The 55,137-nt window shown below is 53.8% G+C and overlaps 2 protein-coding genes across 11 annotated transcripts; both read left to right on the plus strand.

Annotated features, from left to right (window-relative positions):
• Positions 1-8,028: 8,028 nt before the first annotated feature.
• Positions 8,029-37,100, plus strand: SORBS3 (sorbin and SH3 domain containing 3). Of its 10 annotated transcripts, none has more exons than XM_005210232.4 (21): positions 8,029-8,170; positions 13,049-13,190; positions 13,421-13,538; positions 15,003-15,196; positions 17,897-17,960; positions 20,558-20,596; positions 21,059-21,152; positions 23,186-23,276; positions 23,605-23,691; positions 23,787-23,840; positions 24,870-24,956; positions 25,414-25,460; positions 25,905-26,038; positions 26,259-26,311; positions 26,433-26,479; positions 26,642-26,756; positions 29,847-29,972; positions 31,442-31,750; positions 32,518-32,621; positions 33,207-33,313; positions 36,262-37,100. In XM_005210232.4, exons 1-21 carry the CDS (start codon positions 8,067-8,069, stop codon positions 36,321-36,323), a joined length of 2,178 nt encoding a protein of 725 aa, XP_005210289.1. In that variant the 5' UTR covers positions 8,029-8,066; the 3' UTR covers positions 36,324-37,100.
• Positions 37,101-40,668: 3,568 nt separating this feature from the next.
• PDLIM2 (PDZ and LIM domain 2) lies at positions 40,669-53,818 on the plus strand. Its single transcript, NM_001034430.2, is given in 10 exon segments — positions 40,669-40,764; positions 42,193-42,287; positions 42,941-43,092; positions 45,158-45,227; positions 45,328-45,449; positions 45,605-45,683; positions 49,779-49,867; positions 50,103-50,248; positions 52,176-52,293; positions 53,280-53,818. Coding segments are annotated over 9 exon segments (1,047 nt in total). The 5' UTR covers positions 40,669-40,764; positions 42,193-42,194; the 3' UTR covers positions 53,458-53,818.
• The last annotated feature ends 1,319 nt before the right edge of the window (positions 53,819-55,137 follow it).

Raw genomic sequence — 55,137 nt, forward strand, 5'->3', positions numbered from 1 at the left:
TCCAGGGCTCTTCAGTTCAGTTCAGTTCAGTCCCTCAGTCGTGTCCGACTCTGTGACCCCATGAATAGCAGCACTCCAGGCTTCCTGTCCATCACCAACTCCCGGAGTTCACTCAGACTCACGTCCATTGAGTCAATGATGCCATCCAGCCATCTCATCCTCTGTCGTCCCCTTCTCCTCCTGCCCCCAATCCCTCCCAGTATCAGAGTCTTTTCCAATGAGTCAGCTCTGCGCATGAGGTAGCCAAAGTACTGGAGTTTCAGCTTCAGCGTCATTCCCTCCAGAGAAATCCCAGGGCTGATCTTCAGAATGGACTGGTTGGATCTCCTTGCAGTCCAAGGGACTCTCGAGTCTTCTCCAACACCACAGTTCAAAAGCATCAATTCTTCGGTGCTCAGCCTTCTTCACAGCCCAACTCTCACATCCATACATGACCACAGGAAAAACCATAGCCTTGACTAGACGGACATTTGTCGGCAAAGTAATGTCTCTGCTTTTGAATATGCCTTCTAGGTTGGTCATAATTCTTCTTCCAAGGAGCAAGCGTCTTTTAATTTCATGGCTGCAGTCACCATCTGCAGTGATTTTGGAGCCCAGAAAAATAAATTCTGACACTGTTTCCACTGTTTCCCCATCTATTTCCCATGAAGTGATGGGACTGGATGCCATGATCTTCGTTTTCTGAATGTTGAGCTTTAAGCCAACTTTTTCACTCTCCACTTTCACTTTCATCAAGAGGCTTTTTAGTTCCTCTTCAGTTTCTGCCATAAGGGTGGTGTCATCTGCATATCTGAGGTGATTGCTATTTCTCCCGGCAATCTTGATTCCAGCTTGTGTTCCTTCCAGTCCAGCATTTCTTTCTCATGATGTACTCTGCATATAAGTTAAATAAGCAGGGTGACAATATACAGCCTTGATGTACTCCTTTTCCTATTTGGAACCAGTCTGTTGTTCCATGTCCAGTTCTAACTTGCTTCCTGACCTGCATACAGATTTCTCAGGCAGGTCTGGTCTGGTATTCCCATCTCTTTAAGAATTTTCCACAGTTTATTGTGATCCACACAGTCAAAGGCTTTGGCATAGGCAATAAAGCAGAAATAGATGTTTTTCTGGAACTCTCTTGCTTTTTCCATGATCCAGCAGATGTTGGCAATTTAATCTCTGGTTCCTCTGCCTTTTCTAAAACCAGCTTGAACATCAGGAAGTTCACGGTTCACATATTGCTGAAGCCTGGCTTGGAGAATTTTGAGCATTACTTTACTAGCGTGTGAGATGAGTGCAATTGTGCGGTAGTTTGAGCATTCTTTGGCATTGCCTTTCTTTGGGATTGGAATGAAAACTGACCTTTTCCAGTCCTGTGGCCACTGCTGAGTTTTCCAAATTTGCTGGCATATTGAGTGCAGCACTTTCACAGCACCATCTTTCAGGATTTGAAATAGCTCACCTGGAATTCCATCACCTCCACTAGCTTTGTTCGTAGTGATGCTTTCTAAGGCCCACTTGACTTTCACATTCCAGGATGTCTGGCTCTAGATGAGTGATCACACCACCATGATTATCTGGATCCTGAAGATCTTTTTTGTACAGTTCTTCTGTGTATTCTTGCCACCTCTTCTTAGTATCTTCTGCTTCTGTTGGGTCCATACCATTTCTGTCCTTTATCGAGCCCATCTTTGCATGAAATGTCCCCTTGGTATCTCTAATTTTCTTGAAGAGATCTCTAGTCTTTCCCATTCTGTTGTTTTCCTCTATTTCTTTGCATTTATTGCTGAGGAAGGCTTTCTTATCTCTTCTTGCTGTTCTTTGGAACTCTGCATTCAGATGCTTATATCTTTCCTTTTCTCCTTTGCTTTTCGCTTCTCTTCTTTTCACGGCTATTTGTAAGGCCTCCCCAGACAGCCATTTTGCTTTTTTGCATTTCTTTTCCATGGGGATGGTCTTGATCCCTGTCTCCTGTACAATGTCACGAACCTCATTCCATAGTTCATCAGGCACTCTATCAGATCTAGGCCCTGAAATCTATTTCTCACTTCCACTGTATAATCATAAGGGATTTGATTTAGGTCATACCTGAATGGTCTAGTGGTTTTCCCTACTTTCTTCAATTTCAGTCTGAATTTGGTAATAAGGAGTTCATGATCTGAGCCACAGTCAGCTCCTGGTCTTGTTTTTGTTGACTGTATAGAGCTTCTCCATCTTTGGCTGCAAAGACTATAATCAATCTGATTTCGGTGTTGACCATCTGGTGATGTCCATGTGTAGAGTCTTCTCTTGTGTTGTTGGAAGAGGGTGTTTGCTATGACCAGTGCATTTTCTTGGCAAAACTCTATTAGTCTTTGCCCTGCTTCATTCCGTATTCCAAGGCCAAATTTGCCTGTTACTCCAGGTGTTTCTTGACTTCCTACTTTTGCATTCCAGTCTCCTATAATGAAAAGTACATCTCTTTTGGGTGTTAGTTCTAAAAGGTCTTGTACGTCTTCATAGAACCGTTCAACTTCAGCTTCTTCAGCGTTACTGGTTGGGGCATAGACTTGGATTACTGTGATATTGAATGGTTTGCCTTGGAAACGAACAGAGATCATTCTGTCATTTTTGAGATTGCATCCAAGTACTGCATTCGGACTCTTGTGTTGACCATGATGGCTACTCCATTTCTTCTGAGGGATTCCTGCCTGCAGTAGTAGATATAATGGTCATCTGAGTTAAATTCACCCATTCCAGTCCATTTTAGTTCCCTGATTCCTAGAATGTCGACATTCACTCTTGCCATCTCTTGTTTGACCACTTCCAATTTGCCTTGATTCATGGACCTAACATTCTAGGTTCCTATGCAATATTGCTCTTTACAGCATCGGACCTTGCTTCTATCACCAATCACATCCACAGCTGGGTATTGTTTTTGCTTTGGCTTCATCCCTTCATTCTTTCTGGAGTTATTTCTCCACTGATCTCCAGTAGCATATTGGGTACCTACTGACCTGGGGAGTTCCTCTTTCAGTATCCTATCATTTTGTCTTTTCATACTGTTCATGGGGTTCTCAAGGCAAGAATACTGAAGTGCTTTGCCATTTCCTTCTTCAGTGGACCACATTCTGTCAGATCTCTCCACCATGACCCACCCATCTTGGGTTGCCCCATGGGCATGGCTTAGTTTCATTGAGTTAGACAAGGCTGTGGTCCTAGTGTGATTAGATTGACTAGTTTTCTGTGAATATGGTTTCAGTGTGTCTGCCCTCTGATGCCCTCTTGCAACACCTACCATCTTACTTGGGTTTCTCTTACCTTGGGTGTGGGGTATCTCTTCATGGTTGCTCCAGCAAAGCACAGCCGCTGCTCCTTACCTTGGATGAGGGGCATTTCCTCACCGCTGCCCTTCCTGACCTTCAACGTGGAATAGCTCCTCTAGGCCCTCCTGTGCCCTCGCAGCCACCGCTCCTTGGACGTGGGGTTGGTCCTCTTGGCCGCCGCCCCTGACCTCGGACTTGGGTAGCTCTTCTCGGCCGTTCCTGCGCCATCGCAGCCTGGCACTCTCGGCCACTGCCCCTGACCTCGGACATGGGGTAACTCCTCCAGGGCTCTTATCCATTCAGTAATTCTGTAAGTCAAGGGAAAGGCTGCTGCTTGATGTCTGGTCTGGTCTCTGGTAATGCTAATTCTGCTAATTCCCCTCTCAAGTAAAGGAGTCCCATCACAATAAAAGGAACCTCTTTCCTTGACCTCCTCAGCTCTCTAGTTTTCAACCTGCTTTGCTGGCTGTGGTGTTGGTTCTATTCCTCCCACTCAGAACCCACTTCCTTATCCTGGCCTCCTTCCTGGCACTCGGCCTCTGCCAACTCACTCTCAAGTCCCAGCTCCTTCTATGGCATCTCCGGCAGAGGCCGCTACTTGAAGAAAAGGAAGAAAGACATCCCAGAAAACACACAGTCTTTACAAAAGATAAAAATAATTTCTATTAGAGCAGTTTGATAGCTTTGCATTTGATCCTAATAATAGACACAAATGAATTCCATCTTGCGAGAAGTCAAATAAGCCAAAGAGGAGTCAAGTGTTGAACCCCTAAGAAAGGAAGTGTCAGGCCAGCTTTTAATTCCTCTGGGAAGTAGAAATAACAGGAGGTGCTGTGGATTCATAAGAAAAATAACTCCTCTGGCCAGGTGGGGGTTAGGGGACAGGCTCTTTAGACTAGAAAAGGCATCAGTGAGGAGATTCTATCAGTTATGGCAGTAGAGGTAGAAAGTGTCAGTCAGGACCGACCAAGCCCAAGTAAGGTGATTTCACCGTCAGTACAGACACAGCAAGGACCACAGTGCAGCTTTTGGGCTGGAAGACAAGCCCAGATTGCTCATTCCGAAAGAGCCAAGTATGCATGTTGGGCTCTTTGCAATCTCAACAGCATCCTGACTTAACAATGTCCTCAGCCAAATCCTCAGTAAAATAAGGTAATATTTGCCCTTATTTCAGTCTTTTTTTCTTATTTTTATTAATTGATTTACAATGTTGTTAATTCCTGTTGTACAGCAAGTGATTCAGTTATAAACATTCTGTTTTTAATATTATTTTACATAACGATTTTTCATAGGGTATTTTTTTAATTGGAGGACAATTACTTTACAATGTTGTGTTAGTTTCTGCTATACAACATGAATTGGCTATATGTATACCTATATCCCCTCCCTCTTGAACCTGCCTCCCACCTCACCCCATCCCACCCCTCTAGGTCATCACAGAGCACCCAGCTGAACAGACATTTTTTTTAAGCCTGAAAATTAAGAACTCAAATGCAAATTTCTATTTACCTCTCACTACATCTAGATCCAATCTGACTTTCTTGCCGGCTCTATGTAATTGCCTGATCTTCTTATCACAACTTTCAGGTTTTAGAAAGAAAATCTGTTCCATTTTGATACAGGGGATTAACACTGGTAAAATTATTCTTTTTAATGTGGCTGTGCTTCAGGAGAAGGTTCATTTTTAGAATTCGAGGAGGTGGAAAGACAAGGTCATTCTATGTTTGGAGGCCAGACCTCTTACCTCGTGGTGTCCACTGGCCAGCAGATCAGCCTCCTTATCTCCCTTATCTCAGTTTACCTGCTGGGAAAGAGTCATGCAGACCTACTTTTCCAGCTCCTGGTCTGTGTGCCTTCTTTGTGGCTGAGTTAACTTGGCTGGATTTTCCCTCTGAGGTCATCATTTATTTATCTTTCCCTTACAAAATCTCTCTGAAGAACTGACAGCCACTCGCTCTGCTTTTCTGTCCTGAGAACTAAAAGAGGTTCATCCAGCTCAGTTCTTCTCAAAGACATCCCATCTGCACATTGTGCTTGTTTGCTCATCTATAAAAGGAGGGGGAGAGAGAACAGTCGTTAGTGTGATGTCCGTGTAAAGGCCTCCCTGAAGATAGACTAGATAATTGGACAAAAGTCTGAGTTCTCTCTCAGCCTTCAGGGTTTGGACGTGGCTGACTCTGAGAACCTTGAATAGATGGCTGTTACATCATGTGTGCGCTATGGAAAGATTTGTGCCAAGCTGGCCCAAAGGCCTCATTCTCTGTCCCAGGGGATCCATTCACTGTGGTTACCAGGCTCCAACGAGGACCACAACTGACCTGTAATGGGTATTTTTTCCCTAGCACACTTGGGTTAGGCCACACCACTGTCAGCTTCAGAGGGTCTTCCAAGACCCACAGTGGGTCACTCGTGTTCCCCTTCTGTTGCTCCTGCTTCCATGACTGTTTGGCCTCATAGAAGCTCTGGTAGAACTTGGCTGGCAACATAAGCAAAAGTCAGGTGTGGACCCAGGAGAAAAAAAGATGAAGTCCAGGGGATGAAACAGTGCAGACCTGTACTCCTGTCTCTGATGTGACTTGTTTTCAGTTCCTCACTAATGGGTCACCGTGGCCTTGCCCTGTAGAGAAGTCCAAAATCCTCAAAAGGAACAGGGCTTTCTATGCTAATCCATTCTGGTTGGTCTGCTTTGCTCAATGTCCCTGGCAGGAAGAAAACACTCTTCTGAGAGCACAAATTAAAACCTGCTCATAGCCTAACTAGACTCTATAGCAAAGTTTGTTCATTCCTGTGGAGAGGAAAAGAAGGAATAGCAGATGCTCTTCCTCCGTCTAATATGGGGGGACTGAGGCACAGAGCCAGGGGGCCACTTGGCTGTTTAGGGCTGATCTGACTGTGACATTCAGACTCCAGACTCCCAGCACCAGACACTCTTCAAGGACTGAGAGTTCAGGGTCTTCTTTTTAAAAAAAAAAATTATTTTTAATTGTAGGATAATTGCTTTACAATATTGTGTTGGTTTCTGTTGAGGCAGTCCTAGCATGGGTTGGAAAAGAATTTCCAGACAGAGCATTTCAGAAGGCAGTGAATTTATTAAGAACAAAGAGCAGAGATAATGTGGGTACTTGCAAACGCAGTGGGCCGACCTCCTGACAGACCAGGGAAAGCCAATGCTTTTCGTGGGTTAGTGGCCAATTTTTATAGCCTCAAGACAAAATTCCTGCCAAAAGGCCAGCTTTAGGTGATTGGTTAGGATGCTATAGGATGAGCACTGGGGTGGCCATTTTTGCCTAATATGGGTCAGGGAGTTTGCTGGTGATGATCAGGGGGACTTTGAGCAAGATTACAAGGGGGCTCAGTCAGCTTCAGAGGTGACCTTTGTTCTGGGCTCCACTTCTGTGGCCTTGGTGCAAGGCCTCGCACCTGTGGCCTTGGGGCAAGACTCCACAGTTGCTTCCACACATCAACATAAATCAGCCACAGGCAGATACACACGTTGCTGAGAGTTCAGGTTTATGTCTTCTGGGATGCCTGGCTTACTTTTTCTCACTTGAGAAACGAAACTGAATTCTCTGCTCACCGTATTCACTTACATTAAAAAGCTACTTAAATGCTCTTTCCATTCATCCTTTCTTTTGGTGACTGAGGCTGATGTTCAGAGCCACCCACATTCCTGTATGAACACCTACCCTCTTCTCCCCTTCCATGTAAAGAGCATAACATCTACCAGTAGTCTCTTGGCTAATCATCCCTGAGTGTGGCAGGCGTGGACAGACCTCAGTTGACATGGGGGCCGTGGGGGGATAATCCAGGGAACAAAAGGTGGCGGCCTCGGGGGGCAGGGTGGGGGCGGGGCACGCGGCCAACCAGGATCAGATAGCTAGAAAAAACAGAGCGGTTATGTAACAGTGTTTACTATGGCTCAGGTGGCTCTGAGAAGACACAGGCAGCAGCCCCCCTGACAAAAGATGGTGCCAGAGCCCCGGAAGAGTCAGAGGGAGGGAGGTCCCTGTCAGGCGATAAGGCAGTCGCCAGAGGAGAGAGTGCACTGGGATGAAAGGAATCTGCTCTGTTGTTGGCGACAGCCCGGTCACCTGGGATGGCCCTCCCTAACCTCAGCTTCTCCCTGAGCCATGCCAGCTCTCTGCCCCATCAGGCCAGCAGCCAGCGAGCTGAGGCTGGCAGGAGGAGTTGAGAAATCAGACACCTGGCTTGGGGCTGAATCTCTGGATGTCACGACTCTTTTCCTTTTAATCTCCCACTTTTCAAAGAGAAAGGATTCTTCTCCCTAAAGATGAGCAGAAAAGGAGGCGTCAGTTCATTTCCTTAGACTCTGTGCTCCCACCGATTGCTCATCCTCTCTTCCATGAGGCTGTGGGTTGGAGGGAGCTCCTCCTTGGTCCAAGTACACAGCCTCTGACTCTCAGAAGGAGAATGATTCCTACAGGCACCATGGCACAGCAGGTTCTGACCTGAGACAGAAGGTGATAAGCCCAGCAGGACCTGAAGCAGACAGGCAGAAGTCAAAGCAGCTCAGGTCTCCGGCAGAGCTTCCCCCACTGCCTCCTACAAAGCTGGTTACTGGACTCCCCATTCCTATAGAGATGAGGCTGGTAGCCAATCCCCCGCTCCTCACCCATGGCTGCCTCCTCCCCCTTGTGAGAAACAGGAAGCTGGGGACCTTTGTCGGCTCAGCTGCACCCTCTACATTAAATATTTATCTTGGAGTCCAGGTCAGAGCCCTAGAGAATAAGAGAAGCTTGCTGCTGGTGAGAAGCGGGTATGGCCAGGATTCCTGGAGTAGGAAGATCGTCAGCTTCACCATCTTTGGAGAACAAGGAAGAACACGAAAGAGATGTGGCCCTTAACCACCAGGATCCTGACAGGTGGGGAAAAAACTGGTGACAAGGGAGATGGGCACAAGCTTTGTCCCTCAAGGAGGGAAGAGGGTGGTGCTGGGGGTGAGTAGGTGTCCGAGCCTTAGGGGAAGGGCAATGCACTGCCGCCTGCGCTCAGGTACTCTCAAAGCTCCTCCCTCCTCTCTGACGCTGACTGCTGTGGGCAGAGGTTATCCCGCCCATGCCCGTCCCTACAGCTTTCCTGGAGAATCAGAGATTCTTCAAAGTGATCTGGTTCAGCTCCCTGCTGTTGTTTAGTTGCTGAGTCCTGTCCGAGTCTTTTGTGACCCTGTGGACTGTAGCTTGCCTGGTTCCTCTGTCGAAATTCCTAGGCAAGAATACTGGAGTGGGTACTCAGTGCAATAATTACTTTTATGAAGATTCCCCACAATTGGCAGACTTGGAACTCCTGAAATCATTTAAAAGCTCTTTCTTGGAGACCTTGGATCTGCCTTGGAGTATGTACCCAGTGGTGCCAGGTCTGCCAGTGCAGCCAGACAGTTTCCACGCGGCAGCCCTGCAGACACTGGAAGCTAGGTGGCACGCCTCTCTCTTTCTCTAGCTTCTTAACCTAAACCTCCCCTCCTTCCGCGCTTTACATGTGAGATTGTTTCAAGCTGGTTCACCGCAAAGCAGACAGCTTTTTTAACCTGAATCAGGGAATGATATAGCTAATAGTATCTGTGATGGTAGGGATTTAAAAATAAGGTTTCATCTTTCTCCATTCCCTTCCTTCTCAACTTTTGTACTGAATGGGAAACACTCTGAAGTGCATGGTGGCCTCAGAGTACCAGTCTAACTCCTAGTTATCGTTTATTTGCTAAGTTGTGTCCGACTCTTTGTGACTCTCTGGATTGCAGCCTGCCAGGTTGCTCTGTTCATGGGATTTTCCAGGCAAGAATACTGGAATGGGTTGCCATTTCCTTCTCCAAGGGATCTTCCTCATTCAGAGATCCAACCCATTCTCCTGTATTGGCAGGCAGGCTCTTTACCATTGAGCCACTAGGGAAGCTCCCTAACTCCCTGTAGGTCCTAACAAATGGTTCCATATTTTCATAATCTATAATTGATCGCTTCCAAAGTAGATCTGAGATTGCCCAGTAGGTATGTACGATTTAGTTGATTTGGGGCATGGGGTCTCAGAGCCAAGCCAAGGACTAAGAAGTAGCATCCCAGAGTCTGTCCACTAGCAGTAAGCATTCATTAATAGTAAAGCATTCATCAAACCTTCACTATAACAGGCTCTGTGCCGGCACAGAGGCTCTCTCACACAGGGGAGAAGGGGTAGTGGGCATGGCCAGAGGGGATGAGAGCCAATGGGCCCGGGCTCTTGGGACCGGTGTCAAAGCAGTGGGAACAGCGGAAAAGCAGCAAGATCAAAACAAATACGGTGTATGGGAACACCAAGACCCCGGTAACCCCATCCCTGCCAAAGGGACCTCGCCCTCATCCTCTTCAGGGGCGCGACACGCCCAGCGGGCCGCTGCCTCGGTCCAATTTCCTCCCGCGGCTGTCCTCCGCGGGGCCTGCACGTGTGTGAGCATCCGCCCATTGGCCAGTGCACGCGTGTGTGTGTGTATGTGTGTGTGTGTGTTTCTGTGTGCACACGCCTGGGACGCGCACTCACGCAATCAACCCTGTCTTCAAGAGAGGAGGGAAACGGCCGGGCCTTAACTCGGCCCACTAGGCCACTCTGTCCGTGCAGCGACCTTATCCCGGCCCCAGCCTGTCTGCATCCGGGTCCCGTATCAGTGGCTGGCTCGACCCGGGTTCTTTAATCACTCCTGCTCTCTGTCCTGGCTCCGCCGAGCAGCGGCTCCCTTCCCACCCGCTGGAAATGTCGCTGGAAACTCTGAGTGCCGCTCGCTGGCCCCCGCCCCCGCCCGACGCCAGCCCTGCGGTGGAGGCGGGGGAAGCAGCTGGGAAACCGGAGCGGTCTCCCTGGGGACCCTGGACCGCCTCTCTCGGCGCCGCCTCGCGGCCGACCCGGCCCCCGGCAAGGCCCACAGCGTCCCCGCGGCCCGCCCGCTCGCACCCCGACGGGGAGCTCTCTGGCGCCCCAGCCGGCCGGAGCCCCCGCCCTCCACCCCAGTCCGGCCCAGGGGCCAGATCACAGGGAGAGACACACTCCGCCCGCACGCCTGCCGGCCCCGCGCGCCTCTCACGGTCCTTGCTCCCAGCGCTCGCCCTCGTCCCCACTTCTCCGGCCCCGCCGATCCCCCTCTTCCTCCTCGGGCGCCCAGCCTCGTGGAGCCCGTCCTGACCGGGTCACAAGGGCGGACGGCACAGCCCGGACTTCTCCCTGCCCTCCTTCCCCGAGGGCCCGCCGCGGCCGCGCCAGGCAGGAGCCGCGCAGAGATGCTCTTGTGTCCTCTCGGGCGTCCGCAGTCCCCTCCACCTGCTCTCCTGGGAAGGTAGGTGCCCCGGAGGAGAGGTGGCGGAGAGGAGGCGGGGGCTGCAGTCGGGGAGGGACCCGCACTCCAACCCGGGGCAACGCGGGAAGCCCCTCCCTCGGGGGTCCTGGTCCCAAACTCTGGGGGAGGGAAAGAGGTGAGAAGTCCCCCCTTAATCCAGATGAGACGAAATTCGAGAAAACCTGAACTTGTCCACGTGGACTTGTAGCTGGAAAATACCCCTGGGATGCACCTAAGGCGCAAGCCCCCAAAGTCAAGGCAGTTCTTGGAGGGAGGGAGGAGTCTGCCAACTACAGTGGGCTATTTCACGTTTTTCAGCCGTTAGCGGGGAAGGGCTGCCCGATTTCAGGGAGAACCTGGGGATTTGCTGTCCCCCTCTGTTCTCTGCCAGATGCGGGACCCACTACCCCAGTGCCTCTATCCTCCCTATGAGAAGTCCTCCTTATCACCTCCTGGTACGAGAGGAACACTCAGCCCATCCTTCCCCACCCACTCCTGCATATCCTGAGAGGTGCATCACAGGGTGCTGTGTTAGGGAGAGTCAGACAGCTGGGCGACCAAGGATGAGCAGCATCTGAAGAATCAGACCTCCTACGGGCCTCTTCCTCCTGCAGGGCAGTTCTCAGGGAATGCAACAGAGTATGGCAATGAGAGGGAAGGAGGCTGGGTCAGCTGATGATCAGGGCTGCCTGTGCTGACCTTGCATTTTGGCCTCCGTTGTCAGCTGTCTAGGGTGGGGTTGCGGCTAGGAATCAGCATGCCTCAGGGCTCCAGATCTCCTACTCTCCCCTGCCTCAGTTTCCCCGCAGAGAGGGGGAGAGTAGCTGGGAACTGGGGTGTGTCTGCCTGTTTTGCTTTTGGTAGGAGTCCTAATTGGATCCAGCTGGTGAGCTGCCCCTCCTCCAGCCTCAGCCATTCACTCTCCCCCACCACCCCAGCTAGGGATGGGCCCGGAAAAGCTGTGTCCCCAGTAGGTCTGCTCAAATGTCAGAAGGAATTGCCACTCCCTGACTAAAGTCAGAGAGCTGCCCCCAGCTTTGTTTGTACCCTACAGCCCCACCATGGCTGAGCAGAAACTGGGTACAGCAGTAGTCACAGCCCCCAAGGCACGTTCATCCGCTCTGGTCTTCACAACACTTACACTGCTCCTGTGACCCCCCAGCTGCACACCACCTCCCACTGCATACCTCCCACCTACTATTCAGCTGAACCTCCTCTGTACTTATAATTCCCATACTGCTCATATGACCCCCGACCCAGTAACCCTGCACAAGCCACGTTCTTACATTCCATCCACCATCTTAAGTATCCACCGTGCTAACACTCCATGCTACACAAACAGCACCTCACAAGGTCCTTGCCACCCTCCTGGAGCCCCTAGATCCCACAGGCACACGCAAGCCTTAACTCTAAACAAAAGTGCCAGAACCGGTCCAGCGCCAGAAGGTGGCCGAGGTTGGCTCAGCCTCTGGCCACGTTCAATAGGACAGGTGAGGGGGGACAAGACGGCCTGGGCAGCTCGGCTCTCTGGTAGAAAATCCCCATTGCCTCCTCTCCTGAATGTGGGAGCCCTGTCTCTTGACCTCACCTTTGCCTGGGGTGGAAGGACCCAGCTGGCCAGTCTGGCATGATGCTCCCTGGAAGACCCTCTGTCCAAAAGACAGCCTGGAGGTGTAGGAGAAAGTGGGGTGTGTGCACACCTCTGTGTGTGTGCGTGTGTGTGACAGCACCACCTCCCTGGAGCTGGCCAACTCCCCACTCACCCACTAACTCGCTGTCCAGCCCAAGCCCCGGCCCAAGCTGCCTGACCTCTCATGGCACCCTGAGTCCTGTGAGGCTTCGGTCTGAGCCAAGAGGCCAAAGAAGGGAGCTGATACTACTTTGAGCTCAGAACAAATGGTTCCTGCGGACTGGACATGCCCAGCCTCCCTAGAATCTTGGCCCCGCTGGGCAGTGGGCGGGTGGCCGCTTCCCACCCCACTGCCTGACTAACCCTTTGTGCCCTCTGGCAAGCAGATGCTCACGGGGCCTGGGGGTGGCAGAGGGAACTGAAACAAAGTCCTGGTACCCGGGCCCGCCTCTACCAGCTGCCCCAGTTCCCTCTGCCTTCCCTCTGGGGGAGAGGGCCGTGTTGTTCAGTGAGAGCCCCAGAGGGGCAGGCCGCTGGAGGTGTGCTCCCAGCCAGCCTCCCTCCTCCTCCTCCTTGCCTGGCCTCCCCCTCCCCCACTCCCACCCAGAGCTCCTGCCTGAGGCCTAACAAGCAGCCCATTGTGCCTCTAGGAGCCTGCACGGGCAGCCTGAAGGCGGGTGCCCACAGCGGCCTGTTTCCTGGGTCTCTGAGCTCCCACCGAGTTGGCCCGACCCCCTCCCTCCCACAGCCCCAAGGTTGAACCCAGAGGACAGGGGCAGCCTGGACCCAGCAGGGCTTCCCTTACTTCTTCCTTCCCCACAGAGGACACGCCGAGGAGCAGCTCTCCAGCCCTGACCCGAGCATGCAGGCCCCACCCTACAGCCTCCCAGCTGGGCTCAGCCTGGATGACTTCATCCCGGGCCACCTCCTGGCCCACGTAGGGTCATCCACCCGGGGGACACGGGTGAGTGAGACAGCAAGGGAGCGGGTACTATGGGCCCCTAGTTGGGGAGGGGGGCTCAGGACAGGTCAGGGGGCAGCAGGAGGATCAGCGCGGGAAGGGGGGTGGATGACAGCTCTAGAGAGCCTCGCTGGTTCACCAGACAGGGTCCAGCCCTCATCTTTTAGCCATCCCTCCTGCCCACCTGCAGAACCCTCTGGGCCTGAGCTGCTGCTCCTGGCCCCTCCCCACAGGTGCCTGTGATCCGGAATGGTGGCTCCAACACCCTTAATTTCCAGTTCCATGACCCTGCGCCCAGGACCGTGTGCAATGGGTACTTCCAACCGAGGAGAGATGCTTCCAGACACCCAGGTGGGTCTGCTTGGGAAAACCAGCTCCAGGGTTAGGGGTTGGGGAGAGGGGTTCAGTCAGAGGTTCTTGGGCTCAGCCTTCTGGCACTCACCCTGGGTCAGGTGGAGGGACAGGAGGTGGGTGAAAGTCTCTCAAGGCCCTGGGGCCAGTGAGCTCAGCTCACCACCCCTCCCTGTAGGCACGTGCTGGCCTGTAAGAGTGAAACTGCTGTGGTAGAGACCAGGCTGACACATCCCTTCCCCTGCCTCCCCCACCCAGTGCCAGGGGGAAGGAAATGTGCAGGGAACATAGCCTTAGGCCAGGGGGACCTCCAGCAGGCCAGGGGATGGCTTGGATTGGGAATGGAGGCTGAAGGAATGTGAGCATAGGTGGGTTGAAGAAGGGATGGGCGCTGAACACAAGACATGCCCCCTAAGGGCTGCCCCCATCCCCCATCTTTATGCAGCAGCCCAGCAAAAGGTTGCAGAGACAGCTCTGGGACTCTGCCAGCTCCTGGGCTCCTATGAGTCAGCCCAGCCCAGCCCAACCCAGCCCACGGGGTCTGGGAGATTCCTGGAACCTCCTGTGTGCACGTCCACCCCCAAGGCCCCTCTCTTTAGGAGGATGGCAACATTTATAGAGCATTCCTTTGAGGCAGCCAATGTGTTGAGTAGTTTACACATTTAACAAATAGTCAGTAAGCACATAGAAAATCCTGGACACTGTAAAGACACTTTCCAGGTCTTACCTCACTTCATCCCTCCATAGCCTAGCAAGATAAGGTGTCATTATTAGCATCTTCTCAGTGAAGGACCCGTAGGGATGTTCAGTCACAAAGGCTGAGCTGAGGTTCAAACACTGGTCCATCCTGCCCTGAAGCCCTTTTGTTGTTACACCCGGAGGCCAAAGGTGCTGGTGAGTGAGTTTCTGCCCCTGGTTTGTCGATTATGTTCAGGCACTGTCCTGAACACAGTCACACACATTAGATCTCCCTGCAGCTCTGCTGTGACTACCCTCATTTTACAGAAGTTGGAAACAGAGGCACGGTGAAGTTGATTGCTGTGCCTAAGACACACAGCCAATAGGTCTGCATTCAGGTCTTTGCCCCCAGCCCCCGGCCCTTTTCTGCCACACCCCACTGTCTTCCCCAGCTAGAGATGCCTCTAGCATTCTCTGCATGTGACAATTCTAGCTCTCATTCTAAAAACTCTGAGGACATCCCCAACAAAGCAGGGTGGGTTGGGAACGGGCATAGATTTCTCAAGATAAAATCCATTTTCATTCACTTTAACTAAAAAGTAAACAAACAGAGCCCTGTGGTCCTGCCAAGGATGGGGACATTTGTAGAGTCTGCGTCATCAACTTAGACAAACAAGGAGTTGTTGAAACTTTTGAACCCACAGGGCTCAGTGGTCTGAGGAGATGAGGGACAAACAAGACTAGGTGGGGCCTCTTTGCTGAAGCTCCTCTCCATGTCCCCCACAGACCCTGCTTGGTATCAGACCTGGCCGGGTCCTGGGAGCCGGCCCCCTGGGAACCAGAAGACCCCTGCCTCCCAGCATTCCCAGAAGTGGTCAGCCACATGGACCAAGGACAGCAAACGGCGGGACAAGCGCTGGGTCAAGTATGAGGGCATCGGGCCCGTGGATGAGAGCGGCATGCCAATTGCGCCCCGATCTGTGAGTCCAGGGCTGGGGCTGCTGATAGGTGGGGCCCAGGGGTCCACCCTGAGCTCCACCTCTGATACAAAGGCTGTTCCCAAACCATACCAGACTAAAGCAGGGGTTCAACCATTATGGGTCTGGGGCATCATGAGCCCCATAAAATTATGAGCACTCTGGCATGTCTGAGTTGCACAAGTGATTTTTTTTTTGGCGGGGGGGGTGGGGGTGGGCAGTTCTAGACTACCCCATAGGTTCTCAGTGGTAGAGAGCCACTACTGTAAGGGCTGACCCTGGCAGGGACTGCCCCGCTGCCCCATTCACGGCCCTGGGCCTGGCATGGCACTGGTGAAGTGGTTGCTGAGTAAGTGACTGACTGAATGGGTGAACGAGAGAGTCCTGAGTGAGGCCTGATGGAGCAGCAAGCTTGGAGGATCTGAAGGATTCATGCTGGGAGGACCTGCCCTTCCACCACTCCCAGGCCTATCCTGAGCCACCTGTCTGCCTCTAGTTCCTTATCGGAAACTCAGATTAGTAACATAGCCCTCTGCTTCCCAAGGTTCTTTGGCGTCACAAGTGAGGTCAGATCAGATCAGATCAGATCAGTCGCTCAGTCGTGTCCGACTCTCTGCCACCCCATGAATCGCAGCACGCCAGGCCTCCCTGTCCATCACCAACTCCCGGAGTTCACCCAGACTCACGTCCATCGAGTCAATGATGCCATCCAGCCATCTCATCCTCTGTCGTCCCCTTCTCCTCCTGCCCCCAATCCCTCCCAGCATCAGAGTCTTTTCTAATGAGTCAACTCTTCCCATGAGGTGGCCAAAGTACTGGAGTTTCAGCTTTAGCATCATTCCCTCCAAAGAAATCCCAGGGCTGATCTCCTTCAGAATGGACTGGTTGGATCTCCTTGCAGTCCAAGGGACTCTCAAGAGTCTTCTCCAACACCACAGTTCAAAAGCATCAATTCTTCAGCGCTCAGCCTTCTTCACAGCCCAACTCTCACATCCATACATGACCACAGGAAAAACCATAGCCTTGACTAGATGGACCTTTGTTGGCAAAGTAATGTCTCTGCTTTTGAATATGCCTTCTAGGTTGGTCATAACTTTCCTTCCAAGGAGTAAGCGTCTTTTAATTTCATGGCTGCAGTCACCATCTGCAGTGATTTTGGAGCCCAGAAAAATAAATTCTGACACTGTTTCCACTGTTTCCCCATCTATTTCCCATGAAGTGATGAGACCGGATGCCATGATCTTCATTTTCTGAATGTTGAGCTTTAAGCCCACTTTTTCACTCTCCTCTTTCACTTTCATCAAGAGGCTTTTTAGTTCCTCTTCACTTTCTGCCATAAGGGTGGTGTCATCTGCATATCTGAGGTTATTGATATTTCTCCTGGCAATCTTGATTCCAGCCTGTGTTTCTTCCAGTCCAGCGTTTCTCATGATGTACTCTGCATATAAGTTAAATAAGCAGGGTGACAGTATACAGCCTTGACATACTCCTTTTCCTATTTGGAACCAGTCTGTTGTTCCATGTCCAGTTCTAACTGTTGCTTCCTGACCTGCATACAGGTTTCTCAAGAGGCAGGTCAGGTGGTCTGGTATTCCCATCTCTTTAAGAATTTTCCACAGTTTATTGTGATCCACACAGTCAAAGGCTTTGGCATAGGCAATAAAGCAGAAATAGATGTTTTTCTGGAACTCTCTTGCTTTTTCCATGATCCAGCGGATGTTGGCAATTTGATCTCTGGTTCCTCTGCCTTTTCTAAAACCAGCTTGAACATCAGGAAGTTCACAGTTTACATATTGCTGAAGCCTGGCTTGGAGAATTTTGAGCATTACTTTACTAGCGTGTGAGATGAGTGCAATTGTGCGGTAGTTTGAGCATTCTTTGGCATTGCCTTTCTTTGGGATTGGAATGAAAACTGACCTTTGCCAGTCCTGTGGCCACTGCTGAGTTTTCCAAATTTGCTGGCATATTGAGTGCAGCACTTTCACAGCATCATCTTTCAGGATTTGAAATAGCTCAACTGGAATTCCATCACCTCCACTAACTTTGTTCATAGTGATGCTTTCTAAGGCCCGCTTGACTTCACATTCCAGGATGTCTGGCTCTAGGTCAGTGATCACACCATCATGATTATCTGGGTCGTGAAGATCTTTTTTGTACAGTTCTTCTGTGTATTCTTGCCATCTCTTCTTAATATCTTCTGCTTCTACCAGGTGAGGTAGAGGATGTGAAATACCTTCCTACCCTACCCCCCACCAATACTGTTTATTTTTCATTACATAGAAACACATATTCTTTGTAGAATCATCAGAAATACATAAAAACAAAAAAATATAAGCCACCCCAGATCTCACAATTTAAGGCTCATCATTGGTGGAGATTCTTCCATATATCTGGGTATTTTTTTTTATAATTGAAAAAAAATTTTTTGGCCATGCCACATGGGATCTTAGTTCCCCAACCAGGGATTGAACCCATGCTCCCTGCATTGGGAGCACTGAGTCTTAACCACTGGACCACCAGGGAAGACCCCTTCTATATATCTTACTCAAACATAACAAACTACACGGAGGTATTGTTACTAAAGATGTCACAACAGCCCACCCAGGGGGGCTTCAAGGGTGGCCAGAGAAAAGACTCAGTGAGGAAAAATGTCTGTGGCTTGATTTTGGGAGGGTGGCCTGACTTTGCCTTCTTTGATCCCAGAGTGTTGACAGCCCCAGGGACTGGTACCGAAGAATGTTCAAGCAGATCCACCGCAAAATGCCGGGTGAGACCCCTTTCTGGGGCCCTCTCTCTGCCTGAGTGGGCTTGGGAGCGAGAGGCGGACAAGGAGACTTAACCTGTCCGGAAAGTGTCTCCACTCACCCCAGGCTCTGTCGTAAGTGGTCGCTAAAACAGACCAAAGGAGGGAACCGCCAATCTCCTCCCTGTATGGGGAACAGTGACCAGACGCTGTCCCCAGTCAGGGTCTGGGAAGCCGTGCAGTCACACATTCGTTCAGTCAGTCCCTTAACCGTGTGTTCAGCACTTGCTGTTTGCTGACTACTCTTCTAGGTGCTAAAGACAAAACAGGGAACAAACAAAGGTTGTTCCTGCCTTAGCGAAGCTTAAGACAGAAGGCGTCACAGAGTAAATGCACAGACATTTAATATGGCAGATGGTGGTAAGGGCTAGGGAGAAAAGGTCGGGAGGGTGCCCAGGGCAGGAAGGCTGCCACTTCACGCGGGCTGGTCAGGAAAGGCCCCTGAGAAGTGGCTTCTGAACTGAGAGCTAAGGTTGTGAAGGAGTTGTCCCTGCAGGGCTAGGGGAGGAGTGTTACTGCATGGGGAGCCTGGGGAACCCTGAGGCAGAGCAGGCCAGATTTGTTCTGGGGCCACAGAGAGGAGCTGGACTGCAGTGAGAGGGGCACGTGGTGGAGATGGAACCCAAAGATGCTGGGGTCAGGTCACCCAGGGCCTTGGGCTTTTACTCTATAAGAACTGAGGAGCCCCCAGGAGGCTTTGAGCTGAAGAGTGAGTGACAGGCTCTGACAGGTGGTGGCTGAAGTGACTCCCTCTGGCTGCCAGGTGGGGAAGAGATGGGGCCGGGTGGAGGCAAGGGACCAGTCAGGAGGTCTGTCCAGAATCCAGGCTAAAGACGACAGTGTCTCAGATCAGGGCAGTAGCAGCGGGCCTGATGGAATTCTGGAGACAGAATCATGGTAATTTGATGATGGATTGGATGTGGCATGAAAGAGACCAGTCAGGGATGACTTTAAACCTGAGTGAGTCCATGAAATTGCCCTTTATAAATGTATATACACACAGGAAACGCAGGGAGGGGTTGTGTGTGTGCAAGTCTTAAGGGGCTTTCAGTTTTAGATACGGTTCATAAAAGTGGCAGTTGATGTTTGACTCTTTAGTGATCCCACGGACTGTAGCCCACCAGGCTCGTCTGTCCATGGGATTTTCCCAGGCAAGAATGCTGGAGTGGGTTGCCATTTCCTTCTCCAAGGGCTCTTCCCCACCCAGTGATCAAACCTGCATCTTTGGCATTGAAGGCAGATTCTTTACCACTGAGCCACTGGGCAGTTGATAAACAGGTCTGTAGTTTCTAGGGTGAGGCTTAAGCTGTAGATGGAAATACCAAGCACCCACTCAAAGAGATTTTTGGTGTAAAGGTTCCCCAAGTAGCTCTGATGTACAGCTAAGGTTAGGAGTCCCTGAATAGACAGTATTTTTTAAGGTAGAAGACTGGACCAGATCACCCAAGGAGATGGAGAGACAGAGGCCCAGGGACTGAGCCCTGAAGTACTTGCTTGGAGAGATGGGCAGGAATCAACTAGGCTGCCTGGGAAGGGGCAGCTTGGGAGGCAGGAGGAAAACCAGAGTAGTCTCCCTGAAGCCGAATGACAAGAAATTTCTAAAGGAGGAAGTGAACCTGTGTGACTGATGCTGCTGCTGATCAAGTGGGACTGACTATTTGATCTGGTAACATGGAGGTCACTGGAGTCCTTGACAAGGGTGGCTCAGGCTGAAAGCCTGCTTATCAGGAAGTGGAATTGAAGACACTGAGTTTCTTATGGCCAGCATGCATGCAACCCTATGAACTGTAGCCTGCCAGGCTCCTCTGTTCATGGGATTTTCTAGGCAAGAATACTGGACTGGGTTGCCCTGCCCTCCTCCAGGGGATCTTCCCAACCCAGAAACTGAACCTGTGTCTCTTATGTCTCCTGCATTGGTAGGTGGGTTCTTTACCACTAGCGCCACCTGGGAAGCCCCTTATGGCCAGTAGTTGGCTGCAAAGGAAAGCAGAAAACTCCAAGAACTGGAGGAAGGTGTGGGATCCAGAGAGGGGGGTTGTGGTTTGCATTTAAGGTCAGGGCTGTAGTTACGTGTCTGTGTTCCAAGGAAATCAAGAGGGTTGGCTGGTCAGTAGCTCTGCCTTGGAGGCCCCAGAGAGTCCTGAGCACCTTGAAGAGTGGGTCTGGGCAAAGGGGGAAGATTTAGAAGAGGGTGCAGAAAGGGCAAGAGGGTGAAGGGGAAGTGGAATTCTCTAAATTGACCTGGCGAGGGCAGGTCTCCAAAGGTCAGGGAGAGGGTGTGTGTGGGAATGTAGGGAGGGAGGGGCAGGAGGGTTTGAGCAAGGCCACTGCCCTCTTGGCTCGCTGGGGTCCTAAGGCAGCCAGAGGCATTTCAAGCCCTCCTGAGAACTGCCCTCCTAATTCCTTCCCTCCCTCGAGACATTTTTTAGGCTCTGACTCAGCCCCTGGGCCCCTGCTCTAGGCAGGAGGGACTGGGAGCCTCTGGGGCTGCCTCCCAGGGCTCCCCATCCTTGTCCTCGCTTGCTGTCCCCACCCTGATCGAGTCCTTTCTGCTACCCTAGACCTACAGCTGGACTGGACCTTCGAGGAGGCACCCAAAGGTGAAGGCAGGGGTTGGGGGGTGGCATGCCCTAGCCTGGTGCCTGCATTTACCCCTCCCTGCAGCCACGCCTGGCTTTGGGGCTCCCCAGTTGGCTCAGCTCAACTTGTGAAGTTTGTACAGCCCATTTCCATGAGCTCCAAATCCCCTGGTCCATGGTATTAATAATTCAGAGCCCCTGAGTCACTGTCCAGCAAATGCCTAGCCCTGGCTCTGCTTTCTCTGGGCCTCTCTTTTCTCACGTGTAAAACAGGAACACCCCAGAGATGTTTCAAAGGTTTGGTAAAGAGTGTAAAGCTCTTGGCACCCAGCCCATAGTTACTGGTCCAGAGCATCACCCCTGTTCCCACCAGCCACCCAGGAGCGTGGGTAGGGGTGGGCCAGAACCTTCTATGGTCACCCAGGTGCCCTCAACCCCAGCTTTCACCTTCCATTGCTCCTGTTTATTTTCTCTCACTTTCAGTGGATTCTTCCTGTGCCACCTCTGCAGACTCAAGGCATCCAGGGCCCCAGCAGAGACCACCTGCCAGGCCAAACCAGATGTCGCCTCTGAGCGGGTGAGCCATCAAGGGGAGGGCCCCAGAGCTTCAGAGGGGTGCTGGCTTCCTTGAGGGGACTGGCACCCCCTGGTGGCCACAGCTGGCACAGTCTCGCACCAGGCCAGCAGGCTCCTGCTCATGGCTTTGCCCCTTCTTAGCGTTCCCACTGCTTGAGATCCTCCATGCCACCAGAGCCGAAGGGGGATGACCTGACTGCTGTTTGTGGTCAGGACCACCTGGGATGCCTCTGTATTTGGCAGCAGGAATTCATCACCCCAAAGGTCCATGCCTCATTTGGGGTGGAGAGCGGGGTAGCCTGTGGCTAGGTGTGGACCTGCAGCCATCCATTCTGAAGCCTGTGAGAAAACAAGGGGCATAGAGGATCACAGGCTTTGTCCCAGATGCCACTTAGAGAGGAACCCTGCAGACAGGTCAAGGACGCAGTGCATCTTTTCTAAGCAAACCACACAGGCTCAGCCCGAGCTGCAGGGGCTCAGCCCAACCTCAGGAATCAGGAGGCTCTCTGTCACAGTGTCACTAATGAGTTTCTGATTCCTTTCTGGGAACAGAGTGACCTCATTAGCCTGGCCTTAACTGGGCTGTGGCTCTTGGCATCATCAATAAGGTAGAAACTAAGATTTGGTCAAAATTTGGACCCAGATTTCTGGATTCTTGCCTGGAAAATTCCATGGACAGAGGAGCCTGGCGGGCTACAGTCCATGGGGTCGCAAAAATTTGGACGCAACTGAGCACGCACGTGCACCTCTGGATTCAAACCAGTGTGCTGCACTAGCCACGTGACCTTGACCAAGGTAACCAGTCTAAGCTTCTCTAGCTCCATCTGTTAAATGGGAATCAGAGGGTGGCATGAAGATCAAAGTACACTGCAAGTCTCCACAAACATGATTATCATACAAGCTTGATTATGACTAGTTGTTGTTGGTGTTCAGTTGCTCAGTTATGTCCGACTCTTTGTGATCCCATGGACTACAGCATGCCAGGCTCCTCTGTCCTCCACTGCCTCCTGGAGTTTTCTCAAATTCATGTCCATTGAGTCAGTGATGCTGTCTAACCATCTCGTCCTCTGTTGTTCCCTTCCCCTACCTTCAATCTTTCCTAACATCAGGGTCTTTTCCAATGAGTCAGTTCTTCCCATCAGGTGGCCAAAGGATTGGAGCTGCAGCTGCAGCATCAGTCCTTCCAATTATGACTACAGCTTCCTTAAATTAGGAACAATGTATTCCATTCTCATATCACTGTTGTTAGTGATGTTCTTCCTAGAGTAGAGTCATAGTAACAGCCGACAAATCCTGCCCCTCCCCTCAGACATTCCATCACTTGATAAGCTTGGTACAGTGGTTCCACTTGGTGGAAATATTCAAATTCAGCAGAAACTGGAAGATTTCAGCCAGCCAAGAAGGGAGTCCCGGAAGGACACTCAGGTAACTGTGACAGATGACATCGATGATCTAGCACCTCAGGGAACTGAGACCTGTGGAGCAGAAGTAACTTGTTCAGAGCTCTGGGGTCAGGCCTGCAGGCTCTTTCCCCTGACCTGGGTTTTCCCGGAACTAAGATGTAGTCTCACACCCTTGAGTATGGGTGCAAGACCACTTGGTCATGGCGACCAACTTCATCGAAGCTGCACAGACGTACATACCCACAGTCATGGGGCCAGACAGAAGCCAAATGCAGGGTATTTCACCAAGGCCAGCAGGAAAGGGACTGGCCACTTCTGGAGCAGATGTGTATGTGTTACCCCTGTCTTGGGTGTCTCAGGTATGTTCCCTCACCTAAGATTCCCCACACCCTTATAAAGGTGGGAGTCATTCTCATAGGTGTTGAATCAGAGGCTCTGAGACCAAAGGAGACACAGCTAAGTGGTGGGACTGGAATTTGAATTCAGAGCTAATAACATTTTACTATTTAACACTGCTTCCACAGCCCAGAGCAGGTGGGGAGGGGGTGCAGCTCCCTCTCCAGGACTGTGTGCTCACACCTGCCTCTGTTTCCCTAAAACGAAACTGAAAGATGTCTTTGCCTTTCTTTAGAAGAAGCTGGGACGTCTCTGAAGAGTCTCTTAGAAGCACCTTCAGTTGCAGTCCTGGAGCACCCTCCTCCCTGCACCAGACCTCAAAGCAGGTAGCTTGCCCAGCATCCCCTCTCCCTGCCCAGCACTTCTCCCGTCACCATGCTCTCTGGTCAGGCTCTCTGCTGCAGTAGTCGGTATAGTCTGTATAGTCCATGGGGTCGCAAAGAGTCAGACACAACTGAGCGACTTTCGCTTTCTGCTGCAAGCACAGGTAAAGCTGTTCTTCATCTTGGAGCCTGTGCAGCCAGAAGATCCTGGAATTCTGGGGAGGGTGCTGATGGGCACGGAAGTGGACAGTGGCTGAAAGCCTGCTTTTCAAGCCTGGCCAGTGTCCCAATACCCCTCTCTTCAACCTGATGCCTACTCCCTGCCATGCAGGTGCTCAGACGCCAAGAGAAAGCGGACAATGTCTGGACGGAAGAATCCTGGAACCAGTTTCTGCAAGAACTAGAGACTGGGCAGAAGGTGTGTGGGCCTGGTTCTCTGGAAAAGGATGTACCCTCAAATCGTGCATTAGGGGAGCGATTTCACCCCCTCTGACTCACTCTTCCCACTCTTAGCCCAAGAAACCACTGGTAGACGACCCTGTTGAGAAGCCCTCCCAGCCCATTGAGGTGCGTACTATGGGCAGGTGGGTGGGAGTGGACACAGTATGTTGGGGGACCAGTGAGGGATTTTCTGGGTGGTCAAGGTCCCCATGACCATGGGCCAAGGCCATGGACTCAAAACTCTGACCCTCTCCAGTCCCATATGGTTTAGCTCTGTACCCCCAGCATCCAGGACAGTGCCTGGCATACAGTGTGTGAAAGTGTTAGTTGTTCAGTCATGTCCGACTCTTTGCAACCCCATGGACTGTCGTCCACCAGGCTTCTCCGTCCATGAAATTCTCCAGGCAAGAATACTGAAGTTGGGTAGCCATTCCCATCTCCAGGGAATCTTCCCAACCTAGGGATCGAACCCAGGTCTCCTGCAGTGCAGGCAGATTCTTTGCCGTCTGACTCACCAGGGAAGCCTCTGGCATACAGTAGGTGCTAAGTAAACACGTGTTCAAAATTGTGTATTCATCACAGCAGGCCGAGAAGAGACTGATCAGGGTGGACTGGAATTGTCAGGAAGTATTCTTGGAAGATGGAGCTTGGAGGCCAGGCAAAGAGAGGGGGTGCCCAGGATGGGGGTGACACAGGCAGAGGCTGGAAGGGTGTGTGTGTGTGTGTGTGTGTCTGTGTGTGTGTGTAACACTCATCAGCTGGACTGGCTGTGGGAGGGAGGGCAGGGTTGGATAGAGAGAAGCCAGGCTGTAGAGGGCCATAAAAGACTTGACAGGAGAGGAAGTAGGGAGCCTGGTCCTGAAACACATCAGGAAATACTGAAGTGTTACCCTGGTCCTAAGGGATGGGTGAGCTGGGTCAGCAAGGAGGGCCCTCCTGACACCCCAAGACACACCTCCTGGCAGGCCCAGAGGTAGTCAGCCTGGCCTGGCCCCGCCCCCTGAGCCTGCCCTTTACCCCAGCGCCTCGAGCTTTGACGTGTTGGCCATTAGGCTTCTCACACCTGATTTTCGCCCAGGCCAGCGCCCTCCACGGTATACTCCCCGCCCCCAACCTTGCCCCTGGCCCAAGTCTCTCCGCACAACCCGCCCCCAGGTCCTGCTGGAGAGAGAGCTGGCCAAGCTGAGCGCCGAGCTGGACAAGGACCTGCGGGCAATAGAGACTGGGCAGCCGTCCCCCAAGGTACCGGCCCCCCGGGGCCCTGCTGGTGGGTGCAGGAACCCCGAGCCGCGCAGGCATGGCTTTGGTGGGAGGGGCAGGCTGACGAGAGGCATCGCCTCCAGCTGCACTCGCGACCTTGGGCGACTCCATCCAAGTCTCCTCCCTTAAGTGCGGGGCGATCACTGTTCCTAGCGACCCCTAAGAGCCCTCCCTGGGCCGACTCCACGTCAGCTTCCCCTCCGGAGCCGGCGGGGTCCCTCGCCCCCGGGACCTCAGCCCCGGGGCCCCATGTCCCGGCCTTCCCTCCTCCTTCCAAACCCGCCGTCCCTCCCCCGGCTCCTCGCTCCTCCCGCTCCCGGCCCGCCGCCCCGCGTCCCTCCCGCCCCTCCTCTCCCGCTCCCCCTCCCGCTCCCTTCCCGGCCGCAAAGTTTTCCGGAGGCGGCGTCCCGGGCCTTGACCGCGCCCGTCTCCCGCACAGAGCTCTCAGGCGCCCCGACGGTCCCGGGAGCCGCGGCCCCCAGCGCGGTGAGTGGCGGTGGAGACGTGGCGCGGGGAGGGGTGGCGAGCCCCGGACGCCGACGGCGGGAGGAGGGGCGGGAGCGCGGAGAGGGGCCGGCGGGGACCCTATCCGCCGCTCGTCGGCCGGGTTGGGGGGCCGTCCCTGGTCCGCCGAGGGAAGCTGGTTCCCCGGCCCGGGGGGACTCGGGTCGCAGCAGCGAAGGGATCCTGCGCTCACTCCCGCCTCCCCCACCCCCGGGCCGCACCCTTTCCCGGCCTTGACCACTCGGGAAGTAGGACATCCTGCTGAGGGCCCGGGACCTGGGAGACGCCTCCAGAGAAGGAGGGGTGGGGTAGGGGAGATGGGGGGAGGGAGTGGTGAGGGTGGGGGGCGTTCGGGCGGGCAGTGGGGAGCCGGGTCGAGGGTGAAGCTCCAGACAGGTGGCTCACTCCTGCGTCGTCCCCGCGCAGCCCGGCCTCCGCCTGGAGCTCCAGCTCCCCGAATGCACTTTACCCGAGTTCCTCCCTGAGCCCCCACAGGATGGCGGATGGAGGAAGCCCCTTCCTAGGTCGGAGGGACTTTGTCTACCCTTCCTCAGCTCGAGGTGAGAACCAGATACTGATCTTGTTCTCACCCAGACGGCCCCCTCTGCCAGCACCACTGCTCCAGATAAGGTGGTGCCCCTGCAGAGGTGGCAGAAAGGTCACGGAACCCCCCTGTTCCCACTGGTTCCTGTCCTGGGCAGGGAGGGGGGGACAGAGCCCCATCCCAGCCCTGCCCCCCAAGACATGGCCTTCCGAAGCTGAGGCAGTGCTTCTCCACAGACCCTAGTGCCTCTGATCCAGGGGGCAGTCCTGCCAGGAAGGAAGAGAAGAAGGTAAGGGCGGGTGGGACCATCAGGGTGCAAGGAGGGCCTGGGGTGGGTCCCGGTGACCGCTCTTGCCTACTTGCGGGCTGAATGACTGAGGTCACCTGCTCTGTCCTCTCCCCCTGCCCAGAGGAAGGCCGCCCGGCTCAAGTTTGACTTCCAGGCCCAGTCCCCTAAGTAAGTACCATTCTGCCTCTTGCCTTCCCTGTGGCAGTCCCTGGGAGGACAGGACTGCAGTGTGCCCCCCTAGAGGGTGGGGAGGGATTTCGGGGACACTGGGCAGAGTCTGGAGGACCCTGAGGACTTCAGATTGCTGAATGTCCTTGCTCTGGCCTTCAGGGAACTGACTCTGAAGAAGGGTGACATTGTCTACATCCACAAGGAGGTGGACAAGAACTGGCTGGAGGGAGAGCACCATGGCCGCCTGGGCATCTTCCCTGCTAATTACGTGGAGGTGAGTGGGGGCGACAAGCAAGGGCCCTGCCAGGAGGGTGGAAGGGTTTGCAGAGACTTAGAGAATGCAGACCCCCTTTAACCAGCCAGGGAACCTCTCCAGAACTGGCTGCTCCCTCACACCTGGCAAGTTTCCTAAGACTAAAACTGTGAGCTGGGGTAGGGGCCAAGTCTCAGCCTCATTCATGCCCTCCAGGAAATGTTTGTTAACGAAAGCCTAAAGGTGGAGCCCAGACCAGGGGGAAGAACAAAAAATCCCAGTTCCTGTACTGGAGGCCATCAGTCCTCTCAGCGTCCCCCACTTTCACCACTCAGAATCCACCTCTCAAAACCTACATCTCCAGCTGTCTTTTGGGAAGAAATCTAATTGCAACTGACAAGAATATGAAGTCTGAGATGGTTCACCAGTCACATATACTTGTGTCCTCTCCTTCCTGTGTATCACCTCCCTCAATCCCCCGATCAACCTGGCAAAGTAGTAGATCACCCCCATTTTACAGATGCACTAAGGTTCAGAGCCAAGTTGTTAAGTAGAAAATCTAGAATCCGAATCCAGAGACAAGGTTCTGGGTTTGATAGATATGGGGCTATGAGTTATTGAGTATTTGCATCTTTTAAGGAATTTCAGATTATCTGATATATCAGCATAAAGTTGTTCATAATATTTCATTATTATCCTCTTAAATATTTATTTTTGACTGCACTGGGTCTTCATTGCTGCGACTGGGCTTTCTCTAGTTGCAGCAAGTGAGACTACACTTTCTAGTTGTGGTCCATGGGCTTCTCCTTGTGATGGCTTCTCTTGTTGCAGAGCACGGAGTCTAGAGTGCTCAGGCTTCAGTAGTTGAGGTGCACGAGCTTAGTTGCCCCGAGGCATGTGGTGTCTTCCCAGACTAGGGATTGAACCTATGTTTGTTATTATCCTCTTAATGTCAGTTCAGTTCAGAGGCTCAGTTGTGTCTGACTCTTTGCGACCCCATGAACCGCAGCACTCCAGGCCTCCCTGTCCATCACCAACTCCTGGAGTCCACCCAGACTCTTGTCCATTGAGTCAGTGATGCCATCCAACCATCTCATCCTCTGTCGTCCCCTTCTCCTCCTGCCCTCAATGTTTCCCAGAATCAGGGTCTTTTCCAATGAGTCAGCTCTCTGCATCAGGTGGCCAAGGTATTGGAGTTTCAGCTTCAACATCAGTCCTTCCAGTGAACACACGGGACTGATCTCCTTTAAGATGGAATGGTTGGATCTCCTCACAGTCCACAGGACTCTCAAGAGTCTTCTCCAACACCACAGTTCAAAAGCATCAATTCTTCAGCACTCAGCTTTCTTTATAGTTCAGCTCTCACATCCATACATGACCACTGGAAAAACCATAGCCTTGACTAGACAAACCTTTGTCGGCAAAGTAATATCTCTGCTTTTTAATATGCTATCTAGGTTGGTCCTAACTTTCCTTCCAAGGAGTAAGCGTCTTTTAATTTCATGGTTGCAGTCACCATCTGCAGTGATTTTGGAGCCCCCAAGTCAGCCACTGTTTCCACTGTTTCCACTGTTTCCCCATCTATGTGCCATGAAGTGATGGGATCGGATACCATGATCTTCGTTTTCTGAATGTTGAGCTTTAAGCCAACTTTTTCACTCTCCTCTTTCACTTTCATCAAGAGGCTCTTTAGTTCTTCTTCACTTTCTGCCATAAGGGTGGTGTCATCTGCATATCTGAGGTTACTGATATTTCTCCTGGCAATCTTGATTCCAGCTTGTGCTTCCTCCAGCCCAGCATTTCTCATGATGTACTCTGCATAGAAGTTAAATAAGCAGGGTGACAATATACAGCCTTGACATACTCCTTTTCCTATTTGGAACCAGTCTGTTGTTCCATGTCCAGTTCTAACTGTTGCTTCCTGACCTGCATACAGGTTTCTCAAGAGGCAGGTCAGGTGGTCTGGTATTCCCATCTCTTTCAGAATTTTCCACAGTTTATTGTGATCCAAAGTAATGTCCTTTCCTTCATTCCTGACATTGATAATCTCTGTCTTTTCTTATTCTGGCTAGAAATTGGTTAATTTTATGGATCTTTTCAAAGAAACAACTTTCGATTTCATTGATTTTTCTCTACTTTTGTTTTCAATTTCATTGATTTCTGCCTCTTCATTATTTCCTTTATTCAGCTTGTGTTAAGTTCTTTTTCTAGTTTCTTTGAGTGGTAGTTCAGATTATTGATCTGAAACCTTTTTCTCCTAAGTGTAAACATTTAATGCTATAAATTCCTCTCTAAGTATAGCTTTTACCTACAACCCACAGATGTTGATATTTTGTTTTTGTTTTTTTTCATTCAGCTCAGACTATTGTCATTTCTTTGTGGCTTCCTCTTTGACCCATCGATTGAGTCGTCTATTTCAGGCTCTTTATCTCCTAGGCATCAATAGACCTCCTCTATCCTTAAAACGATGTCCCTGATCCTGAAGTTCCACAAGTATATCCAGTATTGCATATCATCAGTCATTTACATCTTGAAATGCCGGAAGTGTTACTCAGTCGTGTCCAGCTCTTTGCGACTCCATGCACTGTTGCCCCACCAGGCAATCGTCTGAGCCACCAAGGAAGTTTTATATCTTAGTATGAACTAGTTTATTAGCATCTTGATTTTTCTGAGTAGGATGAAGTGACGAGAGCATGGGGACCCTGGGCACATGATGGGGTAAAAGTGGAGGGGGAGGAGGGACACTTGGTTCTAAGCAGTGGTGAAATGGTAGATCCTCACTTTTAGAACAGGCTACCAGGAGTTCCCTGCTCCTTGGTACCTCTCATATCCTTCTGTGCCCCAATGTAAACTCTCTCCTGTTTGCACCGCCATTGTCCACTCTGATAATGCCCACTCCACATAACTTCTGGTGAAAATTCTTCCTCCAGAAGCATTCTGGGACTGACTACCCCTGTGCCCTGTGCTCACTGCTGGCTCCCCCCAGGCTTGTGTTTGGTATCTGTCTCCAGTGTGGTCTGGGGACAGACCTTGCTCATATTGCTTCCCCAGGAGCCCAGGTCTGTGCCCAGTTGATACCCAAGCTGAATCACATGTCCTCTCTTCCTCCAGGTGCTGCCAGCAGATGAGATTCCCAAGCCCATCAAGCCTCCGACCTACCAGGTGCTGGAGTATGGAGAAGCCGTGGCCCAGTACAACTTCAAGGGGGATCTGGAGGTGGAGCTTTCCTTCAGAAAAGTACGCTTGGCCAGGGGGAAAGGGGGGTGGGGCAGGATAAGGGCAGCTGAAGACATAGGTAAATGTGTGCAGTAAAAATATTCTTTAAAAAAAAAATCAGATATACCTATTTTCACTAGTGTTTCAGATTTTTATTCTCAATCTCTTTGGATATATTTCCCTTAATTGTGCCCATTTTAATTTATTTACTTTTATTATTTTTTTTTGCTGCATAGGCTCTTTGTTGTGGCACGCAGGCTTCTGTTACAGCACGTGGGTTCTAGAGCATGTGGGCTCAGTCGTTGTGGTGCTCAGGCTCTCTAGTTGTGGCATGGGGGCTTGGTTGCCCCACAGCATGTACAATTTTAGTTCCCTGACCAGGGATTAAACCGAGTCCCCTGCATTGGTAGGCGGACTCTTAACCATTGGACCATCAGGGAAGTCTCCTGTCCATTTTTATTTGTTTATTTATTTTAATTTATTTGGTTGTCCTGGGTCTTAGTTGCAGCATGTGGGATCTAGTTCCCTGACCAGGGACCGAACCTGGGCCCCCTGCATTGGGAGTGCAGAGTCTTAGCCACTGAAACACCAGGGAAGTCCCTTGCCCATTTTTAAAATGTTCAAAACTTCTAGAGTAGTTGTGCTTTTTCTCAAGTTGCAGGTTGGTAGGCTGTGAGGATCACATCAGCATTTTAAAAATAATAGAATGGAAGTCTTAGAATACCTTGCATGTAGAAAGGGTATTTCATCCAACTCTTAGACAGGTGTGTGTGTGGGTGGGTGGGTGGGTGTACTGGATTGATATTACAACATATTCTTTTTACTATAGATAATGGTTCAGAAAGCTTGAAAAATGTTGAGACTTCCCTGACAGTCCAGTGGTTAAGGCTCTGCACTTCTAATGCAGGCGACACAGGTTCTATCCCTGGTCAGGGAATTAAGTTCCCACGTGCAATGCAGTGCAGCCAAAAAATTCAAAAACAAAGAAAAAAAAGAAAATGGAGTAATGCCCCAGAAAGCAAGGGAACTGGTCCCTCTTGGTTTATTTTGAGGGCAAAGGGCGTGAATGCACCTAGTGAATGTTGCCCTGGAAGAGCTGGCCTAGCGAGAGAGGAGGAAGGGGATGGCTGGATGGAGAGAGGTGGGAGCAGGAGGGGGGCTGGAGACCGTCCTTCCTAGGACAGCCCCACTAACAGTAGTCAGTATGTGGGCTTGGGGACACACCAGCTGTCCTCAGGGAGTTTGTTTTTGGATGCGGTGATGACCTCCAAGGTGGAGGCAGGAAAGGACCCAGTCATGGCAGTGGTGCTAACACCTGCGCGGTACTCCTTACCAACCTGCCATGGAGCTGTGTGACCTGTATATAACCAGCTGGTGCCCTCCAAGCCTGATCCCTCCATGCAAGGTGTTAGGTTACAATGACTCTGCACCCTCCTGTGCCTGGCAGCCAAGGGCCTGCAGATACTACCTCCCTCCCTCTCTGTGACCAGGGGGAGCGCATCTGCCTGATCCGCAAGGTGAATGAGCACTGGTACGAGGGCCGCATCTCGGGCACCGGGCGCCAGGGCATCTTCCCCGCCAGCTACGTGCAGGTGACCCGGGAGCCCCGGGTCCGGCTCTGTGATGACGGCCCCCAGCTCCCTGCATCTCCCCGCCTGCCCACCGCCCGCCTGGTCTGTCGCCCCAGCTCTCCTTTAACGCCACGCAGCCCAGCTGACCCCACTGACTGGGGGGTCCAGACCTCCCCCCGCCGCACCGGCTTCTCCCTCCCTCCCCAGGAGTCCAGACCCCAGACCCAGGTAAGGTGACCTGCCTCAGACCCGAGAGTGAGCCCTGCTCCCTGTGCTGTATTCCCCGTTCCTGGGAGGCTCTGTGTTGTGGAATTCCCCCAACTGCTCAGGATAGTCTAGTGGGGTGACTGAAGAGAACCTTGTGTTGCAGTCCTTGAGGACCCCAGACCCTGGAGCTGCAGCCCAGGGAGGCAGGGGTCTCTAGATGGGACCCCCAAACCAGCACAGGCCTCCTGACCTTCCAGAGTCCACTCTTGGGATTTACCTGTATCAGCGTCTTGGGACAGGGTGTGCTGGGAGCCGGGGTGTCTGCCATTCACCTGCTGTGTGACCTTGGGCAGATGACTTACCTTCTCTGGGTTTGGGTTTCCTCACTTGTAGAATGGGGACAGCGAGTCCCACTGCAGAGGGTGGTTAGTAGGAAGTAGCTGATGGGCAATGATGGCCATTGGTCGTCATGCTGACATTGACCACAGACAAGGGCATGTGCTCCTATGTTCATCCCTCACTCAGCAAACTGTTATGGGCAGATAGAGCCCATGCACAGGACTCCTCCTGCTCCCAGCTCTGTGCACACGTACAGATCAGCCACCTCCCCTACCTGGGCCCAACTTCCCAGTACCTGTGAGGTTACAGTCAGACAGGTCTCCCTGTACTATGGGGACTGCAAGATGAGATGAGGCAGCGTGGGATGCTGTTCCTGGGGAAAGGGGCAGGCCGGTTCATGCCTCCTTCCTCATGTTTGCATGTGCCCACCTGCCCTCCTATGGACCCAGAGTCTCAGCACCCCCAGGTCAGCTCTGTCCCATCCTGGAGGCTCCAGCCATCCCCCGGACCTGGGGACCTCATCCTCTACCACCAGCGAGATACACTGGACCCCGTGAGTACCATCTGGGACGCTTGGTCGGGGTTGGGGGCTACTCCACAGGCAGTGTTGAGCACATACTAATTTACTCCTCCCTACCCAGGATGGAGTTGGGAAATTTCTCCTAAGGAGTGCTTGTCCTTATAGTGCTTACGGGTGATTTTAGTGGGGTGTGTGCGGGGCAGGGGGTGCGGGAGTGGGAGGACACTTGCCTGCAGTGTTCCTGACCTGTCCCTCCCAGCTCTGGGCCTGAGAGCAAGCCTCCCACACTGGGCACCTCTCCCCTCCATCTCTCACTGGGTTTCCAGGGCTGAGGTCAGTGTGGGTGTGTGCGCAAAGTGGAACACAGATTTGAAGGCATTGAGAGCTCAGGGGAGGTGGAGTGTGGGTGATTAGGGTTTGGAGAGCAAGGAGCAGGCCTCGGATGGAGGCACTGAAGCTGGAAAGAATCGCCATGCCCAGAGCTGGGCCAGAGACTAATGGGAGCATGGAGGGACCTGGGAAATTCCAAGAATGTGTCCACCTTGGTTCGGGACTAGCCAGGCCTGGTCTGGGGAGGGGTTAGGGTCCTGGTGGTTGCTATGGCAATGTTTCCTGTAGGTACCGGGCGATGTACCAGTACAGGCCCCAGAATGAGGATGAGCTGGAACTGCGGGAGGGGGACCGTGTGGACGTTATGCAGCAGTGTGACGACGGCTGGTTTGTGGGTAGGTGGGCCTGGCGGGCAGGCTGGGGACAGGTGCATCTCAGAGTTCTAGGGGACTGAGCTGGGGGACAGGCCAGAAAGGGTATCTCAGAGTCCTGGGGGGAGGGCCTGGGGGAGAGGCCAGAAAGGTTATCTCAGGATCCTGTGGGGATTTGAGTGGCTGCTCCTGCCTGCCAGGACTGGTTCAGCAAAGATTCATGGGCTGACCACCTCCCACCCTTCCAGCCCAGCACTGGCTGCTTTCCCAAAGCCAGCACTCTGTTGTTCTCATTCCCTGAAGAAGGGTGAGGCCTGGGAGGAAACCAGACTTGCTCAGGGTCATTGTTGAAGCCAGTGGGACTCAGGGATTCCTGACCCCCAGGCCTCTGTTCCTTCCATCATACACCTGTGTCTGGGGAGCAGTCCTTGGGTGGGAGGGTTGTGGGGGGACTTGTCTCCTGAGACGCTGAGCCCTTGGTGGAGAGGACCAAGTCTCACACCTGTGTGTCCCCACCCCCACCACCCAGAGCTAGAAGCTAGCTCTCTCACCCCCAAGAGAAGAGAGAGGAAAAAGATCTGAGCCCTCAAGGCTGACTCAAGGGCAGCTCAGGCAAGGACTAAAGCAGGAAGTCTCAGGTTGGCCTTGGCCTGGTTCACGGTGACCACTCAGCATGCTTTTTTCCCAGAGTGAGCGGGTCAGGTCCAGGCTGCAGCTTCAGGGGATGGGGTCATCCCTAGAGAGCAGTGAGCATCCGGAAGCTCTAGCTCAACAGGCTCCAGGGCCTGAAGGGTTGCGGGGGTACCTTGGGAGGAGTGGCCACAGGAGTGACAGCCTTCCTCTCTCATCTGAATCCAGCACCTCAGTGCTGACCACCATTCTGACACACCAGTAACTATGAAGCACCAGCTTATTAAAATGGGGCTTCCCAGGTGGTGCTAGTGGTAAAGAATGCGCCTGCCAATGTAGATGTAAGAGATGCGGGTTTGATCCCTGGGTTGGGAAGATCCCCTGGAGGAGGGCTTGGCAACTCGCTCTGGTATTTATGCCTGGAGAATCCCATGGACAGAAGAACCTGGCGGGCTATAGTCCATAGGGTCGCAAAGAGTCAGACACAACTGAAGGGACTTAACACACACACACACACACACACCACACACACCCCAAACACACACACACACACAGAGCTTGTTAGCAGTCCTTTCCTTGGATGGGTGGGCTTGAGGGCACATTCTTTTTTTTTCATTTACAAGTTTTATTCCATGCAGTTAACTTTTTGTATCTTCAAAGTCAATTTACTTTAAAAAATTAGTATTTCTTATTCATCATAAAATCCATCCCCCTCCCCCAAGGAAACCAAATTCATGGAAGGAGTAATTTAGGTCTAAGGTGTTAGTTGCTCAGTTGTGTCCGACTCTTTGCAACCCCATGGACTGTAGCTTGCCAGGTTCCTCTGTCCATGGGATTTCCCAGGTAAGAATGCTAGAGTGGGTAACCATTCCCTCCTCCAGGGGATCTTCCCAACCCAGGGATCAAACCTGGGTCTCCTGCATTGCAGGCAGATTCTTCACCATCTGAGCCAGCAGGGAAGCCCAGTTGTCAATTTTTTGGCTACACCACACGGCTTGTGGTATCTTAGTTCCCTGACCAGGAATAGAACATGCATCCTCTGCATTGGAAGCACGGAGTCTTAACCACTGGACTGGGGGCAGCTGAAATAGGTACTATAGGTTTGTGACAAAGGCTTTGTAGCCCACCATGCTGTACATATATGGCAAAATGGCAGCACTTTGTGCGTGAGTGCAAAGTCGCTCAGCTGTGTCCAACTCTTTGCAACCTTATGGACTATACCCACCAGGGTCCTCTCTCCATGGGATTCTCCAGGCAAGAATACTGGAGTTTGTTGTCATGCCCTCCTCCAGGGGGTCTTCCCGACCCAAGGATTGAACCCTCATCTCTTACGTCTCCTACATTGGCAGTCGGGTTCTTTACTATTAGCACCACCTGATCAAGTTCACCTAAATGAAGTCTTGGGGACACATTCTAATTTTAGTCTGTACACTTCTGCATTTTTTTCTTTTTTTACAACTCCTATTAAAGATAAGAGGAAAAAGTACCACTTTTGTGGAATAAGCCCCAAGGGCTTTTTTAGAGGGAAGGTTGAGAACAGTTGTCTTCTCAGTTACACTGGCACATTTCAAGTGCTCATCAGCCACATGTGAGTATCATTTTGGACAGTGCAGATCAGGGAAGGCTTCCTGGAGGAACTGAGGGAGGCAGTGGAAGGATTTGGGGAGGCAGAGAGGAGAAGGGAGGCCCTCTAGGGAGGGGAAGAGTATCAGTAAGGCCTAGGGGCAAGAGGGCCCTCAGCTGCTCACAGAAGTGGGTGGCTGCCTGAGGGGAAGGGACGGTCAGAACTTTAATTTAATTTTATTTTCCTGTAGCTCCTAGCATTTCTCTTCCTCTACCCCAGGACACAAATTTTGGGGGGTTGTAGTAGACAGAAGCCTGGATTTTGGTCCCGCTTCTACCTCTGAGCAGCTGAATGCTTTGGGGGAATTGACATGGCCTTGTCATATACCTTACCTGCCCCATCTCTAAAATTAGGGTGTCATACTAGACCAGTGAGATTCCTCCCTACTTAAGTTCTGTGATTCATTCTCCTGCTTCCTTGCTTTCCTGAGGGGTTATTCAGGGCTGTGTGCAAAGTTATGCACAGTTGGTTGAGTGCTCAGATTCGCCCATCATTATCAACATCATGATGCGTGGCTGGGCCCATCTTGGAGGCTTCTGCTTCTAGGGGCCAAGAGTGAGGAAAAGTAGACTCCTCCTTCCCTGGGACCTGGATTCCACCTGCAGTTCTGGGTACTGCCAGCAGAGGGCAGGGCTCTCACTTCCCCACCACCACCACTAGCTCACCCCATTCCTGTTTTTAAAAGTGGGGAATGTTCTTTCTGTCTTTCCTCTTTCAGGTGTCTCCAGGAGGACCCAGAAATTTGGGACATTCCCTGGAAATTATGTAGCCCCGGTGTGAGTGGTCTCCGTGGCAACTCAGAGCCCACCCAGGATGGGGTGGGGAACAGAGCACTTATGGGAGGGAGAGAGGACCCCCCCTACACATACCCCTCCCCCAGGACCTGAGCTGCTGGCATCTGCAGACAAGCCCAGCAGTCTTTCCTACAGAACCTCCCTTGAAGCCCCCTGGACTGATTCCCACCCACGACTCACAAGCATTCCTCTAACAGCCCTTTTATTTCCTCCCCTTCCCCACTCCCCAAATATAGAGGTCTGCTTTGAAGTGGAGACTGTTTCAGGCCTTATTGAGACCAGACCCCTGAGTCCCCCACCCCACTATGGCGTTTCCTTTTAACAGGGACCGGCTCCCAGCTTTACCCCCATGGGGTTCCTCTAACAAGAACCAGCTTCCTAACCTAATAGAGACCAAAGGCCGCCTGTGCCTGGAGGGCTTTCTCCCTTGTCACTGCAGCTTGCTTGCCATCCTCTCTGCCTCCCTGCCTCCAGCTGGGCCTGGGAGTGTGGTGGGGGATGGACACGACTCTTCCTTAGTATTTGCTGCCTGGCAAGAGGTCTTGCCTGAAGGCTCCCTCTTCCCAAAGGCTGCCAAACCCTGTGCCTGGGCCGTGCTCATCATTCCGGCTGCCTTGGTGCCCAGGAAGAGCGGGGCTTCCAAGGACTGGCCTGTCCCAGATGTATTCCAGGGAAACGGGTATGTGCTGTCCTCCTGCCAGCCCAGCAGCCCTCAAGTCCCCCCTGGAAGCAGAGAATGTAAAATAAATCTGGGTACCAGGGACCTTGCCTTCCTGTCCTTTTTCTTTGGGTTATGGTGAGGGCTCCTCCCTCTTAGGATTATGGGAATTCTTTCTGCCGTAGGCTGATCTGGGAATCAAGTGGGATGTGAATGAGTGAGTGTGTGTGTGTGTGTGTGTGTGTGTGTGTGTGTGTGTGTGTGTGTGTGAAAGGGAAGGCTGGAAAAGCACCATCATTATCTCTAAAGATCTCAGGTCTCAGGAAGGATTGGGCAGCCTGGAGGATCTGGCAAGCTGTGCTGAGAGAACTAACATCACAGGGAGCAGGGCAATACCTGATTGTGGGGAGAAACCAGAGATGGGAGCGGAAGGTGGCCTCATTTGCAGCAGTTTGATCCTGGAGCTGCCATGGGGTTGCTGAACTAGACATTTCTGTTTGCTCTGCTCCTCATGTTTTCTTTCTCTGGGCTCTCGTGTGTTTGTTTACTTTCTTTTTTGGGCTTGGGTTTTTGAGCAATCGATGGCAGGAAGCTGGGAGTGGTGGAGCACAGCTAGCCAAGGCCAATCTTCTGGCCCGAGGACAAAGTCCTGGGGCCTGGCGGTGCCTGAGGGGGCACAGTCTGGGCCTGGCTGCTCTCATTAGGAAGGAAAGCTCCATTCCTTGGCCACTGCTGAGAGATGAGCCAAGTGTAAGGTGCTACCTACATGTTTGATGTAAGCATCCCAACTGGCAAGTTATAGGTCTGTTTTACAGCAGGAGAGACTGAGGCAGAGAAATTAAGTTGTCTGGGTCACATCATATTAAAATGCTGAAGTCAGGTCTGATGATTGTTGCTGCCTCTCTGTACAGCCTACCAAATGCCCGGGCAGTTCTTGTCCAGAGGCCCTGGAGAAGGAAGGTCATGCATGAGGTCCCTGAGGCGGGCCTGGGCTGGGCCTCTCTCACATTCTTCCTGGCAATCATGTCATCTGGGCCTGTCACTTAGGGCACCCCCACCCAAGGTGGGTGGGAAGAGGTGATGGTTCCTAATTCTGTCAAGACAGGTGGGAGAGGTCTGTGAATGATGGGGCTGTGGCCAGTCCCTGGCAGGTTCCTTGAGCCTGGGTGTGGCCTGGGCTCCAGTGTTGGTTAAACAGCAGCCTGAAGAATGAGACATGCTTTCAGTCCTCCGTCCACCCCAGTCCTCGCCATGGTCTGCTGATAGGGTGGCAGACCCAGCCCATGCCGTGGAAGTGACCCTTCTCCATGAACCTGTTAGCCTGTTCTTGATCACCCATCCCATCTCCTTTGAGTTGCCTGATGCCCTCAGAAAGAAAAAGATCTCAGGGCCGAGACTTCCTTTCCTTAAGGCAGATACCAAATCCACACCCTCTCCTTGGTGGGGCCCTGGAGCCTCTGCAGCAAATTAACCCTACGCCCTGCCTGTACATGATTCTTTCTCTGCCTTGACTTGGCACAAGGCAGGAGGGGTGACCTGGCTGGGGGGAGGGTCAGAGCCAGGAAGGACCTTAAGTCACTAGGGTGCTTATCCCAGTGAGGTGAGTGACTTGCCCAGAGGACCAGAGTGGCTAAGGGCAGAACAGTCCACCTTCTGTTCCATAGGGACGTGCCCCAGGGTCGGCTGACTTTCTCTTTGTTGTGAGTTTCATGATTGTAAATCACAGAGCAGAAATCCTGCTGATGAACCTGCAGATCTCTCTAGAGTCTATCCAAGGCAAAATCTGAGCCAAAAGATGTACAAAACCAAGTCCCTGTTACAAACTGGCAGGATGGGAGTGGGTGGGAAGGAGAGGGAAATTAATCCATAAGATCATTCAAATAATATCCCTTTTATAAAATTTCTTGGAGCAGCTGCTGAGGGGGCCAGGCACGGTGCTAGACCCAGGAATGGAGCAACAAGGCAAACAAAATCCACCCAGCCCTCCAAGGAACGGGCAACTTTATGAGGAGGGGAGTGTGTACAACAGGAGGGTAGTCTGTGTACCATCCCAGCTGATGCAGAGGAAACTGAGGCTGGGAGGGGCCGAGGAACTTGCTCGAGGTCACAGAGCTAGGTAGAGCAGATCTGGCATTTGCGGTTAGGTCTGCGGGTGAGCCCCGCCCCAGGCAGCACCTGTCCTACCCACAGCTTCCAGCTCCCTCAGGGGCTTCCAGCCTAGTTGGGAGGCAGGACAGATGCATCAGGCAAAGATGGGGAAGACTGGGATTTGTTAGTGTGAGAGCGGCTAACACACACCCAGAGCTGTGGGAGGCCGGGATGGGCAGGTAGCTGCGCTAGAGGCAGGCTGGTCCAGGGCGGGCATAGGCAGGTGGGAGGGGAAGTGAGGGGACACCTTGCAGAGGGAACTCAGAGGGAATGACTCACACCTGACACAGGCAAGTTACAGCTGTGCCTACAGGTGTGCTGTGTTGCAAACAGGCCGGCCTGACAGTGTTAGTCTCAGTCGTGTCCGACTCTTTGCAACCCCATGGACGGTAGCCCCCCAGGGCCCTCTGTCCATGGGATTCTCCAGGCAAGAATACTGAAGTATTCTTTCAGTATTCTTTCCCTTTTCCAGGGGATCTTCCAGACCCAGGGATTGAACCGGGGTCTCCTGCATTGCTGGAAGATTCCTTACTGCTGAGCCCCCAGATTAAAGTGGAGACCTGCGGGAGATAGGAGAGCTGGCTCTGGTGGGTCCTGAGGTTTCCCAGGGTGAGGTTTGCCTGGTTTGGCTCCACAGGGGACCATTTGCTGGATGGTTCTGAGCTGATGACACCTGGGGTGTCCTCCTTGACTGTCCTCTCCTGATCCCTAGAGCCAGGGACCCAGGTGGCTGGCAGAGGGCTGGGGGTACAGGGGAGCGTGGGCCAGTAGTGGTTATTGGGAGTGGCAGGCCCCGGGCAGGGGCGACCCAGAGGCTGAGAGGGAGGCAGTCAGGAATGGAACGGGCATCAGCGCACAAGATCGAGGGATGTGTGTAATCCCGGAGGGGGGTCGATCATCTCCAGCTGGAGTCCCTCTTCATCTCCTACTGGGCCTGGAACGTCGCCCTGAGTGGAGCAGGCTGGCGGTGCATCTCAGGCTGAGAAGCTCTGCGCAGCCAAAGCACCGCAGCAGTCGGTAGTCACCGCCCCTCCAGCGCGCTGGCCGGGCAAGGAGGCGGAGGCGCGGCCCCCGGGTTGGGATCTGTGGGTGTCAGGGCTGCATCTGCGCCAGCGTCTGAGCCTGGAGTGGGCGGAGGAGCCGGGCAGGCGGACCGCAGACAGACCCAGCCGGCCTTCCCCCACCTCGTCCCCGCCCCCGTCCCTTGGAAGGAGGACGAGTTTCGGGGGTCAGCAGGCTCAGCTGTCTGCGAAGTGGGGCTCCGGGCCCGTCACCAGAACGCCTCCCCTGTCCCCGGGAGGATGGGGCTACCCCAGAGAGGACGGCTGCAGCCTCTAGGGGGCTCTCGGGAGAGTAGCCCCGGGCCCCCAGCGGGCGCGGGCCAGGTGGCAGCGCCCGGGCTGGGCTGCACGGAGGAGGCGGCCTCCCCGGCCAGGGGCGGCGGCTGGGGCGGCGGCAGGGGCGGCCCTGGGATCACATGGGTGGAGGCAGGTCTCGGAGTCCCGGGCGGGCTCTCCCCTGAGTCAGGCAGACGGCGGCGGCGGCGGCGGGAGCAGCGGCTTCTCCTTGCCTCCCTCCTTCCCTTCCCTTCGCTCTCGGGCCTTGCCGCCCAGCCCGACAGGTGAGCGGGAGCCAGGTGAGCGCACCCACCTGTGCTCGGGGCGCATGGCTGGCGTCCTCCCCGGCCCCGGCGCCTTGGCCGTTCTGTGCGCCCGCGGCTCCCTGGGTGCCCGAACCTCTCTGCGCACGGCCGCTCCCCGCAGCCTCGCCTGCGGTCGGTTCCCCGCCTGGAGCTGGGCTTTCTCCTCCCGGGCGCTCCTACTCCAGCCCCCAGGCGCACCGGTACTTTGGTCTCAGAACTTAGAAGGAGCCTGAACTGGGCGAGCCGGGCCGACGGGCTGGGCACTTCTTAGCTGCCCCGGCGCAGAGTCCACTGACCAGCTCAAAGGTCTGGGAATCCAAGGCATTTGCTAGCCGCCACAGCCGACTTGGGGCCTGTGGGAGGGACAGAGAGGTTGGGCCCGGGCAAAAGGGGAAGCCGAAGGGTCGAGAAGTGGGCAGACAGCCTCACTTGCCCGGGCACCCTCTCCCCAGTCTCCTAAATGTAGGAAGTGGTCCCAGTGTGCTTGATAGATTTGGGCAGCATTTGTAGTCCATGGACCTCCCCAAGGGCAGCCCCAGGGTGGGTGCTTGGTAGGGTGGTGGCCCAGCTTGGCATTACAGCTTCCTGCCTGGGTTGGCTCCTGACTCCAGAACGAGAGGGTCAGGAAATCCTACAAGGGCCTGGTCTACAGGGACACTCCCTTACCCAGTGGAGGGGCCCTGGATGGGAGTCCTGTGGCCCCAGCTCGGCGGCAGCATCTGTCAGCTCGCCCTGCTGGTCAGCGCCCAGGGGTGGGTGTGCCCAGCGTGGCAGATGAGCCTGTCCTTCTTGCAAGAGCGGCTGGGAGGGCAACAGGCCATTGGGGGAGGTGGAAGCCTTGTCTTGCCACTTGAACCATGTTCCCAGGGGCACAGCAGGCAGCTGGGAGGCCCCCAGCCAGCTACTTGAAAGCCTGCTGTGGTGCAGCCCCTTTCTGTTCCCCGAGTGTTGTCCTCCCCCAGAGCAGGGAGGAAGTACCTTGTGCAGTCGGGTTTGGGGACCGGAAGCCAGCACTAGGGGCACTTAGCGTTGATAGTGGAGGAGGGGAGAGGAAGTGCTGACATCCACCACCTGCCAGCCCTGCCTGCCTGCCTGCTCTCAGCAAGCCCCAGTGTCTAGCACCCCAACAGCTGGCCTCCAGGGAGCTGCTCTGCTGAAGACAGACGCTAAGGGGGAAACTTAGAGTCCTGACTTCCCAGGGTGGGGGAAGTGGAACTGAGGCCTGCGGGAGAGGTTAGTCACTTCCTCTACCAACCTCCACCCGCTGACCCCCCCGCCCCCCCCACCCCCACCTCAGCCCCTAACTGGCTGCTCCGGGGACCTGTCACACACACCTCACCTCCACTTCACAGCATCCCCCTGGGGAGCTGAGGGGCTGGCTCCATCTCTCCATCCTTTCTGCCTCAGGTATGGCACTGACGGTGGATGTGGTGGGGCCAGCGCCCTGGGGCTTCCGAATCTCTGGGGGCAGGGACTTCCACACGCCTATCATGGTGACCAAGGTAAGTGCTAGTTCCAGGAGATGGGGAGGTGCCCCCAGAGTCAGGTTCTTCCCTGTCTGTCCAGTCCCCACAGACACCTTTCTCTTTTTTTTTTTTTGTTCTGGAGTCAAGGCCTGCTTCTGAGATTGTTGGCCGGGGTAGAGCTGGGGCCAGGTTGCCATGAGGATATGGTGGCCACTTCTAGGGAGTGAAAGGGAGCTGGGCCAAGTGCAGGGCCTGCTCTTTCTCCTTGGTCACCGACCCCATACCTACTGGCAGCCACTTTGGTGGTTAGTAGGGGAGGCCCCCTGAGCTCTTGGTGATTCTCCAAGGGCAGGCAGCACCTGCATGATTTGGTTTGCACAAGCAGGGCTCTTTTCAAGCACAGTTCCTGAAATTCTGCCATTGCATATTCTTTGAGAGGCCCTGTTAAAATCCCAGTGCTGGAGTCAGGGGTGGGGGGGCTGCCACTCCAGCTTCTGGACCCCTCCAGGAGGGGATAAGCTAATTAACTGGGTGGACACTGGTGGGCAGGGAGAGTGATGTTAAAGGGAGATATGCAGGCCAGCCTGGTGCAGGTCAGCTTCTGTGTTTCTTGGGCTGGACAAGGACATTTCCTCTCCTCATTCCCACCTGAGTGTCACCTGAGACGACTTGATCCTCATCCCCTCCAGGTAACTGAGCGGGGCAAGGCCGAGGCTGCTGACCTCCGGCCTGGTGACATTATTGTGTCCATCAACGGTGAGAGTGCAAAGGACATGCTTCACGCCGAGGCCCAGAGCAAGATTCGCCAGAGCCCCTCACCCCTGAGGCTGCAGCTGGACCGGTAGGCCCTCCACCTCCACTAGGCCTGCCAGTATTGCTCTGCCTTCTGCCAACCTGCTGCACAATGACTGCCCTTATCCCCTACCCTCGGCTCCAGTCTGGCCTCCCTGGGCCACTATGGTTCATCCCCGGGAAGGTTTAGGGCTCTGGGGCTGCAGCAGGACAGCTGAGGCCAACCGGGTGCCCAACCAGAGTTGGGTGAACAGTCAGGGTCGGGCAGGCTGGCATCAGCCACCTGGATGCCCGGGTTTGACTGGTTCCCAGTGTGTGGGGTACAGGGCGTGGGCATGAAGTGGGTTGAAGAGGAGGAAGGTGTGCCTGAGGCTGGGTCCCCAGGGTCCCTGCCTCCAACACCCTCTGTTCTGATCTTGGGATGGTGAGGAGTTTGGGGTCTCCCTCCCCATAGAACCCCCTGTGGCTCCCCATTTCCTCTCTGGACCCTGTTGGGGAAGGCAGATTCCCAGCCTGGAACCCTGGGCTGAGTTGGAGGGTGGACAGGTGGCTTCCTGGGGTGGAGCATCCCAGTGAGTCAGAGGGCAGGAATGCTGGGAGATCCCCCTGCCAGGAGAGCCCTCTGGGCGGGTCTTGAGCCTGAGTCAGGTACCTCCTATACCTCTGCCAATGCCTCCACCACCAGCTTCCCTCTGAGCTGGGGCTCCATGCCCTCTCCTCGCCTCTGCCACCCCTCCAGTGCTGTGGATGCTGGTTCCCGGGACCTCTCATGACCCCAGCCCCTTCAGTGCCTACGTCGTGCCACTTCTGGCTCCTGAGTGTTTACAGGAGTGCGGCCTGGAGGAGGAGGGTAGAGAATGGGTCATGGCATCTGGGAGGGGACCAAAATCCACAAGAAGCTGCAGAGTGGGGTGGGGGAGGGGTGAGGAGCTGCTGACACCATCACTTCCTCTCCTATGCTTCTTGGATGGGACCAGCCCCATCAGAGAGGTGGTACCCCCAGGCTTCCTCCAGTTCCACATGGGGGCAGGTCCAGACTCCCTGCTTCTTCTTTCTTTTGCTCAAACCCCTCCTAACCTCTCCCAACACCCCAGCCCCAGGAGACCTCTCAGGCACTCAGAAGCCCCAGGCAGGAAGTGGTGCTCTGGGCGGGGCCAGAGCCCAAGCTCCCCTCACTCAGGCCCTAAACTCTCTCCTGGGAAAGAGCCGAGGCTGTGGCTGGCATGGAGTGTGGGGACTGAGGTTCCTATTGACCTTGCTGGAAGTGGTCAGACCTCCAAGATTGGTGTAGTGGGACATGGTGGGCCCATTCCTCACCCTCAGCAGCTCCCAGCCCTCTAGTCACCTCCTGTTCAAGGCTCCAGTCAGATTCCACCGGAGGGGAGTCCCTGGGGAGCTGAGGCTGGGGGTTGGGGGTGCCTTGGTGATTAGCTGCCTTGTTCTTTAGGTCCTTCAGCTCCCTGCCTGGCAGGAAGTGGGGCTGGCTCCACCCTCTGTTTTATTGGGGGAAGCCTGCAGAAGGGGCAGAGAAGTGATTCTTTCAAAGGCTGAGCTGGCAGGGGACAGGCCCCTGGAGAAAAGGGGGCAGTGGGCCCAGCCATTGTAGGCCTTTAAGAATTTTGGCAACTCTCTCTCTCTGGTCTTGAGTTTCTCCAGGGGTGAAGGATAAAGGATTACTTATATATAGTCAGCTGTCCCCTACCAAACTGATCCACAAACTGATGCTGACCAGTGATATAGTTTGGGTGAAATGTTCCCCCACCACCACCAAAAAAAAATAAAGAAAAGGAAAAACAAAGGCAAGGCAGAGGGAGGGGTGATATTGTTTGGAGTTTTTAAAAAATTTGAATGTATTGAACTTCTTGCTGAAACGATGTCCTTTCTACTTTGTAGTGCTGAATTGTCCTTTGTTGTAAGAAATGATGGTGGCCGTTGATGATAGTTACTTGTGAATTTGGTAAAGTTGAGATTTAGCTACCTGATGTCTGAATGTTATGTACATTTTCCTAATCTTGAGAACCCAGTGTGGGGACAGCTGGAATCTACAGGCCCTACCAGCTTAGTGGAGGTGCCAGGACCCCGGTGACACTCACCTCCCTCTGTCTTCTCTTCAGGCCCCAGGCTGCCTCTCCCGGGCAGGCTAATGGGGAAAGCTCCCTGGAAGTGCTGGCCACTCGCTTCCAGGTAGGACGATGCCTCCTGCTGGGAGCCCCATACCCTGAAGTGATGGGGGCCCCTCCCTTGCTCCTCTCGGCCCTGCTCTTCCAGGCCCCTCTCTCCACAGAGCTCCAGGAGGACACACACTGACAGCCAGGCCTCCCTCAGCCCCCGACCATGCAGCCCCTTCTTCACCCTGCCCCCGACCAGCCCCCAGGCTCCCACTGGAGAGGTGGTGACCAGCCACAGGTGAGCGCAGCGGGTGGGCACCGCATCCAGAGGTGCAGGCTAGCCTCTCAGAGTCTCCGAAGCTGAGGTTAGGGGGCTCTGGGGGTCACCTCTGTTTCCTTAGGGCAGCCTGGTGGAGAGGACCCAGGCACCCTCTGTCCATTTCCCCATTTCAGTTTCCAGAGCCTGGCGTACTCCCTGGAACCTGCTTCTGCTGACCACTTGTACTATGGGGGCCGCCGTGGAAGCCGACAGGTGAGGATACCTGGTTGGTTGGTAGTGGTGCCTGTAGGGCCGCAGGTGGCTGGCCCCACCTGGGCAATCAGCACTGCGGTTTCCTAGCAGTGGTGGGCTCCTTTCCGGAGCTAGGAGGCCAGCGCTCTGGTGAGGGAGACAGTCCTTGTGCTGGCTAGACCCAGGTGGCCTTCTACATCTTACATTCCTACTCGCTGCCACCTCCTCCTTGCTGATGGCTTCCTCCCTTCTCCAGTGTTTCTCTTGGGCTGGGACCGAAATAGTTTTGCTGCTGTTGTTGGGATGATTCCCTTTGGCTCTGGCTGCATCTCTTGAACACATTCCTCCCCATTCCAAGCCCCATGCCCGCCCCCAACTCCCATCACCCATCCCCCCTCTTCCTCCTCTGACTCAGCCCCCAAGAACCACCAGAGAACCACCAGCCGGACTGTGATTCCAACTCCAGTTGCATTTGGCTTATTGTCTGTTTTTTCCCCCCTCCCCAGCCCTTTACTCCTGGTCCCACTGTCTGACAGACAGGACCCCCCAGGTCCCACTGTCTACGAGTGACAGCCCAACCCCCACCCCTTGGTGGTATTTCTCCTCTCCAGGGGCAGGGTTGGGGAGGTGAGGAGTGAGGCGGCCAAGAGTCCTGGCCACAGCTGCTGGGGGCAGAGTTTGTGGGGGCAGGTCCAGCCTTTGGGGTGAAGGGGATGAGGCCCAGCTGCTGGAATCCTACCTCAAGTTGATTCTGCATTCCAGAAAGCAGAGCCTTTGGAGATGGCTGGGGGAGGGTGCTAGAAACTGGGGGCTCTGGAGAAGGACAGAGCAGGGTCTTTTGGAGGCTTCGTAGTAGGGGCTCCCTGGTGACCCGCTGCAGGGCCTGCCCAGTGGCCCTCCATGCAACGTGGGCATAGAGATGTATATATTCAATGAGACACCATCTTTAAGGAATTTCAAACATAATTGTAGAGATAAGAGAGACATGCAAAACAACTTTGGAACAATTAAGCACTGAACGGTATGGTCTTAATTATAAAAGCAGGAGGCGTTCTGGGAGGGGACAGCTGAGTGTGGGCTGGGGTGGCCTGAGAAGGCTTTGTCAGGAATTTTGCTGGATGTCAGAGGTAGATTTCGGATTAGAGATGATGAGCTGGGGAGATGGGAACACAGCAGTTGGAGCAAGACCTGGCGTGTCTGGGCCTGGGGGCCTTCTCCACAGAGATAGGGGCTGAGACCAGCTAGGGATGAGCTTGGTCCATCCTGGCCTCCTTCCTCCCGGTGTCTGCAACCAGGGCAAAGGGGAAAGGCAGATGAGATGGGGAGTGGCTTTCAAAGTGGCAGCAGCAGCACCTTGGAACTTGTTAGAAATGCAGATTCTCAAGCTCCAGTCTAAACTTACTGGATCAGACAGGGGTGAGGGCCTGGGTGGGGTGGGGCCACCCATCTGAGTTCTCAGGAGCCCTCAGGGATCTGCTGTACACACAGCTTTGAGGACCACCCATGTGGTGTGAAGAGGAGCTCTGGGCGGGGTGGCAGGGAGACCTGGGTTAGTCTTACCTCTACCGTGTCACTTTGGACAAGGCCCCCTTCCTCCACTCTCTGGGCCTCAGAGTTGGACCTGAGGCTCTGAATTCCCTTCTTTGATCCTGAGGCCTCTTGTCATTCTTTCGACAAATATTTGTGGAGCAGCTGATTCGGTCAGGCACCCTTCTAGGCTCTAGGGATACATTGGTGGAAAAGCAGAAATTCCTAACCCCGTGAAACTTGCCTTCTGGTCTACGACAATGAGGCTGTGGTCAGATGGGGTGGAGTCACCAGACACATAGCTCCCTCTTGGGAACCACTCATGCACTTGAGTACCTTAAAGGCTCTGAAAAGTCCTGTGAGAAAGATGCTTAATTTTATTAATTTCCTAAACTTGTTTAACTGCAGAATTTCTCCTGGGGTTCCCCATTGTCCACTCCCCCAAGCACTCAGTTATTAACATCCCCCGCAATACATTTTGAGAAGTATTGGCTAGTGACAGCTCTTGATGAGCAGATAAACAGCTTTGGAGATGAAAGGTGGTTTGGTAAAGGGAAGTGTCACCTATGGGTGCCTCGAGGGGAGGAGGGAGGTAGGGAAGGGAGGGGAAAGGTGAAGCTGCTCCAAGTCAGGGCGTTGGGCTTTTCTCTTTACAGGCTTGCCAGGTGGCTCACCTGTAAAAGTACTCGCCTGCCATGCAGGAGACACAGGAGACGTGGGTTCAATCCCTGGGTCAGAAAGATCCCCTGGAGAAGGAAATGGCAACCCACTCCATTATTCTTGCTTGGGAAATCCCATGGACAGAGGAGCCTGGTGGGCTACTGCCCATGGGGTCAGAAGAGTTGGGCACGACTTAGTGACTAAACCACCACCACCTTGGGGATGAGGTGGTCTGGCAGGTAGAAGGGGGCAGAGGTGACTACAGATGAGGTACCACTGCCCCAGGCTGCAGTGGTCATGGCCTTGCCTCTGGCTCCCGAGTTGGCTAAGGCATCACTGGGCTCAGGAAGTAGGACATTACCAGTCCTTATGGTGCCCTTCAGAAACCAGAAGTTGCCCCCTTCTCAACAGGCACACTCTTGGGTGACCAGATATGAAGTAAAAACAGCCCTTGTTTCACTGGCTAGCATGAGGACATGGCCTACGAAGGGAGCCAGGGTGGATTTCAGCTCTCCCTCCCTGCTGGCCAGTGCCCCCATGCAGGGCACATGCTGGCCTGTCTGGGACAGCAAGATGAACATTGTTCTTGAGTACCTGGTGCTGGCTGTCCTTCCTAAGGGAACAGCCTCACCATCTGTCAATTGACTGCATGGCACCAGCCGGGCACCCAGGAGCCCAGCGAGGAGTCCTAGCCCAGCCTCCCACTCCCTGAGGGACTTGGACCAGCCAGTTTCCTTTCTGACCTTTAATCTCCTTACTGTAGAAGCCGAGGAACAGAAGAATGCAGGCTGGTGCAGGGGGTCTGGTGCAGTGAGAGTTTAGGGCTTTTTTTTTTTTAAGACTTTGAAGTTTGTTTTCAGCTTAAGAAGTCATGAAGTTTTTCCACTTGACAGTATACTTCAGCCCCAACTTTTTAAAAATAAAGCATTTGATTTGGCCGCGCTGGGTCATAGTTGCGGCATGCAGGAACTTCTGTCTTTGTTGCAGCATGCAAACTCTTAGTTGTGGCCTGTGGGATCTAGTTCCCTGACCAGGGATCAAACCTGGGCCCCTTGTTTTGGAAGCTTGGAGTCTTAGACACTGGAACACCAGGAAAGTCCCATCCCTGACTTTGAATTTTAAAGTCGAAAGTGTTTGGCTTTCTGGGAAACTGTGCCCTCAGCCTGGTCTTGGCGAGCCTAGTTGTCTCTGAGGCTCTCCTCTCCTTTGGGGATGGCTACAGAGAGAGTGCAAGATGCAGGCCAGAAAGCAGAGCAACAGGGAGACTGCAGGCAAGATTTCCAGGTAGAGAACAGGTGTGAGAGGCCCAGAGGGCAAGCACACACTGAGCAGTGGACTCTGCTGTGAGCCCCAAACAGGCCTGGCTCCTCAAGGCTCCATGGGCCAGGACCAGACTTCCCAGGGCAGTCGGGAGAGGCTGGTGAGCCCAGACCCTAGTGTTATCAGAGGAGAGATCTCCCCCCGCATGTGGGGGAGATGGGACTTTTGTGTGGCCCCAACTCTGACACCAAGAAGGGTCTTGGCCCTTTATGTTTCCTTTTCCTCATTGCAAAAGGGTCAGCTTACTTTCTCTCTGCTTGTCTGCCTCCCCCCGCGCCAGTAAGCAACGTCTTTGCAAACACAATCCGTGAGATGGCAGAGGAGCCGGCATGGTTGCCCCACATGCTCGTCTTCATTCTGTCCCGTGCCTGTTCCCCTTTGGGCAGCAGCTCACCCTTCCAGAGCTGGGTGCTGGCCTCCCTCCCTTCTCGGACCCAGTAGGAGCAGCTGCTGGCTTTTGCTGGTGCAGCAGGGGGAGCCTGCTGGTCAGCGAGGGCCGGGGGCCCCCTGGTGTTGGCCTGGGGAACAGCTGAGCCTGGCCGCTCAGATGGGTGTGCTGGCCCAGGGCCCCACTGCTGACTCCTCCCCTGGTGCCTCTCCTTCCCACAGGCCAGCCTCAGCCCTGCTGGCGACTCAGCGGTGCTGGTACTGCCGCCACCGCCCTCCCCGGGTGCCCGTTCCTCCAGCTCCAGGCTCAGGTACCACTGGGGTCTGGAGGGAGGGATGGGATCTTGGAGGGTCTGGGAGCAATAGGAGACTGTCAGGTTTCCCGGAGAAGGGTGGGGGGGTCCCAGCTCTGTAAGCCCAGTTGGCTTCCCTTTGACCCCCAGAATCCTTTATCCCGCCCCGGGACATTCTTTCTCTGCCCTCCTGCTCCTCCTAACCCCCGGGCATGGGTCCCTCACTCCTGGCTGGCTCCCTCCATCCCTGCAGTGTGGTCTCAGAAGGCGAAAGCCACCTCCTGAGAGAGGACTCAGAAGTCTTCAAAATGCTGCAAGAAAACCGCGAGGCACGAATGGCCCCCCGGCAGTCCAGCTCCTTCCGGCTCCTGCAGGAAGCCCTAGAAGCTGAGGAGAGAGGTGAGCCCCTGGGGGCTTGGGCAGGAGGACATTCCCCCAGGACACTCTGAACTGCTGACCAGATGTGTTAATAAATTAGCATTTAAATCAGTATTTTTTAAGGCTCTGACTTATAGAAGCCACCTTCCCTGAACTTCAGGAGCCTCTGGTCTGGTAGGGGTTACTGGGTTGCACCCAAAGGTGCTGGCTAGGTTCAAGGACGTGCCAAGGGAACCATAAAGGTAGGTGGTGGGCCCTGGGTCTCCAAGGAGGACTTCATGGAAGAAGAAGGGTTTGCCTTGGCCCTTGAAGAAAGATCAAGTCTTTCACAAACGGCCTTAAGAGGGTGGCCGGGAGCTGTGTGGAATGTGGAGGTCTGAGCCAGAGGGTTTTCGGGTGGGATCAAGAGGACTCTGGCTGCATGGAGGGGGGCTGTGGAGGTTAAGTCCTAGCTGTGAAGCCTTGCATCCAGGCTGAGGAGTGTCCTAACCCAGGAGGGCTGGGTTAAATAGTGACAGAGGATACATGAGGGGCCAAAGTAGGCAACAGAGGTATGGTCTCCCACCAGTGGGTGAGTTGTTAATTCATCAGACGTTTACTGACTCATCCAGTGGACCAGCCTTGAGCTATGTGGCAATCGAAGGTGGTCGGGACCACCACCTACTACTACTACTACTAATCTACTCCCGAGGAACTCCGTGTATTGGGCAGACTGGCTGCTCAGCATTCTGGGAAGTGGATGTTTGTGTGTGTGTGTGTATCTATGTGTGATGCCGGGGGAGGCGGGGCGCAGGGCACTGCCTCCTTCCAGGGGAGAGATGAGGAGGGCCTGGCCTTGGCAGTGGTATCAAGGGGACAAATGATGGGACTGTCAGAAGTATTTGATCAGCAGAATGACTGGTACCTGGTCAAAGAGAAAATGTCAGTCACTCAGTCGTGTTTGACTCTGCAACCCCATGGACTGTAGCCCCCCAGGTTCCTCTGTCCATGGGATTCTCCAGGCAGGAATACTGGAGGGGAACCTGGTAACTGGTTCCAAGTCTGATGTTTTGCTCCTGGAGGTGTTCACAGAGGGAAAGGAGACAGGGTAAGAAGCTTTGGAGCAAAGCACATCCATCACCACCCCAAGGCCTTGGCAGGCCCTGGAAGGGGGCACAGAGAGAGGTGGGGAGGGGGGCAAAGTGTGTCCATCACCACCCCAAGGCCTCAGCATGCCCTGGAAGTGGGTACAGAGAGAGGCGGGGTGGGGGTGGGGGCGGTGAGGGCAATGCAGACAGATGGTGACTTCACCCCTGAAATCTTGGCATCCTCAGCTGTAGACAGGGACCATACCTGCCAGGTAACATCTGTGCTTCACCTTCACTTTGTTCCAAGGCTCAGACACCATAATGCACATGAGAGCCCTTTGAAAAGTGCACAGAGGTGGTATGGTATGTGTTATTATCTGTTATTACCATGTCTCTTAGTGTCATTATGACTGGATCAGTAGAAAGGAACCTCCTGCTTGGTCTGATGTGTCAGACACTCAGCACAGACGCTGCTCAGGCTGCCTTAGCTTGGGTAGCTCAGCCTTGAATCTGCTCCCTGCCCTTGACCAGCCTCAGCCAAGGGTCTGGCATGATCATCTCCTTCCTCCATGACCCCCGCTCATACCCAGGGTTGCGTTGAGGTCCACTTGGAAGTGTGCCTTTGACAACGAGTCTCTTTGGACCTAGTGCTGGGGGAGGTGGAGTGAGCATCAAAAATACAGCCTGGGGACTTACCTGGTGGTCCAGTGGTTAAGACTCTGCCTTTCAATGCAGGAGGGTACGTGTTTGGTCCCTGGTTGGGAGACTAAGATCCCACATGCCTTGTGGCCAAAAAAAAGAAAAAAAAAAAAAAAAATACAGCCTGATGCTGCTGCTATGGACAAGCTCTGATGTGTCTGTCTGTCCTCCCCCCTGTCCAGGTGGAACACCTGCCTACCTGCCCAGCTCGCTGAGTCCGCAGTCCTCCCTGCCCACCTCCAGGGCTCTGGCCAGCCCACCCAAGCTCCACACGTGTGAGAAGTGCAACACCAGCATCGCGTGAGTGTTGGCGGCCTGGGGCGCAGGGCCTGGGATAGGGAGGGCAGGGCCCAGATGCTCTGTGTGAATCCACTAGCCAGAGGCCCAGGGGGGAGCACTGCCACAGGGGACTTGTGATGGGCTCAGGGGTCGTTTCAGCCTTCTTGGGATGCTTGCACTGGCTTTTTCCTGCAGTCTCTCCTCTTGCTCCATTTCTTTCCCTGCCTTCCTGGAGGAGGAAGAAATGCTACTGTTTTTGATTTCTCTCCAATCATCATCTCAATGCCTCTGGAGATCTGCTCCGCCTCCTCCTGGAAAATCTTGCTCTTAATCCCTTCTTCCCGCTCTTAGGCTGCCTTTTCCAGAGGTGGGTGCATTTTTTCTTAGTGGGTGGCGTGATAATGTAGCTCAGAGAAAACATTCTCTGGAAAATTGAACCTTGGCCATCCCACCTTCCTGGTAAATTTCTTCCATGCTCAGTGTTGATGGTCAGATAACTCTAGGCAAGTCCCTGGCCTCTATGTTTCATCTGCAGAATGGGAGACTGCCCACCCCTGCTGTGCATGCCTGAGGAAAGGGATCCTATGCCTTGGTTCTCAAAGAGCTGCAGCTGGGCCCCTGAGGGATTTCAGCCAACACCCCCAGAATTTCCCCTTCAGGAGGTCCCCAGCCCCAGGATTTGCATCTCCAATTCATCCCCTGGTGACACAATGCTGTGGGTCTTGGCACCTGGGACTGCACTTGGAGAATCACTATTCTGTTAACAGTCCAGAAGATTCAGGATGGTGCTTGTCTGCCTTTGTGCGGGGGAGGAATGACTTTAAGATTGGGGTCCCTGAGGGTAGGCTTGAGGAGTCAGGTGTTTGAGATTTTGGGACCTTCCAGGGTCCTGGCTCTGGGCTGGGGACTAGGCTCCCTGAGAATGGGAATGGTGGCATCGTGCCAGGCACTCCTGTCCCTCCCTCCTGCCCCCCAGGTTAATGGCTGTCCCCTCCCTGTCCCTGCAGGAACCAGGCCGTCCGTATCCAGGAGGGGCGGTACCGCCATCCTGGCTGCTACACCTGTGCTGACTGCGGGCTGAACCTGAAGATGCGAGGGCACTTCTGGGTGGGGGACGAGCTGTACTGCGAGAAGCATGCCCGCCAACGCTACTCTGCACCCCCAACCCTCAATTCCCAGGCCTGAGCTCTCAGCCCACCCTCCACTCTGTGGGCACCTCCACGCCAAACCCATGCTAATAGCACGTTGGCCTGGAAAGGTGATGGGGAGCGGGGTGAAGCCAGAGGCTGGGACCTACCTGAGCTGCAAGTGAGGGCAGTCCACATCCCCAGGCCTCTGCTGGATACTGTTGCATCCTCTTGATGGATGGGCTCTGCATCAAAGCCCGAAGTGGGTGCTGCATTGGACATCTTTGTGCACCGGGGATTAAGCAGGTTGGGACACAGATATAAGTGTCCAGAAGGAGAGGGGTGGGCCAGAGGCTACAGGTATTCACTGTGTAAAGTTTTCAACATATGAGCACTAAAAATATATACTGTACGTGAACAAAATAAAGTAGGTGCCCCTCTCTTCTCTCCTTCCCTGCCCCAGCCCCTGGAAATGAGCTTCCCATAATCCTAGGTGGAGAGTCTCTCTTTTTTTTATTTTAAAAAAATGTTTTTTAATTTTGCACTGGGTCTTCACTGCAATGAGTGGGCTTTCTTGAGTTGCACTGTGAGGGCTTTTCTTGTGATGCACGGGCTCTGCAGCATGCAGGCTCAGTAGCTGTGGTGTGCTGGCTTAGAAACCCTGTGCCATGTGGGATCTTAGTTCCCTGACCAGGGATCAAACTCACGTACCCTGTGTTGGGAGGCAGATTCTTAATCACCCCACCCCTAGGGACACCCCTGGAGAGTATTCACATGTAACAATTTTTCGCCCTCTTATTCCCCCCCACCCCAAGCCCACTCCTACCAGATTGCTTCGCCATGTGACACTCCCTACTGAAGAGACTGGCTCCTTTTAGTGGATGGTCATGTTCTCCCTGGACCATTTTGTAAAGATGCCTGTTTTATTGGGATGATCCCTGGTAGAGGAATGAGTGTCTCACTGGGAGCCTGGAGAGGGATGAGGGTGACAGAGCGCTGGAAGCAAACAGGAGGCAGGCCCTGAAACCGCTTCTGCCCAGGCCCATCTCAGTAAGACAGCATCTTCCTCTGCCAGCCCTGCCTGGGCTGGCGCTCTGCCCCTCGCTCTACTTCGTATGGATGCTGCCAGCCCTGCTGACTTACTCAGAGGAGCTGGGGAGGCAAGTGAGGAGACAACACCTAAAGCTGTGGTCCCCAACCTTTTTGGCACCATGGATTAATTTTGTGGAAGAAAAGTTTTCCACGGATTGGGGCAGAGAGGGGAATGGTTTGGGGATGATTCAAGCGTTTTTCATTTACTGTGCACTTGATTTCTGTCTTGTGGCAATCTCAGGATATTCTGCCCTGACATTAGGGCTAGGGTTCATGCTCCTGTGAGAATCCAATGCCTCGGCTGCTGACAGGAGGTGGAGCTCAGGTGGTAATGGCAGTGTTGGGGAATGGCTATAAATACAGATGCTTTGCTCACTGGGCCTCCTGCTCACCTCCTGCTATGCAGCCTGGTTCCTAACAGGGCACGGACTGGTACCAGTCTAAGACCGGAGGGTTAAGGACCCCTGATCTAAAGAACTTTGTGTACTTGCCCAAGGCTGTCTGTACCCATTTGAGAAAGATCATCCCTAGGGGTAACCTTGGACAGGGCTGTGAGTTAGCTTTGCCTGGGAGGGACAACCCAGCAGTGCCCCCACCCTCCCAGCCAGGGTTTGTCTGCCAGCCTCTCCCCTGGGAGCCCCAGCTG

The sequence above is a fragment of the Bos taurus genome, chromosome 8 (genome assembly GCF_002263795.3).
Source record: "Bos taurus isolate L1 Dominette 01449 registration number 42190680 breed Hereford chromosome 8, ARS-UCD2.0, whole genome shotgun sequence".
In the NCBI taxonomy this organism is placed as follows: domain Eukaryota; kingdom Metazoa; phylum Chordata; class Mammalia; order Artiodactyla; family Bovidae; genus Bos; species Bos taurus.

Bases quoted from the DNA above. Each gene is read 5' to 3' on its own strand.
- SORBS3 (XM_005210232.4), top strand. From the start codon at position 8,067: ATGGCCAGGATTCCTGGAGTAGGAAGATCGTCAGCTTCACCATCTTTG. The intron at 8,171-13,048 runs GTGGGGAAAAAA...CCTTCCCCACAG, and splicing joins AACCACCAGGATCCTGACAG to AGGACACGCCGAGGAGCAGC. The intron at 20,597-21,058 runs GTGAAGGCAGGG...TCTCACTTTCAG, and splicing joins CTTCGAGGAGGCACCCAAAG to TGGATTCTTCCTGTGCCACC.